Source organism: Papio anubis, chromosome 19, assembly GCF_008728515.1.
Source record: "Papio anubis isolate 15944 chromosome 19, Panubis1.0, whole genome shotgun sequence".
Taxonomy (NCBI): Eukaryota; Metazoa; Chordata; class Mammalia; order Primates; family Cercopithecidae; genus Papio; species Papio anubis.
Window position 1 is genome coordinate 56,906,572 of NC_044994.1, and position 72,089 is coordinate 56,978,660.

General features: G+C 39.5%; 3 long non-coding RNA genes across 4 annotated transcripts in view; all 3 read left to right on the forward strand.

The window, feature by feature from the left end:
- The first annotated feature begins 13,283 nt into the window (after positions 1-13,283).
- On the forward strand, positions 13,284-16,374 carry LOC103879793. The gene is made up of 2 exons (XR_002518748.2): positions 13,284-13,326; positions 15,934-16,374. It is a non-coding gene; the product is annotated as an uncharacterized LOC103879793 (long non-coding RNA).
- A 5,749-nt stretch (positions 16,375-22,123) lies between these two features.
- On the forward strand, positions 22,124-47,320 carry LOC103879795. The gene is made up of 3 exons (XR_002518749.2): positions 22,124-22,359; positions 46,880-47,003; positions 47,227-47,320. It is a non-coding gene; the product is annotated as an uncharacterized LOC103879795 (long non-coding RNA).
- Positions 47,321-62,239: 14,919 nt separating this feature from the next.
- Positions 62,240-72,089, forward strand: part of LOC108583129 — a 460,617-nt gene continuing 450,767 nt past the window's right edge. For both annotated transcript variants that reach the window (XR_004180100.1, XR_001897440.3), the window contains exons 1-2: positions 62,240-66,043; positions 66,426-66,470. This is a non-coding gene — a long non-coding RNA (uncharacterized LOC108583129). The remainder of the gene's footprint in view (positions 66,044-66,425; positions 66,471-72,089) is intronic.

Here is a 72,089-nt window from a genome sequence, read left to right on the forward strand (position 1 = left end):
GTACATTATTGAGCTATAAAGGTCTTGGAATGAAATTTTCTCCTATATTCATAGTTGTATGGGAACTAGCATAAGAAATGGCATTTTGCTGGCTGAGCTGCAGCTCAGACGCTACTATCTATGTGCACTGGTGAGTGGCGAGTTGGCGTGGCTCAACATTTTCCCCAACAATGTGGATACATGTATTAATCAGCATGGGGCTTTCATTTCATCACTGGAAGAAGAGAATGTTGTCTGTCTGGGTCTGGAGACTAGGTTATAAAATGTTATGAAATTGAATAGGCTTTAAAAAAAGTTGTTGTTGAAAAAGAGTGTAGATTCTCTTTTACTTGCAGAGGGATAGATGGATGCAGTGGAGTGGCTGGCCCAGCATCTCCTTCTTACCTGGCCTGGTGGATCCAGGCTAAGTGAGGAATGAGGGTCCAATGCTGTTGGAATTGTATTTACCAGAAGATTGTGAGCCTCTTGGTGCAAGCAAATAGCAAAGTGATACAAAGTCAAAGAGGCACTTATCCCCACCACTTCTAAATGGGACTCTGGTGCTTGATGAGTCTCTGGAGACCAAATATAAGCATAAAAGAGTGTTGCAGGGACCCCCATGCCCTGCTGGTAGGAGCACATCTCAGAGCAGCCCTCGTGGAGCATGATACGCAAGACTTGGTGAAACAAAATCTGCGTCTTACAGCATGGCCACCTCCGCCCTGTTCCACTCCTTGTATATAATCACAGGAACCTTCTCTATGCAGTAGAGAGTAGTTGAAAGCAACTTAGTGTTGAAAACTAGGAGAATGAATAAGTAAAACGAGATGGATGCATGCTATACAATAATGCCAATCACTCAGAAACAATGGGTTATATGAACATACTGCAACATAGATGAACCTTTAAAATAGTGTTCAATTTTAAAAGTTAAAAACAGAATGGAAACCACAGTTCATTATCCTTAATGGAAATAAAATCATTGCATATTTTAAAGGATCAAACCTACTAAGCAAAGTGGGTGCCATGAGGGGAAGGGGAAGAGAATGGGAGTTAAAGCTGTAAGAGTAAACAGTGACGTCAGCATTATGAAACCAACCCGTAAAATTGGAGTTGAAGAAATAAATTGGCCTTGGGTTATGTGCTTATAATATAATTTAGTCCTTTATTTAAAAATGATCTACTTGTCCTTATTTTGTTTAAATATGGTTCCCTCCATTTGCTTGCCAAATCTGGATGGATTGTAAGAGGTAAACATAAGATGAATAAAGCACCAAGATGACACTAAATACCTGTTGATATCTAGCTAGCAGCCTTGATTTCCTTATATAGTAGTAGATGGCCTAGTATCTGAAAAGTATTGATGGTGTGTGTATATATACACCATATATATGTACACACACCATCAATATACATATTCTGTGTGTGTATATATACACACACAGAGATAATTCTTCATTCAAACATGCCAGAAATTTGGAGAAATTTTGCAAATACAGGTGAATTTAAAAAGTAAGAATATTGTTTCCTGAAACACCACAAATTTCTCCTCTTTGTGAATTACATACAGTGCTTGCTAATTATACAAGGAAGTTTTGCCTCTTTATCAAATTCTTTTTATGCTGTCTTTGGCTTCTTGAGGCCAGTGCTGATGGGAAAAGAAGAAACTGGCCTTCTATTAATATCTACCTTGCTTTATTTTTTTTCTGTCCCATAAAGAGATTCTTATAAAGGAAGTTGACTAGAGTTGGTGAATTATTTTTGCTCTATAGAATTAGGTTTTGTTGCCAATCGCCTTATTTGTTTTACTTTCTGAGGTAGGCAGAATAACGACCCCTAAAGATGTTCACATCCTAATCTCTGGAACCTGTGAATATGCTACTTTACATGACAAAGAAGAATGGGGCATTAAGAAGAGGGAATTAAGGTTGTTAATTAGGAGAATTTAAAATAGGAAGAGTAGCCCAGCTTAACCAGGTGGACCCAATGTAATCATAAGTGTTTTTAACAGTGGAAGAGAGAGAGTTCAGAATTAGAGGGGGATTGAGGCTATGAGAGAACCGACATAGAAGATGAAAAAAGGGGGCCATGAGCCAAGGAATATGGGCAGCCTCTAGAAGCTGGAAAAAGCAGGAAAATGCACTTTCCCCTGGAACCCCCACAAGAGAATGCAGTGTTACTGAAACCTTGTTTTTTGCCCAGCGAGACCTGTATCAGACATGTAATTTACAGAACTATACATTATTAATGAGTATTTTTTTTTTTTTTTTAAGATGGAGTTTTGCTCTTGTCACCCAGGCTGGAGTGCAATGGTATGATTTCAGCTCACTGCAATCTCTGCCTCCAAGGTTCAAGTGATTCTCCTGCCTCAGCCTCCTGAGTAGCTGGGATTACAGGTGCCCACCACCACAACCCGATATTTTTTTTGTATTTTTAGTGAAGACAGGGTTTCAACATGTTGGCCAGGCTGGTCTCAAACTCCTGACCTCAGGTGATCCGCCTGCCTCGGCCTCCCAAAGTGTGGGGATTACAGGCATGAGCCACCACATCTGGCCAGAACTGTGCATTATCAAAACTGTGTTGCTCTAAGCCACTAAGTTTGTGGTAACTTACAGCATCAGAAGAAAATTAATGCAGTCTCTGGGTTTTTGTTGTTATAAAGGCATAATCATATGGCTCTATAATGATATGCCCTCAAAGTTAAGTTAACAATACCTAGTGAGAACATTTCTCTTTTTGTAGGGTTCACTTGTTTTTGAAAATCATTAATTTTTGGACTCACAAGATAGATTGCAGACAAAACTGCTAGAAAAATGTGGGGTACTTATTAGTCATTTCAAAAAGAAGAAAAAACTCAATGTGAAATATTAGTATTTTATGGAAAGAACAAACCACAAGCTATCTTAGTCATTTAAAAAAACTCTGAAAGACAATTAACTTTTATTTTAGGTTAATTTCAAAGTTTTAGTCAGCACTGAGTTAATTTTGTTCAAGATTATCTAGTGGCCAAAATAAGTTATGGTTGATGCCTGGATTAAGAAAGCTTTTTTAGGATAGTAGTATTAGACAAATATGTCCACCATAGCACAGATTAATTATAAAGAAAGCTAATTTGTTTAGAGAATGGAATGTCCAAAGATAACAGTGTGACCATCCCAAGAAACAACTCCCATTATGAATTTTTAAAGCTGTAACAGTATTTTATGTAGTCAGACTGTGTGTGTGTGTCAATACGCAATGAAAGCTTATGACCGGTGAATGTGGTTGTAAGATGTAGCTTAAGTGACCAGCATCCCTTCTAGGTTGAATACCAGGGTGTTGTGGCACCCCAAAAAGCACAGATGTAAGAGATTTGATCGACCTGGTGCCCCAACAGTCATCCCCAAGTGAGACAGCCAGACATAACCAGCATACATTGCAGAACACCTGAGCAGCTCCCACCAGCGGGGCTTCTGTGGGCGAAGAAAGATTGAATTGACCTTTCCTAAGTTTCCATTAAAGTATTCATTAATGGAGAAGAATTGGAAAGCATTAAGATGCCTACACCTTTCCAGACACTAGAAAGTAGAATGCTGTATTTAAGGAGAGACATGTTTTAACACATGCTGTGGGGGACTAGCGTAATGAAAATGCTGAGAATTTCTCTAGCAGACTTGGACCCAGGTTGAGAGGGGAGGTTTAAGTGTGTGTGTGTGTTTATTATATTGAACCACTGTTAATAAGGAGTGGATCTCCTGCTGAAAACGAAAGGGGATGCTTTTAGTTCAGCTTCACATATTAGCAAGTCAATTTGTATGTTTTTCAGAATGTTTCTTTTTTTAACAGAATTATTTTATCACACTACTTTCCCAACTTTTTGCTTCTTCTGAAAGTACACATACAAATTGCATAATGGAAAGCTATATATTTAGTCTAAAAGAATCATAGAACTTACTTGAGGTCCAGTAATTTTGAACACCTCCCCCAGTGCCACATGAAAATTTTGGAATATTTAAGCATTATGTGGTTGCTATGGTAGTACAATCTCAGCCTTATTCATTCCCTTCAGAAAATGAAAACTCACAGATATCTTTAAACAAATTCGATACCGTATAAAGATTATAGCAAATAGGTGTGCTATTTTTATGTGTCAGCATAAGAATTTTAGCCATCAAACTGGCACTATTCTACAGTAATGTTAAAGGTGGATAAAGTTTATTGAATGAGTTTATGTGAGTTAAAGTATTGAAGACATTTACATACATTTGCGTGTATATAACACTTTCTCTAAGAAACTCCACAAGGCTATATCTGCTCTATCTTCTGTTTTTAACATTGCGAGTAAATTGGACTCAAAATTTACTGATTTGTACAACTGTTATACAAATACATCACTATATTTCTTGTAACTCATTTCATCTTGTCCATCCCTATTCTGGCTGAAAATGTCTGGCTTTGTCCACCAAGGATGTCTCAGTCTCTCTTGAATTAAAATGTGTCAGCTTGAGTTAATTACTCAGTATTTTAGTTGCTCTTCCTCTTTCTCCCACGTTGCACCCGGATGCAAAGGGAAATCTACAGAATATGATGGCGTGGATTGATAGGTAGAGGGGGTCTGGGGGAGGGGGCTGCTTAAGTGACTACAGCTGTCATAATTCATAACTGGTTTTCTCATATTGGTCAAGGGCCAAGCCTCCTGTGTGAATTCAGCCTGCATCTTGCCCAGGTTGGTGCAGTTGGTTTGGGCCTTTTACAGTGAAGTCCTTTTGTCCTTATATTTGGTGACCAGTGAACACCATTCGCAATAGTACACATTCTGTCTGGGACATCTGGTAACATCATATGGAACCATCTCAGATGTATGTTCTCAGATGCTGTGCTGACCACGGGGCCCCTAGGAGACATGGTTTTCCAGGTCTTCCAGGAGACAAGGGATCTTCCAGGTTGTGTCCAGGGAAGTAAGAAAGAAGCTTCCTATCTAGGATCTCCACTCATCCTCAAATGTTTCTGGAAGTCTTTATTGCAGTCTCTCTTCTGAGGTTCAGTTCAGAGGGAAGAGAGGAGAGTAAAGTCTAACCTCATGTCTCTCTCTCTCTCTTTCATGCCTCAGCATCTGAACCTATAGTGACCAGAAGAAATTTCTTCCTGTGGGATGCAAACTTTCCTTATCTCAGATATCTTTATGTCTTTTCACTAGGACTAACTGTAAAACTATGTTCAGATGTGTAAGCTTTGCTCTTAATATGAAAAATGCATTTTTTTTCTTGTTATATAATCATCCCACATACCCTTAAGCAAGCCAAACTTGCAACTCACTGTCTTATAAGGGAATTTAATGATGTCTAATGAGGCCTCCAAAGCGGAACAAGGTTCCCTTTCTCTAGGCTGTCTCCAAAGAAGTGGGGAGGGAAAGCAAGATGGGGGGTTATCTCCTGATTTAGGCTCTTTCTACAAAGTTGGAAGGAAAAATATCTTTATCTTTCTTGGCTATTCTTTTTCTTAGAGCCATACTTGAGGTTTTCTACATACAGTGGCCACAAGGCAGCTGTTGGTTGATGTGTTTTACTTTCTTTTTCTTCAAAGTTGTAAGTAGGGAGAGGGTCTTTTTACAAGTACCTTGTGAAGGGCAGTCTGGTTCCTCTGGTGTGGTCAATCTTAGGCTTTCAGGATGCCTCAGCTGGTTTCAGTGGTCCTGGAATCTGAGTTGGACAAAAGGCAGCCTGGATTTGTACTTGTGCCATTCTGTGAGTCACTGGCCAATCTGAGAAGTAGCACCAGGGAAAAACGAACTCACAAGAAAGGGATCTTGAGAGACTAAATTGGAGACAAGTTCACAGGAAGGGGGCGTGGAAATCAGAGTCCATCATTTCCTGGACCAGCTCCCAGGTGGGTTTCAGATGTCCGTTGAACTGAAGGGGCAGGAACGTTCTGAGAAGTTGAAGGAACATAGTGTAGAAAGATACATCAGATAACAAAATATATCAACCATACTCCCCTTCATGGCCACCGGCGGAAGGAATCCGTGAGTTGAGTGCCTTGTAAAATGTTTCCATAATCTCTTGGAGAGTGGCAGGAATGAATTTCTCACCATGGGATGGAAAGAGCCATCTACTAAAGACAACACTTGTGAAAAAGCGAGCACCCAATTCACTCCTCGTAGCTGGGAGCCTTTATCTGAAGTCATTGAACTTCTAGAGAAACCATCGATGGTAACCAGGGTGATTTTTCACGCAAGCATGTGTGCGTGTGCCTCTGCACATTTTCTCAGGAGAGATTCTGGGGCTTTCCGCAGATTCTCAGAAGAGTGCCTCATTGCAAAATATCAAGGGCCATTAGATGAATGGAAATGTTGCGCTAACAAGTAACATAAAACTTGATGCCTTAAAACCCTTTTCTCTTTCCCAGAAATTCCAGTCAAACAGAGCAATGTCACTGATCACAAAGTTCATTTCTATTTTCAGGAATCCCTTCTGTGATAAAACTCATTCAAAAATGTCCACTTAAAAGAGAATAACAATAAAAAACAACAACAAAAGAGAACAAAGTCTTGTCTTGGGTGTTTTGTGGACACTCTCATAAGGGCATTTACTACCAACAAGCAAGGAATGGAGAATATCTTTAAATCAATGACATTCCTTATAGGGTGTCCAGTTTTGGAAATTCATTTGTGAGCCAAGAAGTGTGTGCGTGAGGATGAGCAGTGGCTTATGATAAATAACTTACTGTAAAGGGCAAGTTTCAGTGAGGAATTAACGATTCGTCCTCAGGAGGCCTTTATTTACTATTAAAAACCTGAGTGCCTTTTGCTGTTAGCAGGCTGATACTTACAGGGAAATTGATTCTCTTCACAGAATTTCCCGACGGTCCCAATAAGCCATTAAGTGCTCCTGGCCTTACCTTCCTTGGTTTAGTAGCTGCTCTGCCGTGGTCAGCATCGTTTTCTCTGCAGCAATTAGTGGCAATAAGTGGGAGCTCGCACAATTGATGGTGTAATATGCCTGGACAGTGTGCAAGCAGCAGTTATGAAATGCTTCATCGAGCAGAGCTCTTGTACTCAATGCCTCCCTCCCATCAGTTTTCCAGGTAGCAGAGCCTCATGAAGGCACACAGCAGGTGGTGCAGGGACTGGAGCAGCTCCAGTGCGGAGCTTTCTGTCCTAGTCAGAAGAACCAGACTTTGCTTAACAGGCCTACTGTGGATCCCTTCATCTACCACCCCAACTGATACAACTCAATTAATCCTGAAGAGGTTTTGAAGAAAAGAGGCTTTTCCGTCTGTCTCTGATGCTTTTTTGTGTTCTAGCATTCCTTCTTGATTTTTTTTTTTTTTTGGAATTTCCATCTCTCTGTTTATAGTCCCCATCTGTTCCTGCATGTTGTCTACTTTTCCATTAGACTCTCCAGCATATTAATCCTAATTGTTTTAAATTCACAGTCTCATAATTCCAACATCCCTGCCTTATGGGATTCTAGTCCTGATGCTTGCACTGTCTCTTTAGGATGGTTTTTTATTATTATTATTATTATTATACTTTAAGTTCTGGGATACATGTGCAGAATGTGCAGGTTTGTTACATAGGTATACACATGCTACGGTGGTTTGCTGCACCCATCAACCAGTCATCTACATTAGGCATTTCTCCTAATGCTCTCCCTCCCTTAGCCCCCCACCCCTCGAAGGGCCCTGGTGTGTGATGTTCCCGTCCCTGTGTCCGTGTGTTCTCATTGTTCATCTCCTACTTATGAGTGAGAACATGCAGTGTTTGGTTTTCTGTTCCTGTGTGAGTTTGCTGAGAATGATGGTTTCCAGCTTCAGGGTTTGCTTGTTGGTTGGTTGGTTTGCCTTTTAGTATACCTTGTGATTTTTTGCTGTTGTGTTGAAAACCAACACGATGGATGGGGTAAAAGAACCACATAAGCTTTTCACGATGTGGTGGGAAGGAGCATGTGGGTGAGTGTTGGGGATGGGACTTTCTATAGTCTTGTAATTACTTCTCCACTTGTACCCTGGGCTGTGAACTTCACAAGTGCTTCTCAGTCCCCCTCCACTCCCACCACCTTAGGTGGGACAGGTTGGCTTGGGTGGGCTGGAATTGTTTTCTCCCCTTTTCCAGCAGCGGGAGGTAGAGTTGGGTACTGCCCACCTCCCAGGTCAGTTAGGGTCTGGTTAAAACTTCCACAGTTTAAGGTCGGGTGAAATAGTTTCTCTTGCGGGCAGGCCTTGTTAAGAAGAACAGAATGCTCTGGAATATTTTAAAATGATTCTCTTTCCCCTCTCCCTGCCAGAAGCATGAGTAGGATTTTCTTGGATTTTCATTGTAAGAACCTAGAGGAGCTCCCACAGGTAAAATTTACAAAACTGCGAACCGCCCCCACTGCCCCCCAACTCCGCCGCGTCTATATTTGGGCTCCCCTGGAGTTTTTGACTCTCAGACTTGTCCACACCAAGTCTCCAGCAATTTGTCAGTTACAATTTGGGTTTGGTGTCCACGGTGGTTTCGTGTATGGGTTTCTGCTCTGGTAAGCTATGATTCTCTATATCTGCTTGTCAGTCTCAAATTTTGGGACCTGTGGCTTGCCTTGTGACCTCACTTTTCTGACAAATCTAAGAAGGTTGTTAATTTTTTTGTTTGTTAAGCATTTTACTTGTTGGGATAGATTGACGATTTCCAAGCCTCTTACAAGCCCACAGGAAACAAGAAGGCTGACTTATTTGAGTACAAAAATTTAATTCATTCATTATATTTCATAAAAAGATTTTGGAAACCCTTCTCGGCTGTAAAAGGAGCCTCTTTGGGAGGCCGAGGAGGGCGGATCACAAGGTCAGGAGATAGAGACCATCCTGGCTCACATGGTGAAACCCCATCTCTACTAAAAACACAAAAAATTAGCCGGGTGTGGTGGCGGGCGCTTGTAGTCCCAGCTACTCCGGAGGCTGAGGCAGGAGAATGGCGTGAACCCGGGAGATGGAGCTTGCAGGGAGCCAAGACTGCGCCACTGCACTCCAGCCTGAGCGACTAAGCCAGACTCCATCTCAAAAAAAAAAAAAAAAGGAGCCTCTCTAAGCATTTCCACTATCCTCATGGTTTAATTACTCAGTATATGCAGATGATTCTCTATATTATGTCTCTGACCCTGACTCTTTGCTATGCTATATATCCGCATGTCCATCTTGCTACCAGGTTGATATATTTGAATAAGCAAACCTCAGACTCACACGTCCACAGCTGCAGTCAATATTTCCTTGTCCCTATTCAGAGATCTTTACTTGCCTCCTGCTCTTCTCACAGCCTCTGTGTTCCCAATCAGTGGTGCTGACAATTACCCAGTTCCCCATGTCAAGAAAATAACAACTTATCTTTCCAGACTGCTAATCTCTCACTGTCCCACATCCAGGCAATGAATAGGACCTGCTGCTTTTACTTCCTGAATGTTTCTTGGACGCATTTCCCATCTCCACACTGTTACCATGGTTTTAGCTTGAGCCACGTGGACTCATTCCCGGATATTGCAAAAGTCTCTTATGTCTCCATATCTTCAAAGTCACTCTTACGTAATCTCCTCCACACACTACACAGAGTGTCCTCTCCACAGCTACGCATTGCAGAAGTCACCAAATTTGGTTACTTATTCTTTTCCACAGTCTAATCTCCATTCCACTGTACTGTGCTCCTTTTTAAGATGTTATCGTGTCTCATTAATTAGGACAGCATAGTCTGATTTCCTCCTCATAGAACTAGCAACAGTTTCTCATTCTTTCTTGGTCCCTAGTCCACGTCCCTCTCCTTCAAGTGATTGGTCCTCATTGCAGCCTACCTGTAAATACGTGCAGGCTGATGGCCCGAACGCCTTCTCAGACCGCACACACAGGCTTTTGTGCAACTACCATGTACACACTCACGGATCTGAATTATCTTTAGTGCAAATGTCTTTGCTGAAATGCAGCTGTGCCTAGGACCAGAATTCCAAATACGACATGGCTCAAATTGAGCTCCCCACTTTGTTCCCAATCCCACTTTTCTTTCTGTTCATGTGTTTCCTGTGGTAGAGTTAACATTATCATCCACCCACTTGCCCAGCTCAGCATACAGCATACACAGACCCATACCCCGTCTTCTTTTTACTTTAGAGACAGTAATTCCCTGGGCAATTCCCTCTTGTCCCTATGGTTCTAAATAATATCTAAGTGCTGATAGCTCCAAAACCCCTACCTCCAGCCTGGAACTCTTTCATACGTAACTCCCTGCTTAATACCTCTACTTGGTGGACAAAATCATACTTACTGTTTTGGTATTCTTTAATACTACTCCGCCATTATTCCTTCCCATCTTGGTTAATGGTACCATCCTCCCATGTCTCTGGCTCAAAACAGAGGAGTCCAGCTTGATACCTTTTGTTCTTACTTCTCATACTCATTCTATCAGCCCATCATATCAGCGTTGTGTCTCCTGAATTCTAAACCAAACCACTTCTCATCATGTCTCCTGCCTCTACGTGAAGTCATTTGTTTTTCCCTGGATTACTGTAGTGATCCCTTGATTTGACGTCCTGATTCTACTTTTATTCCCCATTCCCCCAGTAAAATGCACAGAGGCTAAAGAGATTTTTTGAAAAGAAAATGTCAACTTATATCATTTCCTTGCTTAAAATCCTCAAATTGCTGCTCGTTAAAATTAGATTACAACACAGAAGCATTACTAGGACCTAAAAATCGTATGGCTCTGGCTTCTGCCTACTCACTCTCCCTCCCCACTTGTTTACTCTTCTCATTTACCTTTGTTCTCGCTCTTGAATAGTTTATGCTTTTTCTGATCTCAGGGACTTGGCATAAGGTTTTATTGATCCTCGAACACTCTTTTCTAGAGACTTGCATGACTCTTTCACACCATTCAAATCTTGACTCAAATGTCCTGTTTTCAGAAACATATGCCTGACCTACCAATCTAAGGAGGCTTTGCAATCCTTTCCAGCTATTTATTATGTCACTGTACTGCTCATTTTATTGCTAGCCCTGGCTACCTTCTGAAATAATCTAATTCACTGATTTGTTTATGTAGTTAGTATCTGCTTCTCACCAAGCCCATCTTCCACTAGGACATAAACTATGTAATGACAGGAATTTTGCCTAACTTCTTCACCATTTTTATTTTTAGGCCCTAGAAGCTTGGAGAGCATGTAGTAGATGCTCATTAAATGCTTGTTGAATAAATTTAAAAGTTTACAACTTCATTTTCTTTCTTTTTCAAATCTAATGTGCATTTCATTAAATCCTGTTTTTTCATCTCTTATGTATCTCTGACAGTGACTCACCTCTCCAGCCTCACTGTTCCTAACATAGTTTAGGTCTCCATCATCTCTCCTCTATACTGCTGAAATAACCTTATTTTTCTTGCCCACAGTTGTACTTCTCTCAGCCAATTCCTTAAAACATAGCCAAAGTAATCTCTCTACAATGCAAAGTTATTGGTGTTTTTGTGTAGCTTAAACTATTTCATTGGCTTACCATTGCTTTTAGGATAAAATATGAACTCATTTGTGTGATTTCCAAGGGGTCCATGATCCAATTCCTGCTTAATCCTTCTCTCTCCCTACCTTGATCTTTGACCTTTCCTGGTTCCTAGAAAAGTGTACTCTCTTGAATCTGGAGCAGAGAATGCATCTCTTCTCTCCACTCTTCCTTCTCACCTGTCTAGTTCTAACTGTACTTCAAATCTCACTTGAGTAGGCACCTCCTTTAGAAACTCACCACTGACCAGCCAATGCTGTGCCGAGTACTTCCATAAGTGAGCACAAAGAACTTTGTTTCCTCTATCTCAGAAATTAACACTTGGTATTCTAATTGTATCCATCTAAAAGAGTTTAGTGGTTGAGAGCAGAGACTCTGATGTTGGACGGAGTGGGTTCACATTAGCGGAACAGGAAGCCCTGGCCTCGCTGGCCTCTACTCTCCGGAAAACCCTCTAGTGGTTTTCACCCCCTTCCTTCTCCTCTATCTTCATGACTCTCAACCCAAGTGTTTGTGGGCCTGCAGTGAGGGGGGTAGGGTACTTGTGAGGATATTGATTTCTCGGAGGATGGCGGATAAGAGATAAGTATGGAGGAGGGTATCCGTGGTGACGAGGGTGGATTTGACTTAAATATGCTATGTAATATTAAGGATGGACAGTACTGGTCAATATCCCTGGGGGGTTGGGTGTTATGTGGGGGTTAGAGTTGATGTGTTACTTGTATTTTTGAATATCCTGTTTAAGACATGCCAGTCAGTTTGTGGTTTTTTTTTTTGCACATATCGTGCTGTATCTTTAGGATGTCTAGAATTTTTCTCTTCTATCTTCCTGGAATGCTTTCTCTACATTGCTTTTCCATACAACATACTATCTCTCTTTGAAGACTTTTCACATATCTGGGTAAGTCCACACCAAGACTTCATGGTACATGCAAGTCATCTATTTAAATGCTCATCTTTCTTTATAGGCAAAACCTCTCAAGAGCAAACACTATGTCTTATTCATTTTTATATTCATCAGGCTCAGTGCCAAGCACATGCTAAATGTTCATTAAATGCCAATTGAACAAAGAGGGGAGAGAAAAAGAAAATAACTCGAAGTGTAAAAGGTGCTTTGCCAGGTGTTTTGCATGAAAGAAAGAAGGAGATTTAAACAACAGGGAATGAAATTCTGCTTTATCTTATTCTCAAGAAAATCTAGATTTCCTATTTCTTTTTTTTTTTTTTTTCCTGAGATGGTGTTTTGCTCTTGTCCCCCAGGCTGGAGTGCAGTGACACGATCCCGGCTTACTGCAACCTCCCGCTCCCAGGTTCAAGGGATTCTCCTGCCTCAGCCTCCCGAGCAGCTGGGATTACAGGCATGTGCCACCATGCCCAGCTAACTTTTGTATTTTTTTAGTAGAGATGGGGTTTCACCATGTTGGCCAGGCTAGTCTTGAACTGCTGACCTCAGGTGATCACCAGCCTCGGCCTCCCAAAGTGCTGGGATTACAGGCATGAGCCACTGCGCCCAGCCTGAGGTTTTCTGTTTCTAAATGGATGCAGTGAATTCATTTGTAAAGATCATCGTGGGTACTTTTCCCTCCTGTACCCCACACGGTAGTTGGACAAGTATTTGTGTTAGTCACATCAGTCTATAGTATTAAGGACACTTGTGACCAATAATTTATCTTGTGATCAGGCCTTGCTGCCTTCCTTCCAGCCTATCTCATCCTCTTCTCTCCTTCCTGGTTTGGGTGCATCTCAGATTTGCTGCTCTGCTCTGCCTTTTAGGATTCCAAGTGCGGAATTCCTCTGACTTTCCTATTTCCATTTTCCAGGTTGCACGGAATATAAAAAGTGGAAGGCTGAATAAAAAATAAGGTACAGACACAGTTCCTCAGAGCATTGTTAGAAGTTATAGTTGATTAAAATTGGAAAATATTACTTGTAAAAGATTGTCTATGGAGAAAAGGTCCAGAATGTGAATTCATAAATAACTAAAATGAATAATTTCATTTCCCATAAGGGACAGATAAAAAAATGGATTTTTTCCCCTTAAAACAAGTCAAATTGCAAAGAAGGAAAATAGGACCAATTGTGAATTTAAATGAATGCTCAAACTATTATAATTATAACTGCATTTCTTTAAAAGAGTTAAATATTTCTGAATGATTACAGATTAAGTTTATTTTCAAACCTCTGTTCAGATAATTTCTTAAGTAGAAGGTGCCATTTAAATAGGAATTACTATTTTTGTACATTGTACTGAGAGTTGCTTTTTTTTCTTTTACTTCTTTGGGTTCTGAAATCACACTGGTTGATGCTGGATTGAACTTTCAGAAAAGTTTCTGTAAATGCAAACACCCTTTTCAAATGAAAGCTGAAAATATGGTTTGAGAGATCGAGCCAGTAAGATAGGTATTGTCACCTACCTGGTGTTGGCTTTATTAACCACATTAATAAATGTTTCTCAAATGTAAGAAAACATTGTAAATAAACTGAGACTTAAAATTGTCAGCTCTTAACATCTGGTGGGGATGGGACTAGCTATATCCTAGAATTTAAAGTTCTGAGCATTCTTAGTCTCAGTAAATATTCAAAATTAAATTTTGAAAGAACTGAATACTATTTAAATACAATGAAGTGGAATAATTGGCAAATCATTCATGCCTACGCATTTTCTTAGAGAACGAATAATCTACCTTCCTCCACAGTCATCTTCCTATTTGAGAGTTAGGGGAAATTGTTCTGTGCCTCATTTTGCTAAAACTTTGCATGTGAGTAATTATGTCTATCAAAATGTGTACATGTTGTTTCTATAATAAAACCTTGTCTATCTGGGATTAATAGCAAAGATGCCTTAACGTGTATGAACAGAGCATGACCTGCTATGAACATGTTCACAACCAGACTACTTCCAGAAACCTGATTATCAGCTGGTTCATTGAAGTGACTCTGTTGATCATGTAGACAGAACACTGATAGTGAATGAAATAAGTGACAACACCTATTCCCAGAGAATCCAGAATGCTTATACTTTAAGTGACTTCAGAGTTAAATTGGGCTGTTTCTTTGTGATCAAATATCCCTACATGCCTCTTCCATATTCTCTCAAGTCAGTTAACTTTTCCTGTGCTCTACTTCTCACATTTTTTTTGTGTGTGTGTGTGTGTGTGAAATGACACAAAATGTCTCCATCATCTCCTGCACTTTTGGATTATTAATAATTGTGGGGAAGGAAATGTCAAAACCTAGAGGGCAGATTGAGGGCTCTCAAACCATTCTCAAAGATTGCCTGATCAACCCACAGAGAAACATGTTCTACATTTTAGGATATTCAAAAAATAGTGACAACTGACTATACTTCTGGATATTTTTGAAACTGCTTTTCTTTTGGGAAACCTTTGGGAAGAGGGGCTTCCCCAGCTCAAGTCCACATTTTAAATAGTCATTAAAGAGCAGTCTTCATTTATTGAAGGAAAACTCTTTGCTCCACGTTTTGGGAAAGAGGGAGGGTGGGAGGTGGTCAGCTGTTCTTACATTTAACTTTCGTAAAGCACAGGTCATTTTCCAGAGGCAAAGTTCTCACGTAAACCACATTGAGCCACGCTGGAGAAATTGAGAAGGAAACGGAAGCAAAGCTCATTTTGCTTTTGTTTTCACTTTGAGTTCTTCTCAGTACCAAATTATGACCCAATAGGCAAATAGACATTAGTAAATGTGCCTTGAAATTTCCACTAATTCTCTTGTGACTTTGGATCAGTTACTTCTTGTTGTATTAAATTCTCTCACAAATATTGTGAGTTGTGATTTACTGACTTTAACTAACAGAGAAAAGTGAATCTCGGTAAGTCAACGTGGAGTTAGATGGCTGCTAAATGGTTAAGTGGGAGCTCAGCCTCAGATTGTGAGTGACTCGGTGGCCCCCATAGACACTGCATGGGATGCTCTGTGGCTAGGAACTTTTCTGAGGGCTTTTGTTTTTGTCAAAACCTCTGTCTAAAAACCATTCCCTGAGAGCCCTGGTTCTGCTGGGTGACAGCTTGCTAGCTTTATAAATGAATCCAAGTGAAGGTGATATTGGGTGCTAATCAGATTATCTGCTATTCCTCTAAGATAATACAACTGCATTTTAATACAGAAATTCCATAGATCATTTGTTAATGTGAAAGAGTAGATCTCATGCTGATGTTAGAGTCACTTGGCTACCAGGTGGAGCAGATAGTTCTGGCACATGTATCTGTTACTGTCCTTCAAGTTGAACTATGTCGTAGGCAGCCCCTACTTTGGAAATTCAAGAGGATTGACCTTAATAATGGTGTTTCTGCTGTTATGTATGAATATGGTCAAACAGATACATATGTGAATACCAGTCTCTTCCAGTATAACGTTATAGTTTTATCCCCATTTGTAGGAATTCATAATCTAATTATTCCTACCGCATATTTGGACAACTGATCAAAAGGACCCCATTCTCTTTACTGACAGCTCCTGTTCAAGTGACCTCACAGCTTTCTGATGACCTCCACAGGCTGTGCCACATTTCTGGTGCTGAATGGATGCACAACAAGTCACTACTTATCTGGGCTTCGGTGGAGTTGTTCGATTTGAAAAGTAAAGCGGTACTTTAATGGTCCCTTCAGTTCTCACACTCAGTGTTTCAATATTTGTCCTGTTCTACCTGGATTGTAATCAATCCTAAAACCTCCTCACATTTCTGGATGATGGAATGAATAATCCTGCATATGGCTTCCAAACTGAAAAAATCCTGATCTCAGAACTCAAGGCTCTGGTCTGCAGTGGCCACAGTTTATCTCTGGCCTTGACAAGCCATTTCTTGGCCGTGGAACTCATTACTTGAAAGAGATTTGCTATAGCTCCCGTTATGGTGCCTTTATAAGAAATAAAGATCTCCTGCCTCACTTGCAATACTTCTTTTATGGTAGCACCAGAAATCTTGATTTCATTGGCTCATTTGTGAGAGACCTGACCCATCTCCCAATATGCACTCTGTTCTGGGTCTGATGGATGAAGAGTTGAGGCCCGTGCCTTTTGCTCTCCTGGGTAATAAATGTAGCTTACTGTGTCCACATGCCAGAGACGTAGGCGCCAGCAGGGCAGAGAGCGACACAGGACATTACAGCACAGAGTTCATGCGCTCTGTTTCAGGATAATGCATTTTTGACTGCCAGGTGTAATTTTCACTCCTCTTTCGTGCAGCCCCCATCTCTCCTCTCACTCCCTAGCCTAGATTTTAAATGGTTATACTTTCCTATGAATCCTCAATTTATCTTTTGTTTTTGAGCCTAGTGCACTGAGCATTTCTTCTCATGCATAAAAGATACCCTGGAAACTCCCATCACGGCTGCCTAAGTATTTATTTATTTTTTATTTTTTGAGAATCAGGCGCCGAGGCAGTGCCTTCAAGAGACAAGCATTTATAGTTTTGTTATATGATTTATTTCAGTTTTTTTTCTCCCACACTGTTTGTTTTTCAGGAGCAAAGAGGGAATTAAAGATATTACAGAAAGAGAGCTTCCCTTGGTGGTTAATTTTAGGTATTTTGTGAGTAGATGGGCTTTTGAAATGAAATAGAACTAAAAGAAATAGAATAAATCAAATATAGATTAGGTGCTAGAAAATTTGTTGCAAAGATGATCTGAATACTGTTGACCACTAATTTTAAATTAAATGCAATCCTGATATGAAACTGATAATTTAATGATAAAGTTTCTATATTTTGATTTAAGATACCAATATTTCCCCTAGAGTCAAAAATAATCATTTTAATCACTTGGGTAAATTGCCTAAATTGTATGTAAATCAGGCAAGTAACAAAACATTTTTGCATTATTTTGCAGCTTTACAAGTTACTTTTCTCCTACATAGCACTAATGTTTTGATTTCAAAAGATAAAGTGAGGATTTCCTCACTTTATATAATTTACATAATTATATAAATTATATATAAATACAGGTGCTTTATAGTAACATGATAAATTTTAAAAATATATTTTGTTTAGAATATAAGAAACTGAAGAACTATGGCTTTGTTTCTTTATAATTGTATTAGTCTGTGCACACTGCTATAGAAAAATACCTGAGACTGGGTCATTTATAAAGGAAAGTGCTTTAATTGACTCACAGTTCCACATGACTGGGGGAGGCCTCAGGAAACTTACAACATGGCGGAGGGCAAAGGGGAAACAATAACCTTCTTCATATGGTGGCAGGAGAGAGGAGAGTGAGGGGCAAAGGGGCAAGAGCCTCTTATAAAACCATCAGATCTTATGAGAACTCACTATCGTAAGAACAGCATGGAGGAAACCACCCCATGATTCAATCACCTTCCACCAGGTCTCTCCCTAGACATGTGGGGATTATGGGGATAATAATTCATGATGAGATTTGGGTGGGGACACAAAGCCTAACAATATTAATAGTAAAGAATAGTGTTGGAGTTACTCCTTAGGTAGGCAGAATTGTTGGCCCCTTCTGAAGTGTGCAGTTAAGGAACAGCCTGCAATTCACCCCTATAAAGTTTCTTATGATGAGAAATCACATTCCAGTTGTTTCCAAATAGAACTATAAAAATATATATGTGATACCAGATGCACAAGTATTATATAATTAGATGAGCTTTTAACATTTTTAGGAGTCAAGTGCTGAGGTTTCATGAAAAAGGTAGGTCAATGCCTACTAAAACGTTGTGCTAGCTCTGACCAGCTTATTTATAGGCAACCTGAATGAAATCTCTAGGTTTTACTTAATGCATCTCTACAAGGTATTTCACATGCTTAACTCTGGATGAACAGCCAAAGTTACCTAAGATCTTGCTGTCAGAAGAATGCAAATTTCCCATCCTACTCCAAAATTATTTCAAAAACATTTTTGTCCATAAACCACTGGCCTATAAGAACACATATCTCAGTCCATCAAGTATGCCAAACCATGTCCATGTTCTTTCCCTCTTTCCCGTTCCACTTGATAGTTGAGCCATGTTCTTCTGGCTATGGTTTTACAGAAAGAATAAAAAGTTGGAACAATTATTTGGGATAGACAGCACAAAGATTCTATTTTGACATCTGAAGATTATAGAGTTAACGAAAAGCATTGAAATTGGCTGGATGATTATGATTATGATTATTATTTTTTTTGAGACGGAGTCTCTCTCTGTCGCCCAGGCTGGAGTGCAGTGGCGCGATCTCGGCTCACTGCAAGCTCCGCCTCCCGGATTCCCGCCATTCTCCTGCCTCAGCCTCCCGAGTAGCTGGGACTACAGGCGCCGCCACCGTGCCCGGCTAATTTTTGTATTTTTAGTAGAGACGGGGTTTCACCATGTTCGCCAGGATGGTCTCGATTTCCTGACCTCGTGATCCGCCCATCTCGGCCTCCCAAAGCGCTGGGATTACAGGCGTGAGCCACCGCGCCCGGCCTGGCTGGATTATTTTAATCCATGTTTATAAATTATAAATATTTGATAATATTTATATTTATTTTATAATTGGACCAAAATACAATAGTATGATATAAACATGTATGTCCTACGCTGCCATTTGTAGCGTGGTGCATTTGCAGATCTGAGTATGAAGAAAGGCACATCAGTCTTAAGCAGTGGTGTGACACTGAACTACGTATCTAATGACTTTGAAGCAGTCGAAATAACTTTGAAAACTCCTGGAGGAGAGGTAGAGGATATACCTTCCTAAAGTTAACATCATTCTGTCAATAGAAGTCTAATATTGATCAGGCGTACTATATTTTATAAAGACTGACAGCTTATAACAAAGCAATTCCATCAATTAATTTGTACATAATCACATAGATACTGAAAGCAAAGATTCTCAGAAATCTCTGAATGTGCTAGATTGAATATCATTATAGACACTAGTGGAGAAAATGTGCATGACCTGAAAGTTTCTTAGGCAAATGCTTCTTTGATGGGAGGATTCCTGTGATCCATGCCGTATTTTCTGTAGGGAAGGGCTATTTTTAATATGTCTTCTTTACCTTGAAATACAGTTTAGCTCATTCTCTCCCTATAATTTGGAAAGAAGGTAGCTACCATAGCAGTTAATCAAGACCTAGCCATACACTACTTAATCAGGGGGGAAAAAAGTCTTCTCCTGATGCAATTTGCTCACAAAAATTTCAAAGAAAGCAGCCCTGGAGTTACCGAGGGTGAATGAAATCAGAATCCAATGCAATGTAGATGCAATAATTCTCTATTTCAGCACACCTATCCACCAGGTTAATATAGCTGTCATTTGTCACAAAAGGCTTTTGGGAAACCAAATGCAGGATTCTTCCCTTTAGCTAGAAACTTACTTGGCTAGAAGGAAAATTGCTGGGGAGGGTACAGAATAACTAATCTCCATTCTTCCCTCAGAAATGTGCTCACCCTGAATTCTCTTGCATTAAAATAGAGGGAGAGCGCTAAGTATTCAGGTGAGCTACCCTGTCAGTCCTTGGGGTCTGGAATCCTATTAAAGGTGTCTTTATAGTTTCACATCAACTGCAACCATTTCAAGAGCTCTCCAGAGATTTTCTCCTGACCACTGCTCCCCTCAATCTCCACTCCCCACAATATAACTCATAAATGACTTTTCAAAGTTTTTACATTTCTCAGTCCTCTTTTTTAAAGCATCAATGAAGGTATTTTTGAAGAATTAATGGGATATTGTATTCCTGGGAGAAAATGACCCAGTCAACTAAACTGGTGAAAATGAAGACTTGTTAAAGAAACCTGGTTTACTTTTCTGAATTAAGAACTGAAGTTGCACTAAGTATTACATTTCTCAACCTCTTTTTGTTATTTCTTGCCCCTTTTTCTGTTTGCTCCACTGGACTCTAAGTTCCATGAGGCAGGAAAAGTGCGTGTCCTATCGATCCTTGAATCTCTAGATGCACACAGGATTAGTTAATGCCTAAATATTTGTTAAATGATTGAAATAATTAATGAACCCTGGGAATAGAACAAATGGGAAAAATATTGAGCTTATAGGCATTTAATTCTCTTCCCACTGTTCTTGAAATTTTACCAAAGAAACTTATGGAAAAATGATTGCTCAATTTAGAGGGACTTCTTTCCCTGAGTCAGGCCTAATTTTAAATTATTTTAAAATAAAAACAATGCAGAAATTTCAGCATAACCAAGCCCTGAAGACAAGTCGAAGGTTACATTCCTACCTTCATTTCTACTTAAAAGCAGTATTGTGCAAAATAAAAAAAAAACCAGATAGCACCTTGGTGGACGCTGCTTTTTGTTTACATAGTTTTAGCCCTTGCTTTATAAAATAAAACTTTTGGAGATCCTCACCTCACAGCTTTTTCAGTGATAAATATGGTATTTTAAAAAGTAGCATCTGTTCCAAAGAATAAATCAATTTTAACCCATTTATTATGCAGTCTCAGGACTGAAATGATTAGCCCGAATATATCAAATCATAACTCCATCACTTCATTGCCACCAGGCTTATAGGCCCTTGTTTGCTGGTTATAACATTAAACAAAAGGTTGATACAAAGTCTGGCCAACATGGCGAAACCCTCTCTCTACTAAAAATACAAAAAATTATCCGGGCGTGTTGTGTGCACCTGTAATTCCAGATACTTGGCAGGGGGAGGCACAAGAATAGCTTGACCCCATGAGGCAGAGGTTACAGTGAGGCAGTGAGACTGGGCCACTGTACTCCAGCCTGGACAACACAGCGATACCTTGTCTCAAAAGAAAAAAAAAAAAAAAAAATTGATAAAACTTTATCAGACTTTGGGGGAACTTCTCAAATTTCCATGTTTGGTATGATGTCATGATAGAATGAAATTTGTTCTGCAAAGATTCATAAACATCGTAGTGTCACTTACTTGAGAACAATATAATTTTAATCTTTTTTTCCCAAGATAAAGGAAAAATTAATCAAATATATGGTAGATGGTAAGGGTATCTTATGTCTGCAAAAGTCCACATTCTTCTGGAATACTACATCAGCAGTAGCAGTACAGACATCTTTTACATTTCAGAAACGCAGAGAAATTGCTGTTGGGTAGACAATTGCTGGAGATACATTGAAATAAGCCTTATGATCTCCACTGAGACGAGAGACAAGGTGTCTGAACAGTTAGCAGTGGGGTTCCTGCCACATTCCTGTGAAACTTTATGACTTAGAAGAGTAAAGATAGGCAGAGAGGCAGACGGATGGCTGTACAGAGCCAGTTGATGTGTGAGGCAAGATGCTAGGTCTGGAGAAGAGGAGTTGAAGAAGATGCTGGCTAGGGGGCTGAGAGGTGTTCATAGACGAACTAGTGAAAGGAGAAAAGAAGATATATATACACACACACACATATATTATATATATAAAGAATATATATATATATTCCTATAGGTATATATTCCTACATGTGATTCTATATATATGTATTTATATATTCCTCTCTCTCTCTATATATATGTGTGTGTATATATATGTTCCTCTCTGTATATTCTCTCTCTCTATAGCAATGATTTTTCAACTTTGAAAAGTCATACTTTCTTTTGAAAACAAACCAAACTAACACAAATGTCTCACAATGCAGGACCTCGGGGTTTCTGGTTTATCACTCTCGGGGCATGTGACCTCACACCTTCTTAAGAATTAAACATTGATATGAACTGATGATTGCAGCACAGTTGGACCAGTGCTCTAACAGAACTCTGAGCAGAGGGCTTGAGCACACCAAGGGGTAAGAGGTGGTCAGCACTGGCTCCTGTACTGAGGAAACTGACATAGTGAAGACCACGTTTGAACCCAACTAGGTTCATTCCTCCACGACAAGCTCTGCATTTTGTTTGAGCTTCAGAAACAAGGATGAATAAAGCAAGGTGTGCCAAGGACGGGACATAGTCATACCGACTCCCCAGCAAAGTCTTCTGGTGTGAGGTAACCCCCATACTATTGTAAGCAGGTAGCCGAAACCCTCAGAATACCTACTAGGGATTAGTAACAGCAATGCCTCTAGACCTTCAGTTGCAGCAAGACAGCACCCTCATCTGGTTTTGCTGTTTTGGGTTTTTAGCTCCTGGCACAGGGCAAGGCACATGGTAAGCATACAATGTTAACATTTGCTGCTGGCATTAATAAGTGTAGGTCCCATGGGAACATAAAAAGGACAACTGATTTATGCTCTGATGGTTGATTAAAAAACTTAAATTTATTTCTAGTAAAAATCAACATCAGGCTATAACAAAAAAATATAAGATCCACTTAAATTTTTTTATTTTATTCTTTAGGGGAAAATAGATGTTTTGCTCCTGCTATTCCTTCAATGTCTCAGTGCTAGTCTCTCATAGTTTAAAAAATTATACTCAAGACCAATGGAAAAAATATATTACCAAAATAATAAAAGCTTTGTGTAAGAAATAAGTATACTTTTCTCTGTAAAACTATTTGTCACTTTTTCCTTTTAAAGAAATTTTATACATAATATATAATTGGTGTCTAGATATAAGCTTAAATCATCTGGTATCTCCAAAATATTTTGTTTCGCCCATTAGTAATAATGAGAGTTCAATGGTTATATAAACCTACTCACTAAATCCAGACTGTTCTCCATTGGGGAAGCTTTAATTAGATTTTAATAAGAATGGTGAGTTAAATATGACTATTAAGAGACCCTTTCTTCTGTATATTAATTATGTGTCATGATAATAAGATGTGTTTTAGGTATTCCAATTATGGATAAAGAGAAGGGGATGCAGTTTCAACTTGGCTGTTACCAATATTGATGAATTTCTGCTTACTGGTTGGAAAATACATGTTTTCATTGTTTACACATTTCATAATTATCACCAGATGTGCCTTAATAAGAATGGATTATTTCAACCAAAGTAAATAATTCATTAGATTGTAAATAAAATGCATATTTGGCAAGCCAAAGAGAAAGCATTAACCAATCTAGAGTTGTAGTTTTTTTCCCCCTAACTGCTTACAGATTGCCTCGACATTCAAATCCATAAGCCACTTGACACCTCCTGCTGAGGCAAAGCCTTCCTAATGCTGAGTAATAGATTGTTCAGCAGCACGGGAAAATACATTAAGGAAAGAAGGGTGATGTTCGTGTATTTTTTAAAAAACCCTCCCTCTTCCCTTGCTTTATTCTGTAGCTTTTAATACAGAGCATTGTAAACTCTTCCTCTGCAGTTCTAGGAAAGGACCTGCTCTGTCTTGAGGGATTACGTCTGTGATACACTAGGGTTATACAGTTAGAAAATGAATGGTGCACAGAAATGTATTTGAAAATGAGAGCACTCTTTTCTTTAAATTAAAGTTATCTGGATTACCTTTTTGATAATCAAATAAATGTGGCTTTATTTTAATATAGGATACTTTAGATATTAAACTTGTACTTCGCAAATCTGATGCTATGCGGGATGTTGCAATTGATACTACAGATTTTAAGCCATGTTATTTATTTATTTTAGCAAACTTTACTTTGACACTTGTACTATAACAGAACTTTTCTATTTTATTTAGTCATGTTTTAAATTTTCTAACTTTAGATCATTAGAATTTCTAACTTCTAAGAAGACTAAGACATTCTTCTTAATTTTGCTTTAACTATACTAACTACTGTCTGTAATAAAATGGAGAATAATACTGTAATGAAATAATGACATTAATTACATGCATTTCAACACACTTATGTACAACATGTTCTACTGGAGATAACTTAGTCGCTTTAAAGGTTAATTAAGTTGAGGGTTGGGGGTGTGGTATGAACCATGTACAGGCTATTACATACATTTCAACACACTTATGTACAACATGTTCTACTGGAGATAACTTAGTTGCTTTAAAGGTTAGTGAAGTTGAGGGTTGGGGGTGTGCTATGAACCGTGTACAGGCTAACAGATAACTTGGTCTAAGCTGGAAAGCCAGCCTCGGTGTCAAAAATATAACAATAGCTTTCTGATTTCTTGTGTATACCTCTACTTGTAAAGAGTATTGAGCATAAAGCAGAAATGCTTTTCATTCTCCAATTCAAAAGCTAAAATTAACCAATAGCTAGTGAGAAAAGCACACTAAATGATGTGAACACCAAAACAACAGACTCAATGGTTCTATCTTTATTTGATAAAGCAAGGAAATAACTTATAATTGGGTATTGCCTATTTCTTTCTTGTCATTTATCTATCTTTGATGTGTTTTTGCTTTTGTTATGGTCCAGGGAAGTTAAGATAAATCAGCTACTGTTGCAAGTTTTTGGTTATGATTGATTTTGTGTTGTGTATGAAGCAAATCACACTGAAGCAGGTTTCAACTGTTTCAGCAAAGAACGGAAATAATAAGAAAGGAAGAAACTCAACTTTTTTTATTTCTCTAGCCATTATAACAAAGTTGATGTTTATAACTTTTTCTTGTGGCTTCTTAAAAATATTTGCAATTGTAGCAAATTAAATGTTATGTCATTTAATTTATGACCACTGGGGTCTACCATAGTTACAGAATGAGATCTCCAGGTTAATAAAATCATGCAGTTGCATAACATTTTAAATTCTCTTTAATCTCCAGGTTAAAATCTTCTAGAGATTCTCTCATTTCTGACTACTGCAACAGCCTCTGAACTGGTCTCCCTGTTGCCAGTCTTGAGTTCCCGCAATTCAAGTCCTCAAAGCATTAGGAGTGATTTTTAAATGCAAATCAGATCACATCAAAGCTCTGCTCAAAGCCCTCCAATTGTTTCCATTGTACTTAAAAATATATACATTTCCTTTCAAGGCCTCCAAAGCCCTTTATAACCTGGTTCCTGAGAGGTCCCACTACTCTCATCTGATTTTACTCCTCTCTACTCAGTCACGGGGTCAGCTGTATGTTTCATCAAAGCACCAAACTCTTACTTATCAAGGTCTCTTTGTGCTATAGGACAACAGTTACTTTTTATCAGCTTCATTCGGTGAAAGCAGTGTAGAGTAACAGCAAAATCCACCAGGTTACGGTAAAAGGTTGCTTTTAATCCAACTTTAATTATTACACCAGGAAGCCCATGCAGTCATTCAAAAAATTATTTGTCCCCTTAAATAAAATCATTGCAGTACTTTGAGCCTTATGCCTTTTTAGCATTCAAAAATTTATTTTATGATAGGAACATTATTTGAAAGTTTAAATTCATTGCTATTTCTATCATCTACGCCTACTTCAAAAAGGTTTTGGATTAGGTTTTATAAATTAAGTCCATTAGAATTTCAGAAAATGTGTTAAATGTAGGGATTTTACCTTTTCTTTCATTAGCAGCTCTGGGTCTGTAGGCATGGCACTATGAGATAACTATCACCATGTTTAGGCCAGGACTGAAATTTGAGGTTTGCTATCTGTCTATCATCTCTCTCTTTCTCTCTTTCCCTACTTACCAACCTACCATCTCTCTTTTGTCTATCAATCAACTGTCTACTTTCAATATCAAGCAAAAACAATAATGGTCAAGTTTTCAGAACATCAAGTTTATAGTTAGAAGAAAAAATATCCTTTGAACAGTATCACCACCAGTAAAATTGAATGTCACTGTGTATACTTTAGTTTTCCACATTAATCTGAAAGAAGCTGATATTTGCCCAGTATCAATCCCTTAGGAAGATCAAGCAATTCATTTGATAGCATCTGAAATGTTCTGAACACCTCAGCACAAGATGTTCTACAAACACAATGTATTATCATAATCATTGTCTCTATCTCTTCTGCACCTAGTAGAGCATACTATTTGCCATCCCTCTCATACTGATATTGTAGGGATTAATGAGATAATATCTATAAGGTACTTAAAGCTCCTTGGAATCAGCAGGTTATGTAAGTACAAGGGAATTTGATTATTTTTAACCCAATGTATTATGTTGCCTCCTAACTGTCCCTTTTCATCCAGAATAGATGCAAATGATTGATCAAATTCACCCTGAGAGAAATAGCAATATAACATTAAGTTGCTTTGGAAACTGGACTCTGTGTGTGTGTGTGTGTGTGTGTGTGTGTGTGTGTGTATTTGAAATGTCATTTGAATTCCTCTCTTAGATGAACACGTTTCCATTCTGAACCATTTTGGTTACACTTAAAGGGAGGTGATTGTAACTCTCAGATCTTGATCTATGAAGCTAAATGTTTTGTACCACATCACTGTTAGAAAAAAAAAGTTATAAAGTGAGACATAAAGTCATTTTAGTAGCCTTTGACAAGACTACATTTAACAGCTTTTAGTCAAGATTTTACTAAATCTATAGACACTTTAGAAATAAAAGCCTGAATTGATGTTTCATAAAACCTCATCAATTTTTCCCTTTCTTTTCAATTAAAATTTCTCTTTTTGAAAGAAATTTAATATTCCTCAAATAAAAAAGCCTACATTTTAAATGAGAAATAGGATGTGGAGAGTATTAGTATGAATCAGAAACAAATTAAATGGTATGTAATGAAGAATTAGAATTAATTCAAGTGCCTATGGTACTGTGCTTTGAAAAATACGTATGAAGGATTCTGTGCAACAGACAAGAGCACTGCATCACAGTTTTCAGTACCAGACACTCTACTATCTCACCCTCTCTCTTGCTGTCTCATAATCCCTCTGTTTCTCCTTTTATCAATCCTTCCATCCATTGATCTATCCATCTATTCATCAACCCATCTACTGTTTATTCATTCACTTATTCCTTTGTCCATTCATCCATCCATCCCTCTATTCATCCTTCCATCCATTCATCCATCCACCCATCAGTATTAGGCAAGATTCTCTAGAGAAACCAAACCAGTGAGAGAGAGAGAGAGAGAGAGACAGAGAGATATATTAATTTATTATGAAGAATTTATTCACATGATTATAGAGGCTGAGAAGTCTCATGACCTGTCCTCTGCAAGCTGGAGACCCAGGAAAGCTGGTGGTGGTGTTTCAGTCAGAATCTGAAGGCCTGAGAACCAGGAGAGCTGATGGTGTAAATGCCAGTTCGAGGGCAGGAGAAACAGATGGCCCAACTCAGGCAGTCAGGCAGAAAGAACACAAATCCTTCCTTCTTCAGTTTTCTGTTCTATTCAGGTTCTCAGTGAATTGGATGATGGCCACCTACGTTAAGAAGGTCACCAATTAAAATGCTGATCTCAACCAGGAACACCCTCACAGACACACCCAGAAATGATGTTTAATGTGGACACTCTGTAGCACGGACTATTGACACATGAAATTAACCATCACATCATCTACCCATTTATCAATGTATTTCTCTATCTTTAATATCTTTTTTATCTGTCTACCCATGTTTTCATGCAAATAAAAGCCAGCTGCAGGGTTATTAAGTTTTGTCGACAGGGTGCCTGTGTAACAGCCTCACCACTTACTAGCAGGACAACTTTCATAAATTACTTTGTGTACCTCAGTCTCTAACTGTAAAAAGGGAATAACCATAGCTGAGCTCATAGGGTTGTTGTGAAGGTAAAAACAAAAACAAAAACAAAAACCTACATGTAAAGCTTCTAAAACAGGGGTTAGCATAGAATAAGCATTCAGTGATGTTATCTATTAATAGTAGTGATCATTAGTCCCTCCCTAATTCCTTTTAATCTGGCTTGCTTTGTTACTTCATGATAACTCTTATTATTCTTTCCTTCATTCATTCAAAAATATTTATTGAGTATATACTTGGCATCTATTAATTGAACATTATATTTTTCTATTGGATATCTTGAATTTGAATCCAGATGACCTTTTTTTAAAAAATTAACTGTATTGCATTTATTTTTGTTACTTTGAAGAGGCCACCTATGTTAATCCTATTTCTCATCTCTGAAATAGGAATAAGACTGTTTTTCCTGCCTGCCTCACGATTGTGAGGGTTCAACACTATAAAATATATGAGATATTTTGTAAAGTATAAAACTCAGTGGCAACAAGTGTCTTGTGATTATTTACACACTTCCTGCTTTCTCCTTTACTCCATAGGGATGGATTTGCTCAGTTTTACTATCTACTTATGGTGGATGCCTAGAAATGATCTCCAGTTGCCGATCCAGAAATTGTCATTGGTACCCCCATGTATAGTCTACATTTATATTATTTTCCCTATACACTAAACTTAATTTCCAAATCCAAAGAACATTCTATTTGCTATCATTGAACTTCCGGTTTCTTTAAGTTGAAAAATCCTGGAGTCAATTCAATGCAACAAAATAATTGAAAACGTCATTTTCCTACTGGAATGACTTCCATAATTTGCAGTCATCTACCAATTCTTCACGTTGACAGTCAAAGCTTATTATACTATGGATTGCGCTTTAAGGTTATAGTCTTAGTTACCAATACTGTTCTGTATGCCCTCGGCATTCCAAGAAACTGGACAATTTGCATCATCATGCCTGTGCTTTTTCCCTTCATGAGTTAACTTATTCTTATCCCATTTCTACTATGGCCCTTATTCTCTCTTAGTTAACAGACAAACTAAGTGAAAAAAAAAGTACCTTAGAAAATATATCACACATCATATACAGTTAAGAGATAATTTCTAAAAGTTTCTTTTAACTGTCACCTACCTATATGGAACCATTTTTCATTCTCTACAACTTGGTATGTTCTCTTTTCTTCAAAATCCTATGGTACTTTTCTATTTTTTTAAGAATTTACTCTATTTTACTTTGCAACATAGTTATGTGTACATGTTTTGATATAACTACTGTTCATCAGAGCTGTGTCCTCTCGTTTTTGTGGTAAGAATCATAGCATCATATTCATAGTAAGACCTCAACGTAGATATACTTTGGAGACATTGCACATTCAGTTCCAGACCATTGCAATAAAGTGAATATTGCAATAAAGTGAGTCACACATTTTTGGTTTCCTAGTACATATAAAAATTATGTTTACATGATACTTTATTAAGTGTTCACATACAATATATGTACCTCAATTTAAAAATATGTTATTGCTAAAAAATGCTAATAATCATCTGAGCCTTCAGCTAGTTGTAATTTTTCTGTTGTTTGAAGATCTTGCCACCTCAATGGCAAGATGTTGATGGCTGCTGACTAATTGGCGGTGGTTGCTAAAGTTTGGAGTTGCTGTGGCAATTTCTTAAAATAAGACAACAGTGAAGTTTGCCACATCACTCGACTCTTTTTTTCCATAGAAAATCTTCTACAGAAAACAGCATGTGATGCTGTTTGATACATCTTACCCATAGTAGAACCTCTTTCAAAATTGGAGTCAATACTCTCAACCCTGCCACTGCTTTATTAACTTAATTTATGCAATATTCTAAAATAATTTGTTATCATCTTAATGTTCATAGCGTCTTCATTAGGAGGCATAGATTCCATCTTAAGACACTGCTACCTCCTCCCATGAATTGTGAATGTTCTTAATGGAATATAAAATGGTAAATCCTCTCCAGATGGTTTTCTATTTACTTTGCCCATATCCATCAGAGGAATTACTCCCTATGGCAGCTATAGTCTTACAAAATGTATTTCTTAATCAATAAAACTTGAAAGTTGATATCACTCCTTGATCCAATGGCTGAAGAATAGATGTTGTGTTAGCAGGCATGAATACAACATTAATCTCCCTATACATCTCCATCAGAGCTCTTGGCCAGTTACATTGTTAATGAGTAGTAATGTTTTGAAAGGAATCTTTTCTTCTAAACAGTAGATCTCAATAGTGGGCATAAAATTTTCAGTAAATCATTGTGTAAACAGATGTGTTGTCATCTAGACGTAGTTGTTCCCTTTATAAAGCATAGGCAAAGTAGATTTAGCATCATTCTTAAGAACCTTAGAATTTTTGAAATGTTAAACGAGCACTGGCTTCAAATTAAGGTCACCAGCCACATTATCCCCTAACTAGTCAGCCTGTCCTTTGAAATTTAGAAACCAGGCATTGATTTCTCTTTAGCTATGAAATTTCTAGATGGCATCTTCTTCCAATATAAGGTTGTTTTGCCTACCCTGAAAATCTGTTAAGTGTAGCCACCTTCATCGGTGATCTTAGCTAGATCTTCTGGGGATAACTTGCTGCTATCTTTTACATCAGCACTTGCTGCTTCACCTTGTACTTTCATGTTATAAAGATGACTTCTCTCCTTCATCCTCATGAAACAAGCTTTGTTAGCTTTGCATTTTTTTTTCTGGCAGCTTCCTCACCCCTTTCAGCCTTTATAGAACTGAAGGTATTGAGAACCTTGCTCTAGATTGGGCTTCAATTTAAGAGGATATTGTGGCTTGTTTTATTGTCTATCCAGACCACTAAAGCATTCTCCATATGGCAATCAGGCTGTTTTGCTTTTTGTATGTGTTTACTGGGGTGGCACTTTCAATTGTTTTTCAAGACCTTTTCCTTTGCATTCACAACTTGGCTGGCTGTTTGGCACAGGAGGCCTAGCTTTTGGCCTGTCTTAGCTTTTGACATGCTTTCCTTACTAAGTTTAATCACTCTAGATTTTGATTTAAAGTGAGAGATGTGACACTCTTCCTTTCACCTGAACACTTAGAGGCCATTGTAGGGCTACTAATTGGCCTAGTTTTAATATTATTGTGTCTCAGGGAATAGGGAGGCCCAAGGAGGAGGAGAGAAATGAGGAAATGGCTGGTCGGCAGAGCAGTCAGAACACACACACTTATTGATTAAGTTTACCATCTTGTATGGACAAGGTTTGTGACATTCCAAAACAATTATAATAGTAACATCAAAGATCATTGGTCACAGACATAATAATAATGACCAAGTCTGAAATATCGTGAGAATTAACGAAGTGTGACACAGAGACGCAAAGCGAGTACATGCTGTTGGGAAAACGGCGCTGATGGACTTGCCCAGTACGGCGCTGATGGACTTGCCCAACACAGTGTTGCCACAAACTGTCAATTCAATTTAATTGTAAAAAGCACAATATCTGAGAAGTGAAGTAAAGTGAAGCACAATGAGATGAGGTATGCCTGCATGTACTTCTCAAGGAAAGTTGGGCTGCATGGGAATATCTCGGTATAATAATTGGGGAAGCAAACAAATATGTCATATTTTCTTGGTGATTACATAGTCCAGGAGAGAGTTTCAGCTGTTCTCTCTTTGTCCACACCAAGCAATGTACACTGCACATTTTTCAGTGTAAGCCCTTCTTCTCATAGCTAATACTGCAGGAGTTTTTTTTTTTTTTTTATCTTTTTTTCATGCGTTGACAACTGTGAATGTTTCCAGTTCTGGGACCTCTTATCAATGTTCACAAAGCCTGCTATCCTTAGTTTGATCCAATTCAAAGTCAGAAGAGCTTGGATAATGTTCTGCCTAATTCTACTACTTACTCACTTGTGGATTTGGTAGCATCCACATCCACATCTATTTCTTTATCTATAAACTAGGAGTAATTCTTGCCCTGCCTAACACTGAAACTTGTGTTTGTGTATGCCAATACACATAAAAGCACTCTCATTTAAACCCCTCGGCTGATCTACCACTTTCTCATAGCAATTATTTGTTTGTCAGATGCTCAGCTGTAATTAACCCAGTATGTAGGCTAACTTATACAATCTTTGCTCTGCTGACATTTACTGAATACTGGCTATATATGAGCCTTGACCATCTGTGATTTACTGTCTTTTAAATGAGGGACCTAGAGTTGTATAAGATAAGATTCATGGCCTATGGGAACTCACATAAAGTAAGAGAGACAGACATATCAACAAGTTTAATAAATGTGATAAGTCTTTTAGGGTATTTTATATAGAGTGCTGTGGTGAACAATATAGGGAGTTAGAAAAGTTTTTAAAATGAAGATGTTGAACTGGATCTTTGCCATGGCATTCTGCTCTTCTAGATTTTCCTCCACTTTTCCTCCATTAAGTCACTTGCATCACATACTTCAAATTTCAGCTTTCTCCCAAATCTTCTCAGATTACTGTATCTTCATGTCTTCTAGTATTTTGTACTCAAATTTGCATTACATTGCATTTCCTTCTAAAACACTTCCTTCTAAAGTGTTTTTTAGTTATTGAATAGTATAAATCTTATCAGCAGAGACAAAATACTAAATTTATTTTCTACTCTTCCTTCTTACTATTTGGCAAAATAACTGGCATCCTCTGTCGGACCTTTAAATGATGATGCTCTGTCTTCTTTCTGGACTCCCTCTCTCTTTCTCTCTACCCTTACCCTGCCAATACTGTGATAATTATCCTTAAATGTATATCTTCAGCCAAGATCTATCTTCTGAGTTCCTGATGCTCCTGACTTTACACCTCAGCCTGGATGCGTGAAGTCTGCATAAATGACACGTCTGTCTCCGATGAGTCGACGAACACCTGGGTCCGTAGTCTTGTGTCCAATTGGGTACAACCACAGGGGCACATGTGGAGTGGTTTTAAGGAGCAGAGTTTAATACGCGAGAAAGAAGGAAGAAGCTCCCCATACAGAGACAGTGGGAGGGGGGCTCTAGAGCCTAGAGAGGAAACCCCATGTTCAGAAGAAAAGTGGCTGCTTATATGAGGCTGGAGGAGGTGGTGTCTGATTGCATAGGGCTCAGGGGATTGGTTGACCAGGCGTGTCCTTTAGGTAGCCCAAGAAAAAGCTGGCCCTCCCACCCTAGCCTTTTAATATGCAAATGCAGGGCGCCATGATGTTCTACACAGGTGGAGATATGTGGGGGTAGCCATGTTGCCAGGCACATGTGTGGGCAAGGAAGAAGGCTGGAATCGCCATGTTTGGGTGGAGCCAGTTTCTAATGGCTGGTATTTGCATATCAAAGGTTGCCTGCCCTGCTCTAAGAGCCTGGGCTTTCTTCCACACAAGAATCGTTTCTGGGGCTGCTTTAAAAGAAGCAAAAACTTCCCAAGGACTCCTTTGCCTCTTTATCTGCCTAAAATAATTTCTTAATAACTCCTAAAATATTACAAACTGAGTAAATCTAAAAAGAAACATATGCCCTCCCCCCACTGTGTGCCCCAGCATGCCCTGGCCAGGAATCTGCTCTCCCTCAAGGTGCTACTTACCAGTAAATGCACGTGATTGCTCCAGAGAGAAGCCTAGGAGACCCCTCTCCCCTCCCTCTCATCCCTTATTTCCGAATACTATGTCCTATTAAATATATTCTGTTTGCCTCTATTAATCTTATCAACTGCTATTACTCAAAGCAGTTGATAATGACATCTTTTTAGTTCTCAGACTTGCAAATCAAACCTTAACTATTATATCTGTGTAGTTTTCCTCCTCTGCAGGGAGTCATCAAAGCATTAGAGTCAGGTGATCATTTACTTGATAGGCCTACAGGGTGTCAGCAATGGATTTGAGATATACCTAATGGCTATAATCATCTCACTGGCCCACCAAACTTAAGCAATTAAATATACATGTACATTTGTCCCGCATATAATCAGTTTTTTACATGTGTGTTATAACATTGAAAAATTAAAGTCTTAGGTGGAGCATTTTCTGCAGTGATGAAATTTTTCTATTGTAAATGATGCATGTCTCTACTTTCTTAAACAAAATATCCTGAACATAATAATTCAACATTTCCTTGAAGAGTCAAAATTGACATTTTGGATATCAGTTATTTCATTACTGTACAATATGTCGATGCCTTCTGTTTAGGTGTGTAGGCCTGTTCACTAAATGACCCGATACACCTATACCTTTAAAGTTTGTGCTTTTATTTTTATCATTTTTATATCAGACTCAATGTGTCTTTGTAAAATTACATGTTCCTAAAGAGGTGGATCTATCAAGTTTTCTTCACACAGCTCTTAGCACAGAGCTTGCCTAAGTAAGTTAGGGGATTACTCTTAAAGATAAAACTATTTTAAACCATGAAGTTTTGTTTATTTATTATTTTATTTTATTTTTTTGAGATGGACTCTCACTCTGTTGCCCAAGCTGGAGTGCAATGGCTCGATCTTGTTATGCCCAGACCATTTGTTCCCCAAAGAAGACCACCAGAATCCAGAGTCAAAGCCAAGCGGCAAGGATCTTTACTGCAAGTTCGAACTTGGTCCCTCCCTTCCACAGCATACAAGAGGGCCCCGAACAATGCGAGTGCTTGCTTTTTATAGCCCGATGTAAACAGGATATGTAAAGTTACAGGGGAACAAGGTAATTCTCTCGGTTACAGCACATTTAGCATTTTTTATTGGTTCCCGCTGTGTCCTTATCAGGGATTTCCTAGGTGGTGTTTTTCTGAAGTTTGAGAGAAATATGGAGGAATGTGTTTGTGCTGGGCTCAGGAAGTTGGGAGATATATGGGGGATGTGCCTCATTCCTTTCAATCTCAGCTCACTACAACCTCTGCCTCTGGGGCTCCAGGGATTCTCCTGCTTCAGCCTCCTGAGTAGCTGGGATTACAGTGCCTGCCACCATGCCGGGCTAATTTTTGTATTTTTAGTAGAGACAGGGCTTCACCATATTGACTAGGGGCTGGTCTGGAACTCCTGACCTCAAGTGATCTGCCTACCTCAGCCGCCCAAAGTGCTGGGATTACAGGCATGAGCCCCCACACACAACCTAAACCATGACTTTTTAAAAAAATTCCATTTTGAGGGAAAAGGAAAATGCTAATCAAGCTAATATAAGTTAATACCTTCCTATTTACCTTTTTTGTATATGGAGTTAGATCTTACGAAATGTTTTTTAATCCATAGCATATTTCTACCAATAAAAGAAAGATTTGCAAGGAATAACTTTCCCAATTATAGATAATTTGAAGAATCCTACTGATTAGAAAACTGATTTTATGTAGGCTTAAATATATCTGGATGCCACTGCTTCCTCTTCCCATCCCCCTTTCACATGCTGTCCTTAACAATTGTGGTGGAGAAACAGGTGAATGTTAAAGAGCCCATTCAAACTGAACTGATACACATTTTGCTCCAGGGCAAAGGGGAAAAACAAACACTTATTTCACTGGAAGCAGGATGGCTTGCTGGGATTTCATCCCCTTAGTGCATTGTTGCCCTTCATTTTCTAAAGATAAATACATCAGTGTCCATTGGCATGGCTTCACGTCTCCATTTGGCACCTAAACTAACATAATTTCCCTTCCTCATCTTCTTTGTCATCAAGCTATGGAAACGACCATTGCAAATTATAACTGAGACGGTGAAAGAGATCTGATCTAACCAACTCCATCTTGCTTCTGTTTTATTTTTTTGTTTTTGTTTTTGTTTTTATACAGAGTCTTGCTCTGTCGCCCAAGCTGGAGTGCAGTGGCTCTATCTCGGCTCACTGCAAACTCCGCCTCCCAGGTTCCAGTGATTCTCTTGCCTCAGCCTACTGAGTAGCTGGGATTATAGGCACACAACACCACACCCAGCTAATTTTTGTATTATTAGTAGAGAGGGGGTTTCATCATGTTGGCCAGGCTGGTCTTGAACTCCTGACCTCAGGTGATCCACCCGCCTTGGCCTCCCAAAGTGCTGGGATTACAGGCGTGAGCTACCGCACCCGGCCATCTTACTTATAACCTCCAAACTGTTCTTGTTCATTCTTGGGTGTAGGGTGAACTAACTTTAGAAGGAACTTAGTTTATAATTTAAAAGAAAGATAACCCTTTGCCAAAACAAACTTTGCCTGGAGACCAGCATGCCTTTGTAAGACTGACAAATTAGCCACAAGATTAGAAATTATGGTTTAGGAGTCATGTAGCTGGAGGCTACAGGATTCTAACCCTCCTGAAACTGCTCCTAAGATCAGTGCTTGAGATATTTTGCAGACCCTGAACTTGATGGATCAGCTGGCACCACCCAGATTGATAAACTGGCTCATCTGATCTTGTGGCTCCCACCCAGGAACTGACTCAGCAGAAGACAACTTCCGCTTTCTACGATTTCATCTCTGACTTGACCAATCAGCCCAGCAGGCTCACTGGCTTCCCCTACACACCAAGTTGTCCTTAAAAGCTCTGATCCCCAAATGCTCGGGTAATAATTTGAGTAACAATAAAATAATTACTCAAATAATTTGAGTAATAATAAAATAATTACTCAAATAATTTGAGTACTAATAAAACTTTGGTCTCCCACACAGTTGACTCTGTGTGAATTATACTTTTTCTATTGCAATTCCCCTAGCTTGAGAAATTAGCTCTGCCTAGGCAGCAGGCAGGGTGAACCCACTGGGCAGTTACACTACACGTGAATTAGGATGTGGCGGCCCTGGAAATGGTCTTGCCCCAAGCTTAGTGAAGGTGCGTCTCCTTAATGCTGCACTAATTCTAAATATATCAGTAGGATTGCTGCTTACTGGCCATCCTTCTTGGAACAACCCTAGAGAAAGGTTCTCTATACCAAGGAGATAAAATTTTCCTGGCTACAGCCACAGCAAGAAAAGCTACAACCCAGTGTAGACTCAGCTTGCTCACCATGTGTTGGTCATCGGATATTCAATCTAAGAGACTTACGTAGGTAAAATAGACAGAGACACCAGCCAACACATTATACTCCACATCAGCAGCAGGGGCAAGCTCTGACGGACTGGAAAAAAAAATTCAAGCCTCATTTGTCAAGCTCCTTTTACTCCTGACATCCTTTTCCTTCTTCCTACCCCCACCAAACACATTTCATCTTAGATTTCATTTTTAAAATATGGTTACGACATGAGTGGTTGCAAGCAAAAATAACAGGGATTTGAACAAAGAAAACTGACAAAAAGTACCCTGGGACAAGTTTGCCTGAAATATAAATTGTTTTTATGGGCACAGACCAGCTTTCTTGCTGGTCTCAAGCTGTCACTTTGGGTTATTTTTATTGTAGTCACTGAGGATGTTGGCTCAAAAGCAAGCAACTAAGAATGAATGAAGCAGAGAAGGAGAGTGGCAGTGAAAGTCCCTGGATAGCTCAGAACCAGCCACACACACAGGGGAGTATTTCCCCAGCTCCCCTAGACCCACACACATGCCTGCTTGCATACACACACATACACACGTGCCCCACATTCCTACATGATATACACGTTCCAAAGTCTCATTTTTCTTTCCTCAAATGTACGAGATGAAGGATCAAAGCCAGAAAGTTTCTATGAGTTCTCAGCTGTGAACAGAGAGAGAAATCAAAATCTTTTCTCTCTGCAGTCTTACTTTGAGTTAAAAGAGATGGATGATGTTCAGCTCTTCATCTAAGTATCTTGAACTCTCCTCTTCTGAATTTTCCTCCTCTACCTATTGGTCATCATTAGTGTGCTTTACCTCCGACTGCAGGGCAGAGTGGTGCCAAACCTACTCCATTAATCAAGCAACAGATGGAGAATTAAAGCCTGTGAGACTGGAAAGCTGGAATTCTTTCTTTCTATCCCCTGAGATTTAAGAACAGTACCCAGAGGCCAGAGTTATTGAGAGATGATCGTGTACTAATAAGCTTTAGAAATGGTGGCTCTTCCTGTGTGTTTGTGTGTAGTTTGATGTGTTTAAACAGCTGAGCAGAAAATTGACTCTGTATTTTCCAAAGTACTTTGCAAAACATGTCTTAAATATAAGCTTTGTTTAACATACCAGTGGTATTCTAATACCAGTGCCTAGCGAACACTCTTCATTCCCTGATGTGCTTTTGAATCTAACTTAATGCTATAGCTGGGAGTGCCTGTTTAATATTTATGGAGACTCACAATGTGTTAAGTACCAAATGAGGCTGACAAGAGTAAATGTTCAAGGATGACTTCATTTTGTTTAATTCCTAGGAAGCAGGAGTGAAATGTATGCGTCACTGGTTAGGAACATGTCTCAGCAGACATTATTCTATAAGGACATTTGATTGAGCCTAACCAAAGGCTGATAGTGGTCATAGGATCCACCAAAATCAGGTATCCCCATCTCTTTACAAAGGCATAGATCTTAAGTGTACAGCTCTATGGTTTTTACATGCATATATGCACCCAAGAAACCATACCCAGTGAAGACAGGGAGAGAATTTATCACCATATAAGCTGTCTTATGCCCTTTTCCTGCCACTTCCTCCCACTTCCCACACCTAAACACTTTCTCAGTTCTACAACCATAGATTGACTTTGTTGATTTATGAAATTCATATAAATGGAATCGGCCGGGCGCGGTGGCTCAAGCCTGTAATCCCAGCACTTTGGGAGGCCGAGATGGGCGGATCACGAGGTCAGGAGATCGAGACTATCCTGGCGAACACCGTGAAACCCCATCTCTACTAAAAAATACAAAAAACTAGCCGGGCGAGGTGGCGGGCGCCTGTAGTCCCAGCTACTCGGGAGGCTGAGGCAGGAGAATGGCGTGAACCCGGGAGGCGGAGCTTGCAGTGAGCTGAGATCCGGCCACTGCACTCCAGCCCGGGCGACAGAGCGAGACTCCGTCTCAAAAAAAAAAAAAAAAAAAAAAAAAAAAAAATAAATAAATAAATAAATGGAATCAACCAGTATATGCTTCTGTGTGTCTGCTTTCATTCACTCAATATGTTTTTAACAACAACAACAAATAATAATATGGGAATTCCTTTATTCCTTTGTCCTGCTTCCTATGGGTTCTACTTTTTTTTTCTTTTTTAGAGACAGAGTTTTACTCTGTCACCCAGGCTAGAGTGCAGTGGTATGAACATAGCTCGCTGCAGGCTCAAACACCTGGGCTCAAGCGATCCTCCTGCGTCAGCCTTCTGAGTAGCTGGGACTGCAGGAGTTCCACTTTTGTCTCTTATATTGTTTCTGCATGATCCATGGATTCTCTTCTTTGTCCATGCAGTTTTATGTTCCTACACCCTTCTGCATGCTATATTTCATTTCTTTATTGTTATTTGTAGAAAATACTTGATTTCATGGTCTGCAGTTGCTCCAAGTTGCACTTTATGGCATCTTCATCAGTTCTTGCGTATAGTTGAAATACTGAAGCATTCTCCATCAGCTTTTGATTGCCAGCTCTCAGATACCTAGGGAGTGTCTTCATTTTTGGTGGCTCCTTGCCCTGAGGTCCCTCTGTTTTCTGAAGTAAGAATAGGTAGAATTATATAGATCACATTGTGTTTGCCTAAGGGAAACTACTTCCAAGTTGAATACTACTTCCATAGTTGAGTGCCACCTAAAAAGTATGTCTACTCCTGTGCACAGGTCATTTAAAAAAAAATTATATTATCTCAGTGCGTTGAAATCCACATCCTTCCCATCATTTTAACCTTTGACTTTGCTGTCAGGCCTATTTTGGTGGGTAAACATGCTTGGATGACTTTGTAAGATTTTTGCATAAGCTACAACTGTGCTGAATAAGTGGGGTGGTAACTAGGTCTTTTGGTGGGTGAGCTGATACTTTGCACTTCACATCAATGTACATCTGATTCTGTGCTCACAGCAACATGCCTCCATGCAGAATTCAATTGTGCACTGACTCTGAAAAGTCATACTAACTGATATTCAATGGGGAGCCTCGTGATACGCTTTATGGATATCATGCAAACTTGCTCTCAGGCCTTTGTAATCATCCTGAATTCTAGAACCATCTTTTCTTCACTACACTAAGAGAAAGGTGCTTTAAGGCTCATGGACTCATATCACACTATGAATCACCGCTTTGGTAGCCAGTCAAGTAGCAACATCTAAAATGATCCTTGCATACATCTCAGAAGGATAGTCAAGACTCATGTTTATTCAGATGCCCAGTACTTGCACAGGCAATTTTATCTCATATTTTCTTGACTTTGTAAGTATTTCCATAGACACCCTTGTTTATGCTACTTGGATTTTCCCTGGGCTGACCTGTCAAAAGCAATTCAACAGAAAGACAGCACTCACTCTGTCTTTAGCATGAAGAAGGAACAATTGTTAAGCTTTAAAGATAAAGAATTTAATGTGCTAAGAGGGAGCAAAGGTGATGACGTTTGCAATACAAATTCAGTGTAAATATGGCTTTTCATTCCCACCTCTTCGGATAAAGTGGCAGAGATGCTAGAAAATCTGACAGCATACTTATGGGGTAAATGTCATAACCTGTTCAAAAGCCTTTCAAGAAATACAGAGTGTAATCCCTAACTTTGGGAAACTGGTCTCTAAACAGTCTCTTTTTCTTTTTGTTCTTCCTTTATTTTCTCAGTCCCTCTATCCCTCCCCCACACCCTCCCTCCCTTTGCCTCTCCATCCTTCTCTCTCCCTTTCACTCTTTCTCCCTCCTCCTCTCTGCCTTTCTTTCTTTTCCTTTCTTCTTCACTTTATTTCTTTCATTATTTGGGTGTACCTAGTGTGTTCCAAGTATCTTTCTAGCCTTTGTCAATGATCACATTGTCACTGGTCATAAGACAAAGACCCAGTCCTCATGGAACCTGCTTTTCCCCCTCTTTTCCTTCTCCTGCTTTTTTCTCTCTTTCTGATTGATTTCATGTCATGCCATTGAACTAAAACTAGAGTAGCTAATAGTAGAGATAGGGAAGCTATCTTTCTTGATGTTTACATTTCAAAAGGCTGTTTCCCAGGTCCTTGAGAAAGACATTCTGACAGGAGCCTGGGAGAAGATTTCAGAGACAGAGAAAGAATTTGTAATTGTAAGTTTCCTAAAGTAAATTATCTAAGAAAAGAAGGGTTAGGTTCTATAGTCAGGAAGAAACATGTCTAAAATTTATTCAAGGTGAAGGACTATTAAGTCTGTATTGGCCAATAGTCATCCATTTAATTTGAGTTCTTGATCTGCTTCCCTAAATACCTGTTGGTTTTGTGAGGAAGGAATATAACTTTAGTTTCTCCTTTACCTGGGAGTGGTTTTGTTTTCCTCTCTGCTTACCACCCTCCTGCCCTTCTCGCTTAGTGCACCTTCGGTTTCCCTTAGGAACATGCTCTACATCCTGCCAAACTTGTCTCCAAGGGTCCATGGATTTATGAGTTCATCTCTCACCTGACTTTCTTTGTAAAATAATGTGAAGCAGCCCAATCTCATTACTTCCAGCCTTTAGAGAGTCTGAATTTAGGTTATAGTTTCCTAGAGAACAAAGACCATGTTGTGATTGAGTGCCAATTTGAATAGATAAATGGGTTGGTGAGCCTCCCTTTGCCCCAGCAAAGTAGCACTCATTCTGTGACTCAGTGACAAGTCAGCTGACAATGAGAAATGAAGATAATGGGGAATGTGTGCCTGTCTAAACAATAGACGGCAGAGTAGTCTGTTCCTAGGCATTCTTTGAAATCTGAATATTCACTGTGTGCGTATGTTAAATGTCAAGTATAATTCACTCAAAATTTCAGCTCCAAAGAAAACAAAAAAGCAAGTGTTGGAATCTACAGGAAACAATGGGGAAGGTAACCTATAGAGGTAAGGAGACTCTGGAAGACTTGAGGAAGTTTGAGGAAAGTAAAAATGTTAAATGTATAAAAAAGACAAGACAAGTTCCTAAAACATAAACCAAACTGAGAACAACGTCTAAAGAACCTGTAGAAAAGGATCTTGCAGTGGCCAAGGATTGAAGCCTGTGCAGGAAGTTCAGCTTACTAGGTGTCAGACCCAGAGATCCCTCTGACCTTCATCATAGAGGAAGCTGTAAATCTGTAGTGCTTTGTGATTCTAAGGAGCAGCTACTTGCCTAATTGTGAGGAGAAAAAAAGGAAAAACAATTGACAGAAGCTCATGGAGAAAGTCTACTAACAAAAGATTTAGCTAGTACTGAGGAGGTAAGGAAAGCAGAAAAAGTATGCTTGCAGCACTAGACTCTGTTTATCTTATTTACCTGGCACCTTGAGTTCCCAGGTAGGAGTTCAATGGCTGGGTTAATGGGAGGAACAAATTGTTGATTTATGGTGCACGCGCTTCGCAAAAGTAGAATAACTGTTGACCTGTTGTCTTAGTGAGTTCAGGCTGTTTTAACAAAATAGCCACAGGCTGGGTGGTTTAACCCACAGAAATTGATTTCTCACAAGTTTCAGAGGCTGGGAAGTCGGAGATCAAGGCACCAACATGGTCAGTTTTTGATGAGGGCACTCTTTGTGGCTTTAGATGACTGGCCACATTCTCACTGTGTCCTCATGTGAGGGAGAGAGAGCAAACTCTAGTTTTTTCTTCTTTTTACATGAACATTAATCCCATCATGGTGGCCCCACCCTCATGAGCTTATCTGAAATGAATTCCTTTCTGAAGGCCCCACTTCCAAATCACATTGAGGGGAGAGCTTCAACATAGGCCTTTTGGAAAGACACACACATTCAGTTCATATCACCTGTTAAAGTAAGCACAATAGGCTAATCTATTGAATTAGGTGGCCAGGGCCCAGGCATTCTCTTGCTGTCAGGAATAAATGGTGGTGAAAACAGTCATTCTTTAATGATGCTTCTTCTTGTTCATCATGGATGGGGAGAGGGTTGGGGGTTGCTCAGTTCAGGTCATCATATCTGCTCACATTATGTTGAAACCCTTTTTGCCTTTGATAATGTGCTTCTCAGATATCCCTGTGTAGTTTCTTGACTTTTCAGTTACTCTTAGATATAAAAACAGTGTATCGGCCCGGCACGGTGGCTCACACCTGTAATCCTGGCACTTTGGGAGGCCAAGGTGATGGATCACCTCAGGTCAGGAGTTCGAGACCAGGCTGGCCAACATGGCAAAAACCCATCTCTACTGAAAATACAAAAATTAGCTGGTCATGGTGGTGGGCGCCTGTAATCCCAGCTACTCGGGAGCTGAGGCATGAGAATTGCTTGAACCTGGAAGGAGGAGGTTGCAGTGAGCCATGATTGCGCCACTGCACTCCAACCTGGTGACAGAGTGAACTACGTCTCAAAACAATTAAGTAAAAATAAATAAATAAATACAGTGTATCTTGGCCATGAACATTTACATTCATTCCTTTAAAAACTTTAAACTCAAAGCTTTCATCCTTTCTCTGCAGAGGTCAGATTTGTGGATCCTGCTGACAGCTGTTGGAAGGCGGTGATGTGGAATTCTCTTCTTTGTCACAGGCATTTGATTGGGATGAAGAGGGGAGAAAAACAAAAATAAATGTATTTGCGCCTCAATACAGTGAGTGCCTGTTCTCTTCTGGGCTGGCTACATTTGCTCTGCCTCTGTGTGATCAGCCCTATTTCGCTGGTGATGAGATGTTTGTCCCCTCTCTCCTGGGCGGCGTTTACTTTTCTAACACTGAGAGGCCAAGCCCCTTGCTCCTGGGGTCTTATATTATTCAGCTCTCTTGGGAGCTACTTTTGAGGCCTTTGAGCCTCTCTGCCTTTTCTAGGTTTTCTTTGCCTAAATTAAGCACTTGCTCTCTACTCTCCAACTTCCCGAACCCTGCCCTCTCTCCCCGATGCATCTAGATTGGAGCATGTGCTCTGCCGGTTCTGTGACTCATAATTTTCAGGCAAGAAACAAATGATCTGTTGCTTACACAGTGGGGATAGTTTGGGCACCCTGTCATCTACAAGAGGAGGGAGAAATACCCCTATTTGGTGTGCCATAAACTCTATATTCACTCGAAATACAAACTCTTGGAATCACCCCAAGACTCTGTAACAGGACCCAGTGGTGGATATTCAGAGGGCTGGAGCAGCAGGACTGTAACAGCTGCTTTGCTAAAACGGCACCTTTCAGGGACTGTTGTGAAGATTATGGAATGAGGGATGCTTGGCAACCATACCTCCTTTTATTCTCAACTGTGGTCTCTGGTTGACAATTAATGAAATATAATATATGGAAAGTATATATTTGTATATGTTTTTAAGTAATATATGTCTATATTTTATAATATACGATATATGTATATATTTTTATTATGTATATATGAGAGAATATGGAAAGTATATATACGTGTGTATATATAAAATACAGAAATATATTTACTTTTTTTACTTTAAAGGCAATCTATGTTTCCATGATTATAACTGGCGTATGTAGGGGCTAGAGTGCAAGAATTTTATATTGATAGAAACATTGTTGCCGTAAATACAAACTACTATTTTGCTGGTTTAAAGCGTTAGTTTCAACACACTCCATGATGTATTTTTGACAACTTGGACAAATTTTACAGTGAACTGTGAGGACTCTAGATATGAGCGTTTCATGTTTTTCTGTGAGGCATTGATTGATGGCTCCTAAAAATAGAATACTAAGGAGAGGAGATGTCAAAAGTCATCCAGACTAGCCCCCTGCTTTTAAGTGCTTAAATTGAGACTGATTGCAGTCTAAACTTCTCCTTCTTCTTTAAAATCACTCTATAATGGAGCCCCCACAACCTTCTTTGGTGTTGGTTCACGCAAGCATTTTTTTCTAATAGCTAATGCAAATCTTTCTTCCTGTGGTGCAAACATACTTTTTATTTTTATTTTATTTATTTATTTATTTTGCAGTTTTAGCTCACAGTCTATTGCTGCAGCTCTTTGACTTTTCCTTTATATTTGATGTCAGTGGGGATAAAAGTAAACATGTGAATTCCCCTCTGACCTAATATTGTGCCCGGAGGCCTCAGGCAACTTCCAAACCCTGTGGAAACTCAGGGAGAATGGCAGAGGGCTGGAAGGCCGACGGATCCCTCCTCCCTCGAGAGCCAGGGAAGGAAAAAGGGAAACTTGCGTGGGAGGGGAGGAAAAGGGGATAGACAGAGGCAGAAGGGCACACAGGGAGAAATCAGTGGAGCACGTGAAGTCTCAAGACCCTGTGAAGAGGCCGTCCTGCAGTGAGACCAGCACTTCTTTACCTTTACCTAGAAAGTGCTGCTGGGGGCTGAACCCACCTGAAACTTCCACAGCACCTCGCTGCCCGCACCCCTTCTGAACTCATTCAGTGATAGTTTCTAATCATCCTTTCCAAAAGAAGAGGTACCAGTTGTAGGCAGCCCGTCCGCTGGCCTTTTTCACAGGTAGGATGTGTGGGCAATGCATGTTTAATGTACGGAGAGCAGAGAGAGAAAAGAATGGGACCTGTTGGGGACTGTAGTGGAGAAGCAGGCTGACTGTATGAAGGGGAGGGATGAATAGAAAGATTAAAATAGGGTTCCAAAGGACAACATCTTTCATACGTGAATATGAGTAAAGAGAACTTATATATTTTTTAATTTTTTTATTTTTTGGAGACGGAGTTTCACTTTTGTTGCCCAGGCTGGAGTGCAATGGCACGATCTCGGCTCACCACAACCTCTGCCTTCTGGGTTCAAGTGATTCTCCTGCCTCAGCCTCCCAAGTAGCTGGGATTACAGGCATGCACCACTACACCCGGCTCATTTTGTATTTTTAGTAGAGACGGGGTTTCTCCATGTTGGTCAGGCTGGTCTTGAACTCCTAGTGACCCACCTGCCTCGGCCTCCCAAAGTGCTGGGATTACAGGCGTGAGCCACTGTGCTGGGTGAGAACTTATAGACTTACGGATCAAATTACTTTTTGGTAGCCTTACCTAGTTTTGGTCATTTAAAAAAGGGTCATTAATATTCTTCTATTGAGTTAATGGAAAGTTTTAACACTGTATTTTAATATCTTAATACAACTACCTACTTTCTCTCTGGCAAGCTAAGACGCATTTATGTCAGCCCAACATGGAAATTTGATTACATTTGCTTCCAAAAAAAAAAAAAAAATACTCACATGGCTGAAGAGTGCTCTACTGTTCTTTTCTTTCCTTTTTCTACTTCTCTTTCTTTTATGTGTGTGTGTGTGTATGTGTGTTTCATTCTGCCAGTGTTATTTCCTTAATAGAAGGAAAGCTGAATATAAAGAAGAAATGACCATTTCTTCACCATTTAATAGTTTAGAATCATGTATACCTAATGAAAGAATGAATCTAGATTACTTTTCCCTAAAATTGTAACTTTCTACCCCAAGTTCTTTTTTTTTTTATATTAAAGATAAAAGAAGCTAGAGCAAGGAACCCCTAGTGTATTAAACTTTTATTATTTCCAGACAAGGCAAAATTACAACTCCGATTTCTATTGCACTAGGGAGAATTTAAGACCTCTATACCTACATTTTTAAAAGGTTAGGAAGAACTGTACACAGCTGACATTTCAGTGTATGATCAAAGTGTTCCTCAATCTTAAATATATACTTTAAATGTGTCAGACACACCATCACCTGCTCACTGTAGCATATAAACTTTCCCACATACCACCTGACATTTCCTGACCGAGTGATTTCATTGTTCAGTGTGTCCTACTTTCTGCTTGTCAAGCCTCTCTGTATAGCATGATGTCTGTCTAAGGAGGACCTGTTTCACACTGGTAACAGATTATATCTGTACTTCTCTTTCAGATTCCCCTATCATTTTTAGATATTTTAGGTGATTGTCATCACCCTTTCTTTGGTGGCCAAAATGGGGGGCAAGAATCCAACTTTTGCAACATCGTAAGTTTAGCGCAACAAACGGCAATATTTTCCGCCATATCGTGCCTGATCTGACAGTGTATTTGAAAATTCTGGGAATTAACTGTGATGTGCAATTACTAGTGGTGCTTTTATTTCCAAATCAAGTTGTCAAAATCAGCAAGGAGTATCTAAGAGACAGGACAAAATGCTGTAAGGAAGGAAATCACAAGGTCATGTGTGTTTTTAAAAATCTAGGTAGCCCGGACGATTTGGGGTAAATGCACTAATAATCTCCTTTGGAATTGAAGATGTCAAAACAATATGATGGGCTGAGACTGCTAGAGACTTAGATGTGTAGAAATCCAACAATTCTTATGGAGTAAGTATTATTTTATGTACAAACTACTTTCTTTTGGTGAAATAATTAAAAAAAAATGGTTGTGAAATAATGTAGGTGCAAATGTCTTTGGTATTGCTTCTTTTCCGGGGTGAGGTTATTTTGCTTCAATTGCACATGAATTACTGAACGTTATTTCAATGATTTCTATTCTATTTTATGGTCAGTCCAATGATACCTTTTGTTGTTTTTAAACTTGTAACAGATAGGCAGCTCAATTGAGGAAGCACCACTAAGAAGAGTGTACTGTTTGTTGGAAAGAATCACTGAGGAAAAGAGTGGAAAATCGAGAACCCTAGAGAGGCGCCCATGTGTCATGTGCAGCCTCTACTGAGCTGTAAGAGGCCTAGCTTCTCTTTGCTTTCTTCTTTCTCTCTCACCTGGAAGCCCAATGTCCAACTAGGAAGATGTTCGGTTTAGGAAAAGGGAAATTTACTTCAACAAACACTTACTAAGGGGCTGCCCTGTGAAAACACAGTTATAGTTTATAGGTGGTTAAGAGACAGTTTACTGAGCTGCAGGCATTATCTACAGAGCCTAAAATCTAGGATGTTGATTATATTTTACATATGCGTGTGCAGACATGTGCTCATGGGTTATATGCAAACAGCCACACATTTGTACTAAAGCATTAAATAAGGTTAATAGAAGAAGAACACACAATCATTTTAGCTTTGAAAATGATCCTTGGCCAGGCGTGGTGGCTCACACCTGTAATCCCAGCACTTTGGGAGGCCGAGGCGGGCGGATCACGAGGTCAGGAGATCGAGACCATCCTGGCTAACACGGTGAAACCCTGTCTCTACTAAAAACACAAAAAAACTAGCTGGGCATGGTGGCGGGTGCCTGTAGTCCCAGCTATACGGGAGGCTGAGGCAGGAGAATGGCGTGAACCCGGGAGGCGGAGCTTGCAGTGAGCCGAGATCGTGCCACTGCACTCCAGCCTGGGCAACAGAGCAAGACTCTGTCTCAAAAAAAAAAAAAAAGAAAATGATCCTAGGTTTATCCTGCTTCTTGTTCCCTGTTTCTAACAGTGGATTATGGAATAGGAAGACTGACATCCAATTGTGGGTACAGGAAGCACAAATTCCTCCACGTGAGTCAATAAGGATGAGGATGAGAGGGTCCACTCATAATTTTTCCCCTTGTTTGTTGATTCTTTATATTTTAGCTTTTGAGGGATATGGAGTCAGTATAATGAGGTTTATTTAATGTATACCATGTCTTAAACTGTAGCAACTCAACCCCTCAGGGTATTAACTCTTGAACTGAGCTGTGAGAGGCCATTCCATTGGTTTTAGAGACCAGCAGCTTCCGCATGATAGTGTGTACTAGTCCATTCTCATGCTGCTATAAGGACATACCCGAGACTGGGTAATTTATAAAGGAAAGAGGTTTAATGGACTCACAGTTCCACATGGCTAGGGAGGCCTCACAATCATGGCAGGAGGCGAAGGAGGGGCAAAGGCACATCTTACCTGGTGGCAGGCAAGAGAGCTTGTGCAGGGAAATTGCCCTCTATAAAACCGTCAGATTTTGTGAGGCTTATTCACTATCATGCGAATAGCACGGGAAAGACCTGCCCCAGGATTCCGTTACCTCCTACCAGGTTCCTCCCACAACACGTGGGGATTATGGGAGCTACAATCCAAGATGAGATTTGGGTGGGGACACAGCCAAACCATATCACAGTGCATAAGAAAACTAAAGGATCACATGTTCATGTGGCCATTATCACTTCTTTGACATAAAGTGGGCTCTTGGTCTTAGGGTATAATTTGCAGGATCTGATATCAAGAAGTCGCATAGTTTTTGAGCCCTTGCAGAGACACTGCAGACTGCGGGAAGGGGCCATGCTAGTGCCACAGTATGAACTTATTAGGAATCCTTTCTTGGTCTGGATCCTGCTCAAAATTTGCAGCCTTCTGAGTCCTGCAACACATGAGTCAGAGCTCTATGCCTAAGTGATACATCCTGTCTTCAAAATCTAAAGATAGTTACCAAGCAATGTGACTCTTTCTTAATGGTAATAGGTAATTAATTTCCCTTGTCCTTGGACATGGCCCCGATCACTGAACCCCTAAAATTCTCATTAATGTAGCAGGCCCAGGATTCTTTAAAGGTCTATCTTTTATCCTCTGGTGTATCTTCTAGCAAACACAGAGACCCAGAGCGTTTGCTCACTTTGCTTCATTAACATGATGTCAACAATGCAGTGAACTGCTCTGCAAGATACAGAGGCAGTCAAGCTCGCTTTACACTGTGTTGTGATAGAGGGCAGAATCCACACCAACTATTTTAGCTGAGAGATTACCCTAAGGGCTTGGTTAAATAAGTAGTGCGAACCTGAAAAAGCAAAGGGGACTATGGAATTAACACAGAGCGAGTAACTGTAGAATGCACTCCCTCCCCTCTGGTGGAAAGGAAAATGAGAGAAGTGGGAGTTTTAAAACGTACCTGAGAGGTAAAACCCAGACATCTGAAATGGAGTGTTTGCCAGATGGTGCTGGTGCCTCAGGAGGTTGGAGGGGCTCCCACAATGCTGAACTCAGGTCTCTGAGGAGGGTGCTGCTGGGCCATGGCTGGTGTCTCTGAGGCTGCTTCTGAGAATGTGAGGGAAAAAAACCTGAACCCGGGCCAACTGTGCTTCTGGCACAAACCACCATGGCTACAATAATCCTGGAAGAACAGTGAGCAAACTGGAAGAGGCAATGCCCCATCTTCCTCCTCTAGCCTTTCAGTCCTTCTTTGTGCCACGCGTTGGGAACCAATGGCAAGGAGAAATGGGGTTGGGGAATTCCCAATCAAAGCATCAAAAAGCAAAGTGCAGAAGGAAGGGCTCAGAGCCAAGGGGTAATAACTCAATAACCAGCACATCTGACAAAATAGTAAATAAAAGACGAGGCCAAAGAAATCCAAATCTGCTGAATTCTCACAAATCCAGATTCAACCCCCTTGGATCCTTTATAAGCTGAATTTATATAAGCGCCTTCTAGCTTCTGAAATAGGTGAGTGCCCCAATGCATGCACTCATTCTTTCTTTGTAAAACAGTTATTATTATTATTAGTAGTAGTAGTAGTATTTTGAGACTGAGTCTTTCTCTATTGCCCAGGCTAGAGCGTAGTGGCGTGATCTTGGCTCACTGCAACCTCTGCCTCCCCGGTTCAAGCAACTGTCATGCTTCAGCCTCCCGAGTAGCTGGGATTACAGGTGCCTGTCACCACACGCAGCTAATTTTTGTATTTGTAGTAGAGACGGGGTTTCACCATGTTGGCGAGGCTGGTCTTGAACTCCTGACATCAAGGGATCTGCCCGCTTCAGCCTTCCAAAGCGCTGGGATTACAGGCATGAGCCACTGTGCCCGGCCTCTAAAATAGTTATTGCAGGTCTGTTGCATGCTACACCCTCTGGTTGTTTTGTCTTCAAGATTCTTTCACAAACATATTTCCTTCAGTCCAACTGGAGTGGTCAGAAAGTAGGAGAAAAAGGCAAAGAAAAGAATGATGTAGGCCAAGGAAAAGAGTTTCAGTGAGGAAAAGCATGTTCAACAGTTTCAAATGTGGGGCTGGGCACAGTGGCTCATGCCAGTAATCCTAGTACTTTGGGAGGCTGAGGTGGGAGGATCCCTTAAGGCCAGGAGTTTGAAACCAGCCTGGGCAACATAGCAAGACCCTGTCTCCACAAAAAATTTAAAAATGAGCCAGGTATGGTGGTGTGTGCCTGCAGTCCCAACTACTTGGGAGGCTGAACCAGGAAGATCTCTTGAGCCCAGGAGTTTGAGTCAGCAATGAGTTACGATTTTGTCACTGTATTCCTGACTGGGTGACAGAGTGAGAGCCTGTCTCTTTAAAAAAAAAAAAAAAAAGTCAAAAACAAATAAGATGAGTTAAACGAGTAAAACCATAATCTCTAAAATGACATATCTGTTTCCAGTTAGAGAAGAAAGAGCAATTTACCATTGTCAAGGTTATAAGACATTTTGAGTTGATAGTTTCTAATACAAGAAGGCAAATAACTTTTTAAACAGATATAGTTTGCATAAGAAATAACAATTGTTTGGAGAAGGAATCAGATAAATTCTAATGGGGAGTCTACTAAAATAGGCTGTTCATCAGTGCAGGAAAAAATGCAAAACAGCATGTAAATACAATTGAAAAAGTGAATGCCTCCAGTTTGCTGCTAATTTAGTCATTCTGGGACTCCTAAGAGGCACTGCTTTGCTTACGTGGTGTTTTCTTTCCTCTGCTTTATTTGACTTATGGTTAATTGTTTTATTTATTTTTACAATTATCTTAATTAAAACATCTTTTATTTACCCTCTCTCCTCAGATCAAGGCACAGCGTAATTGTAAAAACAAACAGTTAAGTATGTGTGGCATAGTGAAGACTAAGATCATGGTGAGAAGCCAGGACAGAGTCCACTGATGTGGGAATAGTAGCCTGAAGGAGCCTGGAAGGCCTGATTAATTCAGAACAAACACGGGGCACCCAGGAACACCTCACATTGAGGAAGGCCCTGAAGGCTGGGTTTTGTTTTAGATAAAAGATTCACACTCTGCGGCTTCTCCACAGTTGATTGGAAGACATCTTCTTGTGCAGACCTCTATCCAGGGACCACTTTGCTAGCCATCCTTGTTGCAAAACATCTGCCAGGGGGCATGGGGTGCCCTTCGTGAAAACATGGTCTTCCCTTAGTGCAAATAAAAGCAGCATAGAAATAAACCATTATTTTAGACTGATTCATCAACACTGGGATTACTGGAGACTTTGCACTGCTTATTCTGATGCAATTGATAACCTGTTAAAACACAATGAGCTGTGGACTTGCTACTATTTAATGTTCTGAAATAGTCTCTGCCTTTCTGAATCTGATTTGTACCAGACAGTAAATGGAATGAGGCAATGAAAGTTCTGATGCTCTATCTTGACAAAGAGTTTAATGTAAAGCTTTCTTATAGCCTCCTGTTGATTTGAAATCTAGGCATTTCCTTCAATGAACTGCGTCTTTTTAATGTTGCTAAGAGAAATGTCAAGTTCAATATCACAAAGTAATGAATTCTTTGCTTATCATGATAGCTTTTAATAGGAACTATGTACCAAAGTATAAAATCCTTCATGTTGACATGCATTTTAATAGCAGTACATAATTGTTTTAAGACCATTAAGGAATGAATATGGGGGAAAGCCAATTTTCTTTGTAGTACTTTTAGAGATAGGCAGTTATAAAAGTGGATTTCATGAAAAAGGATGTTTGCATAGCGAACTTAAATCATATCATATATGTGTAGAAAATTTAGGAGACAAGATAAATACAAGCCAAACCTTTTAGGAATTGATAGCTTTGCCCTTCCATAAATTCAGAAGTTGCATCGTTTTAAGCCTAGAATTTTAAACTCACACTTTAATGAGCATTAAGCCTAGCCTTTAATTTAAACAATGTCATATTATGACCATGTTAGTTAACTTTCCTGAGAAGGCACTGCTTCCTGAAATTCAGACCTGGCCTCCCCTTCAACAGCATGCATTGGCTCTGATGCCAGGTGGGAACACCCTGGACTTCAGAGATTTAAATTATATGGAGTGAGAGGCCAGGTCCATGTTTATGACAGCCCCAAGTCACCCCCATAGGTTCTGCAAATTTTTGAGAAGCTACTTTCTTAGAAACATCTCTGTTGCCACATCTTGAGACTGAACACACTATGTTTTTTCCATGTCCCCAGAAGGTGACAGCCTTGTCACTGGTTTCCGCACTCTGCTAAAGACTATCTTATCCCAAGCATTTATGGGTTTTGTGCTTCCCTGAGGATTAGTGGGATTCACATCGTTTATTTTTTTGATTTTTCTCTCTCCATCTTCCATCTTTACTTTCCTTTCTCTATCTCCTTCCGCTTCTTTCCAAAAGAAAGAAAGAATGAAAGGTAAAGAAAAGAAAGAAAGCGGGGAGAGGGGAGAGAGAGAGAGAGAGAGAAAGAGAAAAAGTGAAAGGAAGAAAGAAAGAAAAGAAAGAGAAAGAAAAGAAAGAGAAGGAAAGAAAGGAAGGAAGGAAGGGAAGAAAGGAAGAAAAATAGAAGAAAAGAAAAGAAAAAAAGAGAGTTATGATTATGCCAATGCACTCCAGCTTGGGCAACAGAGTGAAACTGTCTCTTGAAAAAAAAAAAAAAAGAAAGAAAAGAAAAAAACAAATAAGATGAGTTAAATAAGTAAATAAGAAAGAAAGGAAAGAAAGAAAAGAAAGGAATTAAGAAATTCCCCTTTTATGCAGGATTATCTGAGTCTTTCTCCAAAAATGTGTTGATAGAGCTTGCATCTCAGCAGTTTTATCAAGATCTCTCCCATCTAAGTCTTTCCTCTCACTGTAAGAAGTTGTCACCTGCTACTGAGAGACTAATTCTCTCCATTTCTTTACATTTCAAAAGTTTTTACAAATATGATTTCAGGCAGCATAAAACAGTATTCATTTCTTCACCTACCTCTGGGAATGTTCGTACAAAAATTGATGGCCTCAGTGTAGAACCCTCATTTGATAGCACAGAGAGATGAATCTATTTTGATGCACGCCTTTTTATCAAACTGGGGTTCTGCCCTGACTGAAAAAGAAACTGCCATCATTGCAGCAGATGCAGAGTTGAGTGAGTGACTTTACAATGAATGCAAGATACATAGCCCTCCTCGTCTTTGAAGTACAGCAGTGGTTACTGGGTGGAGAGGAGGTAACATGGTTACTGGGTGGAGAGGTAGGTAACATGATGCTCTTAGCTGGCTCCTTCATTAGGAGCACATTTTGGACCAGGCACGACGTGGAAGCATCTCAGAGAGTAGCAGAATTGTGCTTATGATGCCAAATATTATTGCATGATGTGAGCTTAATTTTAAATTCCTGTATCACTCCTACTCATTAGTGACAACTCTGGATGGTGTCTTCTTTCTCTCTACTAAAACACTGGGACACCCTTGCCATTCATTCTGCTATATGAAGATAGTGACTGTTTTTCTATTTATGTATTACATGTATAAATAAATAAATAGATAAATAAATGTTTTTGTCCTACTTGGCTCTATCTATGTACCAGAATTTTCCATATAAACAGGATTTGTAGTATCTAAATTACTTATTGCTAAGTTACCTAGAACATTTCTAAATAAGTCATACATACTATCAGTCTATTTCTACAAAATAACAAACTCTCCATCAACAAATGATGCTGTGCCTTTGTGACTTGTTAGTTTGCTAATTTGGAGGATCTCACTGTCAGATCTTTTATGTTATGAAAATGAGAAAACTTTCATAATGTATATGTTCAAAGATAATTTGGTTGAAATAATTTCTTTAAAAATGTTGTAAGGGCTAGGGGTGGTGGCCTGTTCCTATTCTGATCCCAACACTTCCCAAGGCCAAAGTGGGAGGATCGCTTGAGCCCAGGAGTTTGAGATCAGCCCAAGCAACATAGCGAGACCTCGTCTCTACAGAAAAATAAAAAAAAAATGAGACTGGCATAGTGGCATGTGAACCCAGCTACTTGGGAGGTTGACACTGGAAGACCACTTGAATCCAGGAAATTGAGGCTGTAGTGAGCTATGATCAGTTCACTGCACTCCAGCCTGGGCAACAGAGTGAGACGAGACCCTGTTGGAAAAAAAAATAATAATGATAAAAAATAAAATAAAATGTTGTAAGGTATGACCAACATACATGATAACAACAGAAAATGTTTGTGAAAAATGAAGAATCTTGGTTTATCCAATATTCATAATTCACTGAACTGCTGATAATCCTTTGTTGAATGGATTCATTATTATTCTTTAACAAAACTATTGTACAATGGAAACTATTAATTAAGGCCATTTCTCCAAGCCCTTGAGTTGTGAATACTTATTTTTAAATTTTGGTAAAATTATTTGTGATTTCTTTGTCAAAGAAACAACTCATATAAAGAGATAATTCATTTCACTGTAACAGTTTATATATTTTTATAAAAGTGTTTAGGGACACTGGGCTGGGCGTGGTGGCTCCTGCCTGTAATCCCAGCACTTTGGGAGGCCAAGGTAGATGGATCACTTGAGGTCAGGAGTTCGAAACCAGCCTGGCCAAAATGGTGAAACCCCATCTCTACTAAAAATACAAAAATTAGCTGAGTGTGTTGGCACATGCCTGTAATCCCAGCTACTCAGGAGGCTGAGGTGGGAGAATTTGCTTGAACCTGGGAGGTGGAGGCTGCAGTGAGCCGAGATTATGCCATTGCACTTTAGCCAGGGTGACAAAGCCAGACCCTGTCTCAATCAATCAATCAATCAATCAATCAATTACTTTAGGGACACTGTAGTCCACTTTAACAAAGGGTTATCCAAAACTTATTGTGTATAAATACTGGGAAATTGGGAATAAAAATTCAAAGTTCTGGTTCCAGATCCTTGAGGAATTGCCACACTGTCTTCCACAATGGTTGAACTAATTTACACTCCTACCAACAGTTTAAAAGTATTTCTGTTTCTCCACATTCTCTCCAGCATCTGTTGTTTCCTGACTTCTTCATGATTGTCATTCTAACTGGAGATGGTATTTCATTGTAGTTTTGATTTGTATTTCTCTAATGACCAGTGATGATGAGCTTTTTTTTCATATGTTTGTTGGCTGCATAAATGTCTTCTTTTGAGAAGTGTTTATTCATATCCTTCACTCACTTTTTGATGGGGTTGTTTGCTTTTTTTCTTGTAAATTTGTTTAAGTTCCTCTGGGAACCATTATTCTCAGCAAACTGACACAGGAACAGAAAACCAAACACTGCATGTTCTCACTCATAAGAGGGAGTTGATTAATGAGAACACATGGACACAGAGAGGTGAACATCACACACTGGGACCTGTCGGTGGGTGGGGGACTATGGGAGGGATAGCATGTGGAGAAATACCTAATGTAGATGACGAGTTGATGGGTGCAGCAAACCACCATGGCACGTGTATACCTATGTAACAAACCTGCATGGTTCTGCCCATGTATCCCAGAACTTAAAGTATAATAAATAAAAAAAAATCAAAGTTCTGATAAGCTACTGAATAGGCAAACTGAATAGGCAAACAGATCATGTCACCGTTCATATGATGTATAGTAATGAAGGCATACTATGATAATAGCAAACATTCTTAGGCCCTCAGACCTTCCTTCTGAAACCTTAATCTGTATTTTTTTTCATAGCTCATTTAAAACTCAGAAGAACCTCATGAGGTATATACCCTATTATTGTCCCTATTTTATAGATAAAGAAGACAAGAAGGTGAATGACCAAAATTAGCCAAAATCACACAGCTAATCAGTGGCAGAACCAATACCTGAACCCAGAGTCTTACGTCTCATCACACTCGGTAGCAACAATGGGAAATGGTTGATTCTCACTAGCAGCATAGGGGAGGAGGGAGATTTCACAAGTGAGGAGTATTTGATCTATGCTTTGAAGAATGATGACAGTCTTATCCAATGATAAAGGGAGAAATACTTTTTAAGGTTATGCAGACCAGTATGAGCAAAAGCACAGATATGGAGAAGTGCCTGATAAATTCAAGGGAGAGCTTATAGCTTCATAGTTGTGTGGTTGGAGACAGAAAAAAAGAGGGGAAGGGTTTTTGCAGTTTCAAGTGTTTCTGTCCAGACCGGAAATGATGTGATTTTTTAGTCCATGGATCATTTCAAGTTTAACATATTGGTATTTTTTCTTTCTTTGCGTTTCCTTTATAAATAGTCAGATTTAGCAACATATACAGTTTCCCCAAATTTTGCTCTTCTGTAATGTGAAATGATTGAATGCATGGGTACAAAGAGATACAGATTGGTAGTATACATGATGAATTTTTCTAAATAAAGTATTATTTTTCTCTAGATGCATATGAGTAAGTTGAAAATACTAGCTTAGAAAATGAGCAAACAGGGTAACATACAATGAAACAATTTGCATCCTGCGTAAGCCCAGCTTCTTCACTTCATTAGTTTTTAATTAAGCCTCTGTCTGATTAAGTTCTCCATCTCTTTTCTACAACCTTTTGCTTATAATTTTTTTTCATTTAGTCCTTAGCAGCCTCCAAGAAGGGTGAAAAGCAATATTGTTTGATTATCCTCTGATATCTTTCTTGTGCATATCTTCTATTATTTTTGCCAAAAATATAACGTAAAAAATACCACAAGTACAATTCCATAGAATAAGTGTAGGATGTGTAGAGTACATAGAAGGTATAGAAACTGTGATGATAGTAACATGGATCCTCCTAGAGCATCCCAGGTTAAGACACTTGCCCCAAGAATGAATGAGAAGCTTTTCTGGCCTTCTGAACCTGACTCTGATTCTTCTTAAGGACAACCAAAGCAGAGTCTCAGGCTTCTCAACTAACAATGCCAAAAGATGATGGAGACCAATCTCACAAGCAGAACCCCTGCCCAGACCCCTGCCCTGGGCCAGGCATTTTGTAGAAGCCACCTTTCTTGCTCTCTTCCTACTGTACTCTTCCTGGAGGTCAAGGGGATATGCCTTTCCAGAACCTACTCCATTCTCCTCTGTTAGACTATGGTCCAGAACTCCAAATTCTGGACCCAAAGTCTCCAAACCGGTTTCCACAGCTTGCAGAGGCCTCTCCCTGTCTGCCATTTGGAGAGTGGGCTGAGCTGCTGTTTGCTTATCTTTTGTTCTGAGGAATAGCCAAAGGGTGGCTACTGTGGCAGCTACTAGGTGGTGGTGGAAGAAGCTTGCAAGTTACAGTGCATTGTCCACTGGCCCACACACCTGGCCCCTCTTGGTTCAGGCCAGAGTTGACAGCGAGAAGAGAAGATGGAAGTTCTGTGGATCCCAGGCTTTTGTTTGCACCCTTGTCCCAGGTGTAAATGTTAGGAATGAGCATGATCAAGATGCTGCACCTGAAGAAGCTTAATTTAAGGAAAAAATGACTGTGGAGCACACCTCACCTCATGTTTCTTCAGAAGTCGGATTTATTCTTTCACTCTTCCTTTACATTTCTTATTTATGGAACAAATATTTATTCAAAACCACTCTGTGAGCTTATGAGATGGCATGGTAAGAAATCTAAAAATATATGAGATATAGGAGCAACACTGTGAAGCTGTGGGCTCCTGGTAACCAGGGGAAGATGGGTTTTCAGAAGGACCAAGTGGTCAGCAGAGATATTGTCATGCAGTCTCAGAATATGCAGATTAAAGTGTCGTCAGTAGCTCAGAGGAGGGAAATGATTAGGTCTCTGGCAGGAGAGGTCCCAAGAAATGGCACAGGCAGAAGTGAGGTTGGAGTGAGTTAAAAAGTGAGCAATGGTGAATGAGGGCCTGGAACTGGTGAGTCGAGTTTACTCTTGAGGATTTTTTCAGTGAAGGTTTACAGGGAGATACTAAAGTGGCTGGAATGGGAGTTGGGATTAAGGCAGAAAGTTTTTTAAAAGGGGAGAGGTTTGACTTTGTTCAAAAGAAGCTGAGATCCCAAGGGTTTGGGGCACTGCAAAGTACACTGCGTTGCTTATAACACTTGCATTTGCATGAGGCTTGAGTCTTGTACAACAGGTTTTATTTCGGTAACAAAATGTCTGCCTCCAGGTTTAGCAATTGGGCAATTTCTAGACAGCTAATCAATACGACTGCGCCCCCCACCCTGCTCTCCTAATTATGTAATTATCCACAGAGCTATTCCAAGAACAACTAGGCTGAGCTCTTTTCTCCCCACATTTAGCTGGTAGAGTTCTATTCCCTAAGCAGACTTATTTGCTCCCTAAATTTTAATTTATTAACTGTTTCACCTGAAAGCAATCACCTTTGCAGTCAATTCCCCAAATAAAACATCTGCCTTTTCAATTCAGACAGCTATAAGTGAAGAAATACACCAGGGGAGGAGAATTATGTTCTCTTTTAGAAAGCAGAGATGTTTACAAAGACACAAATTCTGGCCCCAGCCGCCTGGTTTGCATCATGAATGAGCTTGCATGGGTGCTGTGAAAAAGTGAGGCCCATTAGCCTCTTTCCTCCTGCTCAGCTGTGAAGAGTCTGCTTCTGCTCCTGTTTCTCAGTCTTGCCTCTTGTATTAATTGACCTTTTACAGAGGTTACTTGAGACCTGCAAGCTCTGAGGTCATTAGTTCTCACAGTGCTTTGTTTATCTGTAGCATCTATTTGCATGCCATTTGTGGTTTCAACATGCTTTAAAATAATTTCTATCTTGAGGCCCTAACGTGCCTTTCTTTGAGTTTGTTAGGGAGGCTTCAGAGACGGATGAGATTCCTGCCAACTTTTCTGCAAACCTTGTTCCAAGTACAGAAGTCTGAGGGCAAAACGTGGATGGACACCTTACACTAGGTAATATTTTTATCTCTCCTAAGAAGTGTGCGTGAGGCAGACACTGAAGAAGATGAAAATGTACTATTAATGTACTGAGGGTGTTTTTCCTGAATATTTGAGCCCTTCAGAGGTTTGGTTTTTAGCCATCGCTGGCAAACAAAGCAGTGGAGACCCTAAGTAATAGAAACCATTCAGAGTTCCCTAGGTCCTGCCTGTTTCCAAACCTCTTCTGCTTATAGGAGCTCAGCAATGAGCACTATAGAGCTGTTTGCAATTATAATTCCTGAAAAAGGAACAAGTGCAGACCAGGTCCTGAGGCTTCCCTGGGCAGACTTCTCTCACTCTGCCACGTGCCTATCTGTACTTCTCTTGTCAAAGAAGTGAGCAGGAAACAAAATGAGCCCCTAAAAGGTTGTTCTCTTTCTTGTGAAGGAAAAAAATAAAGCTTTCTGTGATGACGAACCACTCAAGCAGCCCACACAGCAGCACTGTGCAAGGCAAAGAAGAATGGAAACTTTGGTGGAGCAGAGGTGTTTCAGGAAGTATTGAGGAGAATAGAAAAATGTATCTGTGCTAAGAAAGGTCTAGATGAGGCCCCTTATCCCGTTAAGCAATGATGGTTTGTAAATCAGCCCAGGACTTTGGAGGATAGAATCCCACAGGGTCACAGGATTCTTTTCAGGGAATCAAAACATTGGCTTTGGAGCGTAACTCCACTTAACCATGCAGAGCAAAAAGAAAAAAGCTGCAATTTCATATACCAGAGGTTCCATGAAGTATATATTGGATGTGAAACAAAGCAGCTGGTTCTAGGTATAAAAGCAAAAGGAAGGGAAAAACCAACGGACTGTGTGTTAATTTACTCTGGAACTGATTAACAACAGGTGCAGGTGAAAATCATCACTACCTCCTACAGTGTGTTTTATTACTGGAAATTATCAAAAGTTTCACAATTTCCTTATGGATGCTATGCTTGAGTAAAAAAGTTTTTTTAAAGTTTTATAACATTTTAAGTCTATACAAACAGAGTGTTTAAAGAGCTATTTTACAAAAAGAAAAAGAGAAATGCTGTAGTCAAATAACTTGGAACAAGGGCCTTTACTTCCTTCCATCAAATTCAGAAAACAGAGATTTGTAACTTGCGATAAATGACAGAACACAGTTAAACTTAATCGTATTTGTTGTCTTTACCTCACGTTGGTTAGTCAGGGACTAGGCAAATTGTTTAGTTAGATAAATATTCGATATCTTTCAGCTTTCTCATCAGCACAGAGAAGGCAACTTACATACATTTCCTGAATGAACCAAGTATATTATATCCAAGTTATTCTTTCATAGTTGCTTTTCAATTAAAGATAATTTTCTTCTTAAGAGGAGACCTATGCTTCTGATTTCTGATTTCGCCCCTCAGAGAGGTGGCTTACACTATTCTATTTCCATATTACCAATGCTGCCTACATCACATTCTCTTCAGAGCTCAGGGCTTGCTTTCTCAGGTGACAATTTCAGAATGCAGCGCTATGCTTTTCATTACCTTTTACTTCCATTTCTGCATTAAGAAACAGAACATCCCAATATCCACTTAGTGTAATGATTGTTTGTAACTCAAAGGATAAATGGTTGAGTGAATGGATACCCCATTCTCCACGATGTGCTCATTTCACATTGCATGCCTATATGAAAACATCTCATGTACCCCATAAATATATACACCTATCATTTACCGACAAAAATTTAAGCAAAACAAAACAAATATCCACTTAGAGTGTAAGGAATTGGTTTACCTCTCTGAAGGAATTTTTTTTAACTATATATTCTTTTTGAGATGGAGGTTTGCTCTTGTTGCCCAGGTTGGAGTGCAGAGGCAGGATCTCAGTTCACTGCAACCACGCCTCCTGGCTTCAAGCAATTCTCCTGCCTCAGCCTCCTGAGTAGTTGGGATTACAGGCACATGCCACTATGTCTGGCTAATTTTTTGTGTTTTTAGTAGAGACAGGGTTTCATCATATTGGCCAGACTGGTCTCGAACTCCTGACCTCAGGTGATCCACCTGCCTCAGCCTCCCAAAGTACTGGGATTACAGGCGTGAGCCACTGCACCCAGCCTCTCCGAGGAATTCTGGAGCACAAACTCAAAGCCCGCACCAAGCATTAAAGCATGGGGTATAGAAACTTGTCAGTAGCTTTCTAGAAAAGTTTTAGTTACTTCTCCACTTCCAATTTGCTTTTACCTTCAAGCAAGTCAGATTATTTCTGCGTTAGTGCTATACTCACTCCAACCTAGCACTCACAGTACTGAGTGAACATTACATGTTTAATTCCCATCCCCCCACCAGATTCCAGGTTACACAAAGGTAGAGGGTCATTTTATTCTTGTTTATTTTGTTATTTACAGTGCCTTGAACATTGTGAAGTGCTTGGTAATTTGCTGAATCACAATGAAGCAACTACTCTTCCCAAATTAAAGAAGGACTGTGTACATTCTCCTAGAGTATTAGACCTGGAAGTCTCTAAAAATCATCTTATTGAACTATATTAAAGTCCTTGTCTGCTAATGCCAACACCTCTACCCTGTCTGGTTTGTTTCTGCTGACTCTGTTGAGAGTTTCCCACTCAACCCATCTCCTGTGTATCATATTGTTTAGCTGCTTTGCTCATTTGTTTTTTTTTTTTTTTTTTTTTTTTTTGTTTTTTTTTTTTTGAGACAGAGTCTCGCTCTGTCCCCCAGGCTGGAGTGCAGTGGCGCGATCTCGGCTCACTGCAAGCTCCGCCTCCCGGGTTCCCGCCATTCTCCTGCCTCAGCCTCCCGAGTAGCTGGGACTACAGGCGCCCGCCGCCTCGCCCGGCTAGTTTTTTGTATTTTGTAGTAGAGACGGGGTTTCACCGTGTTAGTCAGGATGGTCTCGATCTCCTGACCTCGTGATCCGCCCGTCTCGGCCTCCCAAAGTGCTGGGATTACAGGCTTGAGCCACCGCGCCCGGCCTGCTTTGCTCATTTGTAATTCTTGATTGTCTGCTGCACACTGGAGCCTAGTCTGGATTTTGTTTCTTCTTTTAAAGAGTTTTGTTTTGCGTTGTGGAAGTTCCTTAATTTATGGCAGATGAGCTGAATTCTCCCAGGGCTTGTTGTTAAACTTTAAGATGAGCCTAGGACACTTTTGTTCTCAGTTTTGTTCCACTTTACAGTTTTACACATACCATTTGCTAACACTGAATGCCTTCTTCATTTTCTTTTTTGCAAAACTCAGGTTAAATTATATCTGTTCAATGGTGGTCTGTTCCCTGATTCTCAATAAAAAATGTAAATAAGGATGCCATGGGGTGTTATAGAACGACCACAGGATTTAGATGCAAAGGATCTGAGTTTCAGTCTGAGCTTTACCAATTTCTCACTCAGAATTTTAATCATCTCTGTTATGAAATGGGCAGTGTGTACCTAACCTATTTCTCGCTTAAGATTTAAATTAGACAATATTAAAATGCAATTTGCATTATAATGTTTTATACTAAAATGAAAACTGCTCCGTAAACATTCTTAAGATATTTTTCCTCTCTTGTATGTATTTTGAATATCCAACAATATTTCAAGCTCCTTGTGGGGAAAGTTCAATCTCTCATTGTTTTTTCCTTCTGGAGGTACTGGAGTGTCTAGTATTTTACAGTAGATAGCCAACAGATTCAATGAACTCACTCTGGGGAAATGTCTGAGTTTTAAGTGAATAAATCTCTTCTTAATATTACAGTATCATTATTCTTTGTTATTCATGACTAGAGCACAAAAGCATAGAAAAATCAAATATTAAGTGTGTTTGATTTTTAATATTTTTAATATTAAGTGTATCAAAAAATTCTGTTTTTTTGATACAATATTCTGTTATAGAGACTCTAAAATATGAAATCTGGCAAATAATGGGGTTTACTAACTTAATAACATAACATTTTCACACCAATAGCAGCTTCTGAGTAATCTTATGCTGTGTGTGTGCATGTGTGACTTCTGAGTAACCGTATGCTCTGTGTGTGTGTGTGTGTGACAAGGAACAACCAATCCGGGCTAGAATAGAGAATCAATATTGACAAATTGAATTGATTTTGGATTTGACTTCCCACCACTTATTCCATATCTAACCCACTCAGTCCATCCAGCTTACTTCTACGTTTTGTACCCCACCCTCACCAGCACCTGTGCTTGTTTCCTTGTGTAGGTCTCAATTATTTGAAGGCAAATATCATTTCCAAGTTGCAAGTTAAAAATCTTCCAGTAACCTCATTGTAACTGGCATAACATATACTCTTCTAGCTGATCTTAATAGTTCTAATGAAATATTAGTGCATTTTATTTATTTACTCACAAATGCCATCATAAATACAATTAATAAGTTTGTCTCTTTCAGATATGTATTTGAGGAGAACAGGGGTTGATTTCTTGAGTCTGCTTGGTTCAGCAAGTTTGGATTGGCTAAGGTACTGGCCGTATCCTCATTTTGTCTTGGTGGGCTAGGAGGGGGTTCTGCTCCCTTGGCTTAACATGGCTCTGTGTCTGTTGGGTGGGGCTCAGGGTTATGCTGTCCTAGTAGCTGAGACCCTAACAGTAGCTGCCCTTAGTTCAGTCCCTCTCCCACAGTGCCTTGGTGGCTGTATCTGGAGCAACCAGACACAGGAACAGGTTTAACAGCTCCAAGGCTTTCATCCCTGCTGACCCTGTAGGTCAAGCTCTCCTTATCCCACAGAGCCTCTTCTCAGTACCTCTCACCCTCATACAACATTACACAAAGGTATGGGACCCTGGCCACTAGAGACTCCCAGCCCCTCTCCCACCATTATGCTCTTTCATACGAGGTGAGGGCCACTTGGCATAGCCAGCAGGTGGGCTCTGGGGGCAGACCGCCTGCCTGTGAGGTCCCACTCTCAGCCTAACTGGCAGTGTGACCTTGGCCTGAGCCCCAGGTTCTTCATTTGTAACATACTTATAATATTCCTTCCTACTTCAAAGGAAGGAGTTCCTTTGATCTAATATTTGATGAGTCTATGCACATAAAGTACCTAATACAGTTCCTGGCATACTCAGACCGTGGAATAAATTATAACTGTTCTATTTCTCTCTCCATATTACATGTAGTTATATTTCTCCATGGTCTGGCTTAGCGTGTTCCTGTAATCACTGCTGCTTCCACCTCACAGGCTGAAGAGAACAAGTGAAAACCAAGTCCAGCAGACCTTTTGGGAAACAAAAGCGTTATGCTTGAACCGTGGATGCCACATCTCAATGTTTATAGGCATGGACATAAACGTGGAGAAGATGGGGATACAGATTTTCACATCACTTCAGTGAGGCCAGACATGCACCCTGTCTTGCATGCTTTTGGGCATGCACAGAATAAAAAGTGAATGTCCTTTGCTACTTGAGCTATTTTAATTTGGGCATAGAAGCTTTTCCTTTTTGGATATTTTGTCCAGAAATGGCTATTTGCTCACCGGGTGAAGTACGTAGTCTTGAAAGTTATTTTTCCAGAAGTGAGCTTAGATTTGGATTTATTCACAGTTGTTCCTTCCCTAACTCACTTCATAGCTAAAGACACAATGCTGAGGCAGGCAGATGGTTGACAGAGGAGCAGGTTTGTACCGTAAGCACTGTTTGCCTCTGCATTGAGATTTAACACCAAATTTCATGAAGTGATGTTCCTTTACGAACTATTCATAGTCAAATTATTTCACTGCTTTCACTTTCAGTTTCCTTATCTCAAAATGGAATAAATAATGCTGTATGAGATAGAATAATGCCCAACCCCCAAGATGTCCCCATTCTAATCCCCAGCACCTAAGAATATGTTACCTTATATGGAAAAAGAGACTTTCCCGATGTAGTTAAATTGAGGATCTTGAGATAAGGGGATCATCCTGGTTTTGCTAGTGGAGCCTACTGTAATCACAGGGTTTTTATAAAGAAAAGGAAGGACAGAAGAGTGAGAGTGAGAGGAGGACATGTGATGACAGGAGCAGAGGTCTCAGGGATACAAGGAAGAAGCCATGAGCCCAGAAGTGTAGGCAGCCTCTAGAAGCCAGGAAAGGCAAGGAAACAAATTCTCCCCCAGAGCCTCCAGAAACGAACGTAGCCCTGTTGATGCAGTGAATTGGGACTCCTGACCGCTATAGATATAACACATTTATGTTGTACACCACTAAGTTTGTGATCATGTTACAGTAGGTGGCTAGTCTTTTATGAGCAGGCAGGAAAGGGCAACAGCCCCCCACCCCCCACCCCCACACACCAGACGTGTCCGGTGACCACCAGGTGATGGTCAGGAGGTTGTTAACTGTCTCGCTAAAGTAATAATTAGTCACAGCTGATACCAGGGAGAGACCAGCTCCTAATAGATAGAAAACACCTGAAATAGATAGAAAACACCTGAAATAGGTGATCAGCCGCTGCTGGATAAGATCTCAGGGGTTGGGAGAAGTGACGCAAGACCCCGGAAGTCGGCCGACGTATAAAACCCCAGGTCAAAAGGTCAAACTGTGCATTTGTCTTTCGCGTCTGCTGCTTGGCTCTCTTCCGAGCGTACTTTCATTCCTGCTCTAAAACTTGCCTCAGTCTTTCCTGCCTGATACCCCTCAACCGAATGCCTTCTTCTGAGGAGGCAAGAATTGAGGTTGCTGCCGACCTGACGTGGATTTTCCACCGCTAACACATTTGGGCGTCGTGTGACTCAGGTACGTTTGGCGGCTAACAATAATTTGTTGTAGCAGCAACAGGAAATTAATACCATAATGCCTAACTTGGAGTTTGTAGGGAAGATGAGAGGTAGTATATGTTAAGCATGTAGTAGATGTTCCGGAATACCATCATCACGTTTCCTGTGCACACCTAAGCCTGATAATAGAACTCCCTGGTCTGAATGTAATAGGTACGTTTCCAAAAATAATAGCATTAACACGTGCATAGTATTTTATAGTTTATAAATAATACTACTTCATGGACATTACTGAATTAGAATATCATAAGGTTTCTGTGGAAATTATGTAAATTAGAACTGTAAAAATAAAATTATCAAATTCAGAGTAAAAGTCTAATAAAACGCCCTATTCTACACAGGAGGAACCATGGATTTCGGAGATTTTGGCCTCCTGCAGTCATAAGGTAAGTGCTGGAATGTGATTCCAGTGTCTCAATTCAGGATTTTTTTCCCCCCACTGTATTTTGTTGTAAGCCTCACATTTCTGTTGTTCCTACTTGTGACTAAAACCTGGCTGATAGGTTCCTTTTCATCCGTACCCCACTTTTTTTTGAGAAGGTAAAATTTCAAAGAAAAAGAAAATAGTTTCAATTTTCCTTTCTCCTCTCAACTTCATGCCTACATCCTAAACAACAAAAAAAGTTTCCTTAGTGTTTTCATTCTTTTCTTTCAGATTTTTTTTGAAACCTTTCTAAACTTGAAAGTGCCATTCCTTCACTCTTAAGTATCACATATTTGCAGAACACAAAACAGCTAGGGTTAGAGAATTCTGACTTGTGTTCTGTTACTTCCCTGCCTATACACATTTATGAAACAATTCACTCAACCTCGCTAAGTTTAACCTCCCCCTCTGAAAATCGAATAGCATTGCTATATTACTCTGAAATGTTATTTTCAGAATAACAGCTTCAAATGGTTAGAAAGCTTTTAAAACATTCCTCTTCCATTTAAATGCATGCTTCAAACCAGGCTTCCAAATGTCCAGTGATTCAAAAACACCTTTAGGTAATATCCTCAAAGTAAATTCCAGCCATTGATTGACAGAAATGAACTCCTAGGGTGTTGAAATATACATCTACCCTTTATTGCCACATCCACTCAAGCACTTTACAATGTGAAGTCAAATCTATTAGAATAGCCCTTTGGACATGTTTGTCTTGTTGGATTCAGGATGTATTCATTTCTGGCTGCCAAGGGTGTAGTTTGCTTCTCTTTAGGGTGCTCAGTTTGAACTGACATCTGTTACGGATACTGTCTGACTAACGAAGCCTTTTTATTTTCTTAAAGCATGATGTGACCCAGGGCAGTACAGGGATGAAAAATAAATAATAATAAGACAAAGACCAAGATTTCACACCAAAATAAAATTTTAAAGGAATGCATGATGTATTATTTTCATTAGAATTCAGGAACGTGGAGTGTAGATGCTGTGTTCTGTTAATCCTTAAATCAGGTTTTCTCTAGGTCCGTGCATGTAGCCCTGTTGGGAGCCCCAGCTGTGACTTATCAGCTCTGTCCCCTTTCACAGGGAAGATCAGAGGTTTGAGCTCTTTGGTGAATTTCCCCTGAGGGATAAAGTGGCTAGTTATGCAGAATAAATTAAACAGCCTGGGAAATAAAAAAAGGCTATCGCCATTGTGATGATTCCATTTAGTGTGGCAAATTTGATTTCAGAAGCAGCACAGAGGTGTGAAGTCAAAGGTTAATCTGCCACAGACCGAGCCCCTGTACCCAGCAAGTGATTAGTTATTGGCTGGGCTTGTCAGAACACTAGGGAAGCACCCGCTGTCTAATGTCTTACCTCGTGAACTTTGTATTCCTAGACTTTTCAGATATTTAGGGTTCAGGTAGACGACATCACCCTAAAGAGGAAAAGCCTAGTGAGTATTTGTAGACAGACAGTTGATTATATTAGTCCTAATTGGCAACTGCAAACACTCTTCTATTCTTTTAAATTATGTAACATGTTCACATTTTATCCTCATAAAAAATACCTTGAGGTGATGGAATAACCCTGTTGTATAGACAAGGAAACTGAGAATTAGAAACTTTGGAGAACTTTCCTGAGATCATTAAGATGATAAGTAGAAAAGGCTTATAACATGTTTAGCCCTGACTCTTTTGCCCTGCTTGCTACCCAATAATCTCATCATTAAACACTGAAAATAAAAGGCGCCCTGAAATATTTCTCTACTATAAAGAATAATACAATGAAATGTCAAGTTTATCCTTTACTCATGCATTTTCCTTACACATCACAAGTGAAACTAAAAAATAGTTGAGGCACAACAGTATCATCCAGCCACTGACACAGGATTTTAGAAAATAGATACTTGAGATAATTTGCAAGGTTTAGATTTAAATCCCTGAAGCGGGGACTTTGCCTTGTTTACATTGTATCCCCAATTTAATAATAAGCCAATAGAACACCCACAGCTTCTTTCTGATCATAGGCGTGACAATAACTCATTTGATCTATACATTCTTGAAAGGCAACATTCAATTTTCCAGGGAAAGGCCAACTTGGGATAAATGACAGTTTGAGGGGAAAAAATCAGAATATATATTTTCAAATGAGATAATGCTTGTACCTCAAATGCGAGGTCTTCTCTCATAGCAACTTAGGGTCACTGGTGTGCACTAGTGTAGACTCAACTGATCACACAATCAGCCCAAGGAGGCATAAGACAATGATAAAGAAAAATGTAAAGAACCTTATATGGAAATATCATAGAGGTCCCAACACTGAGACAACATAGAGTCTGGGTAGAAAATATGCTAGCAAACTTAAAAGCCAGAGTGCAGCCTTAGGCAATGCATTTTGAGTGAGGGTACAGATTCTCAAAAAGTAAAAGGCACTGTGAAGTGAAGCTTCAGTCATATGCAAAATCACCTGTTTGATCTTTTAGTCATCTGTGCATAAAGATAGTATTTACTCTCAGTACCAGCACTTTGGCCCAAAACAGTAAGTTATGGGGGTATGGAAGAGACAGTGAATAAAATATGGCTCTGACCTCACTTCGGTAGTAAGTTCAACAAGCAAAATGATCAGCTATACTGTAACTTGATTGCTATTTTAACAGAGGCAGAAAAGGGCCAACTCTGATTGTTGAGTTAAAAATGATTTGTTAACAAGGTAATCCTTGACTTGAAATTTGGGGAAGAATATTATTTTGTAACAGGAAGAAAGAAAAGAAAGGTCTTTCCAGAGAGAAAGTGGAGTCGTTGCAAATATTAGGAGGATGGCAGGAAATAGCATGTTTGGGTTATATCCCATTTTGGGAGTTCATTGTCCATTTTAAGAATGGAATTAAAAACAGACCCCTACCCAGAAAAATGCACATATCTACTTCTTAATCGATATTTAAAATATAATTTAATGGGCATTATAGTATTAAGTGAGATTTACCAGTTCTGTTGGAACAACATAGTGCATATTAAATTAGTCTTCTAATAGTAGTCAGACTCTAGTACTGACTGCCATCGGAAATGGACACAATTATTTTGCTTTTTTAAGTCCTCATTTCATCATGTAAGACACATTTACTGCACAACAGCCTTAGATTGAGAGGACACCTTTTAGTCAGATTATTTTTCAAATTCAGGGCAATCATTTTTTTCTCTTCATCAGAGAATTTTATGGTTTTCTTTTTATTCTCCCCTGTTCACTTTGGGCTGTTTGCATTTGTAATATGTGCAAGAGCAACATCTGTCTCCAAGTGACTTCCTGTGTTCACTATTCGTTGAAGCAATGAAGCATTCGAAATGCAAGAACATTTCTCAAAACGTTGTTGCTAGTTAATAATTCTTCATGCTCGGAATGTTGCATCTCTTGCACCTTGAGTCTATTAATCTTGAGAATAACACGAGTTACATGATTCTCATTATGTGCCCTTAAAGAATACAACAGAAAGTGAGGTGAGGAAAGGAGGGAATTCAGTCAAGAGTGTCTAATTGGACCTTTCGGCAAACGTTTTTTGGGGTGGTACTAAACTCAAGAAATAACTGTTAAAATGATATTTTATTTATTGGATTAAAAACTTCAATTGATATGCCAGTCTCAGGAACAAAGGTAATAGTCTGAAAAACCAGTAAAAGATTATTCTAGTAGAAAAATAAAATTGGCCCAAAACCACATAAAAAAGATACTTAACCTCAACAGTAGTTGAAAATAATAAAAAATAGCAAATGGAAATGCTATTTTTCATCTAACGGATTCTAAACATGAGAAGTGAAGGATGATAACTAGTACTTTTTAGGAAGAGTGAAACAGTATAAATGGGTATAAGTTTTTTGAAGGGCAAATTGGCAAATTATGCCAAAATTATAGGGAAAAAAATATATTGGCTTAGTAAGACCTCTTTTTAGAATTTATCATCAGGAAGCATTATATACTTATAAAAATGTTTGTACAAAAATATTCATTGTCAAAATCTTTAACATATTGAAAATTGGGAACTAAGTTTCTTACAATATGATTTGCTAAATATGTTACATGGGTTTATACAGTAAAAGATGCTGCAACTATTTCACATGAAATATACATGTGTATTTACTGTCATAGAAAGGAATTTACAATGTTAATTTTGAAATAGTAAATTGTTAACTGAAAAATATTGTCCTCAAATATGAATATAATCTGTTTAAAAATTAATGTTTTACAGGAAAATGTTTAGGAGTATGTATAGCAGAATGTCAATAGTTGTTATCTCTGGATGATAGGATTTTAGGTAACTTTGTATTGCTTATCTGTATATTTTCAGCTTTCTAAATGGGTATTTGTGTAATGAGAAATATGGAAAGTATATAACAGGACAACAAAAAAGATAAATGTAGTTTATTTAATATTTTATTAGATAACCTGAGTATAGATACAATTTAACTGTGAATATTTTTAAGTTAATTTTTCTTCACTTGTCACTTGATACGTTTTCTTCCCCTTTATCTCAGGGAAATACTATAGTATATTAAGCAAAGTAAAGGAGCAGATGTGGATGAAAAGTCTGTGATAAATTCCATGTGCAGAAGCTGTGGAGCACATCTACAATGGCGTATTGGCCAATTCAACACTCAATTAACAGAAAATTTGCAATCTGGTCTAAATAAGTGTTCAAATAAAATGGCAATATGCCTTATATTGCCTCATAACTAAAAATGAAATTTCTTAAAAGAGATGAATAGAAGGAATCCTTTAAATTTCAACTTTTCTTCCAACTCTCAGTGGGGCCAGAAAATAATTTTAGTAACAACACACAGCTAAAATTTCATATAGAAATGGAATCATGCCCTAATTCTGTCATGAAAGGATGTAATGCCTCTGCCTCTGTGGCCCTCTGTCTGGTGAGTTGACCAAAATCAGACTTGAGTTTGATCACTTACTGTGTTCAATTCACAGGCATGTAATGAATGCCTCTGACATGCACAGTATTGTTTTAGACCCTTTAGATTCTTTAGGAGGATTAAAGTCTTGGTCATAGTCATTGTCAACAAGGAGTTAGGAACTGATTTGAAAGTAAGACTTACCTGTGAAACAGTATGTAGTGATAATGAGGTGTATGCTTTTATACTTCTAGACCACTGGTACAAACATTTAACAAGTGGTCAAGGAAGGATGTGGAGAGAAGAAGCTTGAGTGAATCATGACTCAAAGGATAAACTGGACTTAGAGATATGGAATGGAAGGGGGAAAAGCCAGTCCAAAAAGAGAACATGGTCACATGAGGAGTGAAGCATTTCTCTTTTTTTTTTTAACTTTTTATTTATTCATTTATTATTATTATACTTTAAGTTCTAGAGTACATGTGCATAATGTGCAGGTTTGTTACATATGTATATTTGTGCCATGTTGGTGTGCTGCACCCATCAACTCGTCATTTACATCAGGTATAACTCCCCCTCCCCTCCCCCCCCTCCCCTCCCCCCCTCCCCTCTCCCCATGATAGGAGGCCCCGAGCGTGATGTTCCCCTTCCCGAGTCCAAGTGATCTCATTGTTCAGTTCCCACCTGTGGGTGAGGGCATGCGG